The sequence below is a fragment of the Bombus huntii genome, unplaced genomic scaffold (assembly GCF_024542735.1).
Source record: "Bombus huntii isolate Logan2020A unplaced genomic scaffold, iyBomHunt1.1 ctg00000091.1, whole genome shotgun sequence".
NCBI classification, from domain to species: Eukaryota; Metazoa; Arthropoda; class Insecta; order Hymenoptera; family Apidae; genus Bombus; species Bombus huntii.
This window is the reverse complement of record NW_026099346.1, coordinates 253,427-318,391: the sequence shown is the minus strand read 5'-3', so window position 1 is coordinate 318,391 and position 64,965 is coordinate 253,427. Positions and strand designations below refer to the sequence as shown.

Below are 64,965 nucleotides of genomic sequence, written 5' to 3'. Positions count from 1 at the left end.
AAATTAATCATTTGCCAATTAAATTTAAGCGAATACGTGAAACAATATTATCATATGGAATAAACACGGAAACGAAACAGCTGACAGAAGAACCATCGATTTCGAGACATCGATTAGAATGACTAATGTCATTGTCAGGAGCGAGAAAGTGGTCGAGTGCTCGAAATAACTAACCTGTTTGGAAAATACGACAACGAGAAACGTTCGTGTCTACGAGCCATCGTGTCTACATAATAAATACTTGCGTGTGTACGTCTACACAAATGGCGGCATTTTTAAAATCAAAAATAGAGTATATTACCCTTGATCGTCCAAACGAAACAATTGCTTATAATTACAAGACATTTGATACAGGACTTTGAGAAATCAATATGCTACAATTTGTTGGAAACATTTAGCTTGCACATAAATCACATATGAGCCAAACTCACGCGACTGATAACGTTACATTGCACTGAAACTGAGGACTCGATCGATTCTCAAAATTCCAAATACAATCTTTTAAATTAATTTTCACTCATTATCAAGAATCCAATCAAAATTTCTTTTTCCTAATTTATTAGTAACATTCTTAGGTAGAACTAATAATTATCGCTATAATAATTATCACGACGTCAAAGTGAAACTCCAAACTGATCGTTTCTCGTTGCTCTTTGTTCAAAATATCGATCACGATTAATCAGGCACTACCAACCACATCCACTAATATCACTGTCAGATCGATTAACAGCAAGTTATGAAATTAGTAATTAAGGGCACCCTCGATCAAACCATTTTTCTCTCTCAACGTCACACTAAATCATGTCAAATGTATCTTTCCGTTCCAAATGTCGTCGACTAACTTCCAACGAACAAAATGTCTCAATACACTAAGTTCGATACCTTCGTGTTCTTTGTGGAGATAACCGAAGAATTTTTCCGTTATTGTAGCATTTTCGTTGCTGCTTCTTAATTTAAAAGTAAAGAAATAAAATTAGTTTGGAAAAGTAATTAAAGTAATTCACGTGGGTTTCTTTGAAGACGGCGGAAAATCGATGATAAAACGAAATAGAAATAGAAATAAAATAAAATAAAATCTGCGATTAAACGAATAATTAATACATGTTATTTTGAAAAGGAAATTGGCGATAAAATAGGCGAAAAACAGTTTCTATTAAAAAGGTTATACGAATAATCAACGCAGTTTGCTTCGAAGCAAAATTAGAATTGGCAATCGAGCGAATGATTGACGATTTATTTGGAAAAGTTAGCGGAATCAATGACTAAACAAGCGAGATTTCGTTAAACACACGATTTCCTTCGTAAAGAAAGAAAAAGTAGATTTGTTGATTACACGAATAATCGCTGCAGTTTATCTCAAAGAAGAAATAGCGCGGATGGTCAAACAGGCGAGAAACAAGGTTTCTCCGGGAAAAGAAAATAAAATAGCTGATCGAGTAAATAGTAAATACAATTTACCTTGAGAAAGAAGCAGACTCGAGCGATCAACACTGTTTCCCTCGAAGAAACGCTAAAATTAATGGTCAAACAATCAAAGTAAGTAATTTTTCTCGAGGATAAAGTAGGATCAGTAGTTAAATCAACAAGATTGGTACAGCTTCCCTTCAAGAGACGCTATGATCAATATTTATACAGGCAGTCACGGAATCTCCCTCTCGACTGATCCAATCATTGAGTGAAACGATTGTATTCGATGAAATTTTCCTCGAAGATGAAGCAAAGTCGCAGATCCTTACGTAAACGACCGATCAAGTTTCCACGGCAATAAACCTAAATTCCCTGGCTAATTGAAAATATAAAGGAGACACGACCACATTTCCATTTAAAGAAATGCAATTGTTAGTTAAACAACGATAGGATTTTCTTATTCGAAAAGAGAGGAGAAAAACGTCCGATGTTCACGAAGTCTTGTACAAATATGAAGGGGAAACCGGCTCGCGTATCGCTGATATAGAAGCTTGCTTAGCGAAGACGAACACTATACTCGGTGACACGTGTTTGCCAATAAAAAAGGAGAAAATCGAAGAGAAACGGAACCAAAGGAAGAAACGTTGATTGACAGTGGAACCGGCGAAACTAGAAATAGTTTGGAAAACTCGATTTTCCGATCGCGAACATCGAGGACTACGTGCTCGCGTTGCCATTGATCGAACTCCATTTAGGTTTGCGGCAAATCGTCGCAACAGCGACGTTGGTAGAACAGAAACACAGAGTTCTTCTGTCTCACAAAAAGCAAGGTGCATACATATGTATTTCCTTGTTTCTCCAAAGCATAGTGGCGCCACGCCGGAAACCGGTTGTCCGAAGCCAGCCATACTTTTCAATGGTGTTGAAATGAATTGTATTGTCGTCTTGTCGCATACTAAAATTGCGATATATGGACGGTGTTAAAAATTGACGTTGAAACACAACTGATTTTTGCAATTTAAATAACGGATGTATTGAAACGAATTCAGTGGATTTTTCAGGTAAATTTGTCGTTTGTTTTACCGGGTTTGATCTTGGATCGACTCTAGTATATTTTTCATATTTAATTGAAATGGGGAATTGCGTTATGTTATTTGTTGATACTCTGTAGGTTAGAAATGTTAGCATCGTTATTTTAGAATTAATATTTACAAAAGGCATAAATGTAATTGAATTCTAAAGAGGATTAATTAAGAATGCTCAAGCTTTTTGTGAGATTGGTTTTTTCTTGCAAGCTACCTCTATAAATTAGACCTCTCCTGAAGGGACACGTAGTTTCGTCAACCGGTTTCTTCTAACAAGATTCGTAGAATTAGCTTTTTGCGAAGGGACTGATTTATGAATATTGTTTCTTCTGAAAAGACTGCTTTGTTACCATAAAAAATCAAGGACAGGTTTTCGTAGTTTATATTCACCGAAATATTCACACACACAATAATTTCGAACAGTACGATTAACAAATTACTAGATATGTCTGTACAAATTTCACCTTACGCTCGAAGATACAAGCAAAGCGAAAATTAAATTTCCAAAATCAAATATCAAGAACAGTAAATAACTATATGCAGAATATTCTTCTAGCGAAAGACAGACAGTCTCTACTCACTATGTACATACGAAGAGAAAGATACACACTACATTCCAAACACATGTCCAAACACAGGAATGACCTCGTAACTTACATAACACCACAACTGAAGAAATTACACCATATAACATTGAATGTGACGGATGTAATATGGCACATCAATTATCGAACAAAAAGTTTCATAAAATTCAAATTAAAAGAAATATGAGATCGCGAAACACACAACGGGTGTGCATAAGTTATGTACGTAACTTCCAACTTACACACATGCAATAGGTTTAACCGTTACTGGCGTTGATAATAACAGAAGCACAGTCATGGATCCGTTACCATGTCTAGCGTTGTTTCAACGAGTTTCATTCCCACTTGATTTAGTGTCGCTCCTAACCGCTGGTTCACGCAACAGAGAAGGATAAAATGAACCACGACAGATATACAATTACATACTTATGTACTATATGGTTCAAAGTCTATAAATAATATTGTAGACGGTATAATTAGAGGCCTTCTGTACTATTTCCGCACGCAGTAACGTCCTAAACGTATACACGGAAAACTTTAAATCGTAGCACAATTGAAGCCAGAAGAAATTTTAAAGTGAGCTAAAAAATGAAAAACAAGCCAAAAATTCAAGAATAACAGAATTACACTGGAAACTCTATTTGGGCGGGGGGCGGGGAGGGTGCGTTTGAAAATCGATCGCGTATTACGCGGTAGGTAGTAGTTGACTGATATGATTGGAGTAATAAATGTCATTACGGATTATTTGATATCACTTTTGAATAAAACTTTTTGAATAAAATTCAATGTCAAGATTTATTCATTATCGATACTTATCTTGTTTACAGTAGATTGTAGAATCGAGATATTCTGTTCGTAATTTTTTATGAAAATGTTCTTCGCATTGATGAAGAATTTTTATTTTTAAAATGATATAAATGTGATATCTCGACGATATAAACGATGCTTTTCTTTATCTGTATATAAACTAAGCAACTTCTAGTTTTATAGATTTTTACACAAAGTTCGTCAAAATCATACGTAAGAAATATTTTCTTTAGATCTTGTACCGATTTACTGAATTACATATAGTAAACCATGCTAATATTTAATAACTAAATATAACTAGATATAAGTAATTATATTAAATAACAAACGGGATCACAATATTGTTTATGGGTACAGAGACCTTAGAAAAATTATGATCGTAGTCACGTAATTACATTGGTTCCTCAAGAATCCTGTCTACCTTGATAGATCATTAAGCAACGTGACTGGAATCGCATTGCGTCGTCGAAGGAAAATTTTTTATCTTTACTTTGTTGTATGAAAATGCTTTCACTGACTGTGTAGAGGTCGGACTGAGGGAAATCTGTGTTCGCTTCTGGTTTCCATAACAGTAGAACGATGGATCTTGAATAATAGATACATTTCTGTTATGTATTATAAACACGTAACTAAAGAGAATTCCATAATATTACCCAAAAACAGTTCATTCAATTTTAATTTCTGACTAGAGGAGACGAGAAATTTGCTAATGGAAAATTTTCATTTTTAAAATGCTTTACATTTATTAATACTCTTTTTTCGAAAACGATACTTATCGTACCATCTAATACTCAAAGATCAAAGCCTATCACAGTTTTCTGTTCCATCTTTTTTAAATGCTTAAAATATTAAACCTAAATTTAATATTTTTTATCATTTTATTAACACGAAATCTGTTATTAATTATTTACTGTAATATTGTACAAATATTTCAGTCTTCATTTTGCCATACTAATACATAATGATCGTGATCTATCTTGATCATCTATCTTTTCCAAACTGATAATGTATTCCTTCATGGAATTTACCAGTTTCACTTCCTTATTGTTCATTTATCACCTAGTATCGGTAACAGATTATGTTATACGTGTTTCGTCGGCAAAACAAACAGAACTAAAGGATCTAAGAATCGCTCAGTAAGTAACAATGCGATTATGGCTGATTTCAGACAATCTGCGGCATTGAATTTTCTCACGTTGTCTCGTAACGATCGTGATTTTCCTTCTGATCCTTCAGATTAAACGTCCTTGAACATCGTTAACTAAATCATGAATTTATAACGAACCCCATTTTTCATTATTTTTTAACAAGATTCCAAAAGATATGAAAAGTAGACAAAACGGAGAGTTTATCTGAACATAATATTTATCGAATAAATCGAAATTTTATTACACGTATTTAAATATTTAAATAATCTATCATTCGAGTGTGTAATTTGTAATTATAAAATTTTATAATTCGTAAACTCGTAGAAGGCAATTAAAAACTCATGAATACACAAGTGTGTGTCACTTCATGTATGTACTTGTTGTATCGGGTATTTATGACATTCAAATAATAATATCTACATTTAGCTTTCGAAAATTAACTTGCTAATACGAAGCGTATTTACCTTCATATTTTATAATAAACTTAATTATTTCGTTAGCAATGAAACATGTGCGTCTCGCAGAAATGTAAAAAATCGTAGACAAATATAATGTTCCTAGTTTTACTTAACTTCTTAATTTTATTTACAATGATTATTGTAACGAAGTGTCTTCAAGTGGCAATAACTCAAATTTAATCCAATTTTTACGAACGCATAATCAAACTCGAATTTTATTCTTTAAGATATAGTTCATTCGAGTAACTCTGAAACGTAATTAATTAAAGCTTAGAAACGAAAGATTAAAAACATTTAATCCCCAATGGTGTATCTATTCCACTCTATATTAATATTAAAAAAACATACAAATCGGCGTCAAAAGATGTCAATATTTACAATCATAAAAATCGCCACGTTAAATCATCTTTTCATCTACTAATCCCACTCATAACAGCACACTCACCAAACAAACTATCAATGATCGCAAACGAGTCACAATGCCTTTCACATTTTACGTAAGCAAAAAAAGAATACAACGATCGTGATAGAAACTTTACAAGTGTCCCATTTACATATGTGCGTGTCTGTGTCAAGACTGCAATCAGTAAGATTAATCTCGTCTGTCGTCGACAACATGCTTCTCCGCAACCTTACTAGTTGGCACCGAATAATGGTACAATCGTCTAGTAACATGTATGATTGATAACTCGTCACGCTAGAGGGGCATATTCATTACTCGTCGCTTCAGATTGCATCACGTTAATATTAATTAGCAACAGAAACTACGATAAAGGTCGCGAACTCTCGTATGTTGAACCTTAACATTGGGGCAGTAAACGATATTTATGGAGTAGAGATGATATAGCACTGCACGTACGTAGCTGTGCGCATAGCATCGGATTCCATTGACTGTTAAGGGAATTAAAATGAGAAGAGAGAAGAATTTTCCATAACGATGCTACTAAACGGTATCGAGAAGAATCATTTCGTCGATGGTCTACAATAAAAGATTATAATACGTACTTGAGGCGGATAAGTCTCCTACGTGAAAATTACATTGAAGAAGAAGAAGAGAAAGAGAGCGATATAGATCCATGCGTTCCTTCAAGAAAAAAGAAGAAAAAAACCGACTAGATGAAGTAAGTAGTTCGCAAAAATATAACGTATCGTACCTTCGTGACTTTCCATACGAAAGTCGTATTCAGCTCTCCGCGGCTCGCCGAATTAAAAAAAAAAAAAATCGTGTTTGTAAGTGTGCTTTAGATACCGAAAAAAACAAGTTTTAAAAATCATGTGACAAGTGCATTTTTAAATCTGAGACGTTATCCTCTTTTGTTCTCCCGTCCCTGCCTTTTCTACGCCCGTCGAGATCGAATTCTCGCGATATTTTGCAATTCGTAGCTGCCTCTTTGGCACGAACAATTAATGTCACGTTTTTAGAGGATTAGACGCTGAAACTATTAAGAGCTGCTCGTCAGAATATTCCTTTTAATCTGTGACGAATGAAAAGAGAGAGAGAGTGCGTTTCGTCCCGGGACTACCGGTGGACTCGTCAGTAAGGCTATGCCCGGTAGTCCCTGCCTTAGACGTAGAGGGAGTCTCGCTAGGTGCGGTATTTATATCAATCGCTCGTATATTCGACCGCTAGCGAGTTAGACAGACAGACTCGTTGTCATCGTAGCCCTCTAGTGTTGGCGGTTGGTACCCGCGGATCGCCCGGGAGGTGTTGCGCCGCGTTGATGCCTCGACCTGTCGGCGTCCTGTTGATACCGATCCGCCACAAATCTTTCACACGATGTAAACTTCCGTGGTAATCGACTTTGAAGTTTATTATCTCGTAATCTTTTCATCGAATTTTAATCCTTTTAGGCTTAAATCTGCCGAGTTTCTGAGCACTGCGTACACATGCAAGCAAAATTTCTCTGAGAAGCGGAAAACTTCGAAATTTTTGTATTTATCTATAACGGCATTGTTTTGCATTTGTATTTGTATTTATCTAAATTTCAAGAATGTCTGAAAGTTGCGAAAATTAAGACATCGATATTTTCTTGGTTGCTTGTGGTAGCTGGTATGGCAAAGTAAGTGTACGAAATTTCTGGGATCTATGGGAAAATTCTCGTTTAGCAGTTACGCGTAGGAAAACTTTCAGAAGCAATCGTAATTAATAAATTGACAGTGGAAAAAGTAATTGGCCGATCGCGAATGGTTTTTCCACGCTTATTATAGCTTTAAATCGCGTTACATCTACAATTAGTCTTGAATTGTACCTCCGTAAAAACAAAAACATGTTTCTCCACTGTAACAGCACGAACGACTCCCACGCATACGTCGAATACTCGCTGCGATTCGAATTCCAGGTATTTGTAGCTCGACGATATTTCTCGAAAAACACTCTGAAATTGGAATATTCTTCGCGCATTTCTAAGATTCTCCAAGAAGAGATTTCAAGCACTTCTAGGGAGAAATTTCTTGGAAGATTATCTCTGTACTCTTTATGAACATAACGCGAACTTGGCATTATAATATACAGCATGTTGAATGCTGAAATTATCGATTTTATATACAGATTGTTACGACCGTTCGCGGAGAGACGTTGTTGGAATAAACTGTGATTTATAACTTGTTATATCGGTGTCTTATTCAATTCAATAACGCACACAAATACAAAGGAAGGGTATTGCAGATTTATGGAGATTATGGAGAAAGATATTAAATTTGTCAATAAATGCTTTGTTACAGTTGGTACGACCGTTCGCGGAGAGATGCGGTCGCGAGGACGCGTCAGCGAGAGGCGTAAATTCTCGCGACGACTATGTTAATCGACGCCGCGAAATAGTCGTTCCCCTGTTTCGGTTAAGACAACAGAGGTGGTTTAATGAATGTAACACTGTATTAACAGGTTAACATAGAATGATATATTTTACAATAATATGATGAATATGTTACAGAAATTTGACTCGACTTTACGATATCTCTAGATAAATTCGTTTGCTCGTCAGATTTGTCGAAGTGTCACGTTTGACTCGTCAGAAGGAACTGATCCCCTTCGATTATTCCTTTGTCTCATTTGGAAGATGACCCCCACTATGCTCGGGTCACGCCACCGCTCGCGCCTATGATCACGTATGCCTCTTCTTGCGTGAAAAACGTAACGGTCAAAAATCGACGTTTCTAGAGCTCGCTGCTTGGCAACAACTATGCTCTCGTCGATACATTGTATATGATCCGACGGGCAGATAGGGCGGTCTGCCTGCGACACTGTAGGGCCGCGAGCGACGATTAGAAAATACAGCCTGTGGTAAGCCTCGTGGCGTAACACAAATTTTACGTTAATTTTATTCGAAAGATTTAGGTCAAATTTTTCCTTCGAAGAAGATTTTTCTGTCTTCAAAAGCGATTTTCCATCATTAATCGAAATATCATTTTTGCAATGGCTTGCTAGTGGGATTACGTGTTAAAACGTTCAGCTTTAAAGAGGATTATCTCCATCTTGGCGAGACTAGGCTCTCTAAAAATTGATGAATCCTGTACAGACAATATCTATAGTAAGCAACGCGTCGTCAAAACTTCAAAATATTATTACCCCGCTTTTACGTCGCAGATGTCGACAAAAATATTAATGAGATTTCCTAAGATAATCTCATACTTATTTGTATCGTTAATTCAATCGACTAAGGAACAAGTGGTGAAGAACTATTAGCAGAATCCAGGGAAGGTTTTACTGGCAAGTTTTATTACAAAACATCTAAGAACGATTTACATCATAATAAAAATAATCGCGCTATCTCGTCGCGTGACATGCGCACGAGGTCTCTGCGATTGCTAATCGATCTACAAATACTTACACGTACATATGTACAAAACTCGTGGCCATACACCACGTTGTCCATATTATTTTCATCTCGTTAATATATTTTGTATATTTATGATGTTATTATTTTACTAGTATAACGATTATTGCACTATATTCTATAAGATGGAGCTTTTGTACGAACAATTTCAGGAACTTTTATAACAAAGGAAAGTACTAATTTTTAACATTAACTACCCACGACAATTTACGACAATTACTTTAACCTACGTTCTTACCCTAATTTTTATTCGCTCGCCTAATGATTGAATTTTTAATCAATCATTGTTGATGAAAAATTGCTATGATAATTGCATTGCGGATCTTTATGCAAATGCATATTTTCGTGGATACAATAATACAATTGAAAGATTTGATACAATCGAAAGGACTTGGGCAAAAGTATGTTTCTATCCATTAAATATCATCGATAGTGCTGTACTTTTGGATATTTTACAAAATTTTGCGTCATACGCATTCTATAAATTTTCGTATCTTCGAATCACCCATAATTGCATAAAAATCCGCTGTTTTGTGATAATGAATATTAATGACGGTGGAATTTAAGATTCCTGGATTCAGTAACTTGTCTTACTCTAATACATGTATTGCACGTTTTTGGAAGACTAAAGATTCTTTGCTCGAGATCAACGCGACAAATATTGTACTTCGTGGTGAACGTTTCGCTACAGCCTTTCGACCTCTGTGATCGAGTTTTCGCTTTTCCTCGATTTTATACTCGATCTCCGTAGCATGCTACTCCTTAAAGGTTCACCGCGAAGCGACGCTCTCATCGAATTCCTCGCACTGCATCTAGAAAATGATCGGAACATGGCGACCGGTGGTGTCTCCTCGTCCTCGCGTTTCCTGTCAAAACATTGCGTTTAAAAATATTGAATCCAATCGCTTAAAGATTTGAATAACTTCCCAACTCGATCCTTCTCTTCTGTTCAAAAGATTTAAAAAGCATTTGAAGAAAGAAGATAGTCCAGTTTTCTTTTGAGAGATTTAACAGATTTTAAGAAGAAAATAATACGAAAGCATACGAAGATGTAGATCTAACAGAATGCTTGAGAATCTTGAACTTCGAGCTTGAAGATCTGTGAATATCTTTGAAAAAAGGAGACCGAAAGTTCCTTTATATGATTTTACCTTCCGATACAAGGTACATCCCACATCTTCTGATCTTTTCCAAAATCCTCGCTGTCCTGCAGCGTCTGCGGAAGATCCTTATTCAATGTTTCCGGCAAAAAGAGAGTCAGAAGACCGTCCATAATTCCGAGTGTGCCCAGCACAAGAAGAGGTAGGAACGAGGACACAACATTGAGATAGACTACGAAGGGTGCGAGGATACTAGCAACGTATCCCATTATATGTATCAAAGCTACACCCTGAGCTCTAACCACAGTTGGTAATACTTCAGCCGCATATTGGAGACCGATATTGTATGAAATGTTTATCCAAAATCTACCGAGAATTGCCAGAGAAGCTGTATATATACCTGAAAAAAAATTTTTAGCATTAGTTTTTAATTCTAATTTTTCATGAAATAATTTTAGAAAATTTTAAGGAATAAAAAGGGAAGAAATTATTTTATCTGTCTGTAATTTGTCTGGTTGTCTGCAATAGTTGATACAAGCATTTGCTAAGCTTAATATAAGCGTGCTTAGCTCTAAGCTAAGCACAAGCAATAAGCTTCTTATCTATAAAACGTTAATCTAGCCAATTTGAATCTAAGGGATTGTATTATGGATTACGGCTACTGAAAGCCATATAGCACTGCTGGAGCGCTGAAGCCCATCATTTTGAGGACTATTGCCAACGCCCTTTGATATATGCGGAAATACGAAGCGATCTTATGATCAAAGCAGTAGAAGGGGAAATAAAATATCTATACAACGGATACATGATAGGGCTTGGAAACTATTCTAGCAATGTAGCAAATAATCTACAAGCATTTGCATGTTATAAATATTCCAAAATATACATTTTCTTTCTTTCAAAAAGCACAATGTTATACGAATGAAAAATATTCGTCTGATTAAGTCAGAATTATCGACTTAGGTTATTTAGAAGATTGATCAGTAATATAGAAGGGTGAATATATAAAAACGAAATGTACGAACTATTGGAAACGGCAGAAGCCCAGATGCTGAAGATACCAGAAATGACGAGGGAACCACATGCCAGCCATCTTCTGCCCCATCGATCAAGAACGAGCGTGAAGAACGTGTCAGCAGGCAGCTCGGTTGCTGCAGCAATCGTGAACGTAACAAACACGTCCAGGCCTAAATTATCGACGTTTCGTACGTGACCATCGAACACCAAAGAAATCGCCATCCTATATTTCGTAAAACAATTTCATATGATAAAGAAAAGCACGCTATCATATTTCATGTGAGAAGCAAATTCCTTGCTTCAGAAATGAAGTATTTTTAGACAAAAGATATAAAACTGTTCGTGAGATTTTTACAAGATACAATTCCGATTTTACGTCAATCTATTTGATATCTGTTTAATAGCGATACGAACCAAATAACAATAAATAGAATCGTGATATTCCGTAGTCGTGGCGTTCTAAATAGATCCAACACGGAGTACGTTTTGTCTGCTTCCTCCTCTTTGCAGATTCTGGCACAGGTTTCCTGTTATTAGCAAATTTTTAACTAGTTAATGTCGTTTGTCTGTTTTTCTTACAAATTTATGTGAATCTGTTATGTGTACAAAGATTACGATAAAATCCGGAAGAAAGTTTATGTTATATTTGTATGAGACGATCCTTTCGAAATAGTTTACTTGGACGTTCGCAAATTTTTTCATTTTACTTTATAAAACATCAAACCTCTAAAAGTCGATTATCTCCTTATATCGTACATTAATGTTGATATTGCCATGATCTATTCATAGACTGAGCAGTTTCCAAATGTTTAATCTATTTGTATAAAAATTTTCAAAGATAAAAACAATATACAAATTCAATAAATAACATTACAGAAATAGACAATAACAGACAATAACAGAAATTGACAGCAATTTATCGCTGGCAATTTAGGTGATGAATAAGATATAAAATTACTAGATTGTAAACAAATTTTCATTACGTAAAAGACCCAATTAGACTTCTATTCAAAGAAAATGATTATATGATATGCTTAAAGGCATATAAATTGGTATTTATAGAACGCACATAAAGCAGGAAAGATCATAAAAGTAGAAAATACGGAAAAGATTGCGGTATTCGGTTTATTTACCCGGAATCGTCTATAGATGTCATCGGGCACCTTGGTGCCGTTGATTCGCTCGAATTTACCAAGGATTTTAATGGCCCTGTCTATCTGACCTTGGCTGACCAGCCATCGAGCGCTTTCCGGTATCAACCATGGCGTACCTACGGCTAGAACAAGAGGAACTGAGGTGACAATACAGGTCATCCTCCAGTCGGCCAAATAATAGGCGATCCAGGGTAGAATGCAAGTTGCAAACATGAAGAATACTGCGATCGACATATTCGCCACGAATGTCCTCCACTTTGGTCCAGCGTATTCTAATACTGGAATAAAAAACATAATATTTAGAAGAATCATCTGTGAAAGAAATATTCTGTGAATAAAGAATGGAACAATATATTAGGTTGTCGCAGAAATTTCTTTCGTCTCGTAAGGAGATAATAGACGCATACTATTTTTTGTTTTATATTATTTTATTGAATTATATTCATTGGGACAAAATAGATCATACGTAATTCAATAAAATAATATAAAACGAAAGAAACTTTTGGGGCAACTTAACGCAATATGAAGAAGAAAAATTTGAGTTACAAATATATAAAAAGTAGATATACAATATATAGATTAATTTAACAAACGTGTTTAGTTCTACGATTAAATCGTGTTTAGATCTAATAACAAGGACTTTAATAATTTCCCGATGATTGTTCAAGCCCATTTAAATTTCCGTAAGTGTTTCGATACTTATCGACAAGAATACGTTTCTATTTACGAATTATACAGGGTGGTTGGTAACTGGCGGTACACGCGGAAAGGGGATGATTCTACGTGAAAAAAGAAGTCGAAAATATAGAATAAAAATTTTTCGTTTGAGGCTTTGTTTTCGAGAAAATCGATTTTGAATTTTCGCTCGGTACGCGTGCACTTTATCACGTCTCGTTATAACGGATCTCACTGTAGATCGTTGTCTCAATTGACGTTATTTTTAAAATTTTTTAAATTTTAAAATTTTAAAATTTTTAAATTTTTAAATTTTTAAATTTTTAAATTTTTAAATTTTTATTCTATATTTTCGACTTCTTTTTTCGCGTAGAATCACCCCCTTTCCGCTTGTACCACCAATTACCAATCACCCTGTATTTCTTAAAGATACAAAAGGTAGAATCACGCGTAACTAGCAATATCATAAATTAACTGTGAATAAACGGATCGTTAGAGTCAAAGGATCATTTACATAATTCAAACACGAGCGTGTGTTACCTTGTTAAGCTATTTATGGTAGATATTGAAAGATCGATAAGCCTGAGACACATATTTATGTCGAAACGAACATTCTCTACGGAAAGTCGAGTCTAATTCGATGAAAACAATTGACTTCCTGAACGAACATATCGATATATATCCACAGTGCAATGACAAGTAAATATTACTCTATTTTCGTACAAGAAAACAGATTAAAACGATGAGAAGTTATCTTGAACAATTGAACTGACCTTCGCGATGAATGAATCTCGCAATTTCACGAATACGTAGACGAAATTAATGTCTGGTGCGTATACGTCCAATAAATTAGAAACGCAAGGTTGTAACTCTTTAATCGCATAACAGGACAAGATGCGATAAACACGTGGAAATATATCATAGTGAACAACGTCTATTTGTAGTTGCCGTAAAATAGGGAATAATTGCTCTTAATGAAGCAACCGTGTTAGCCACTTAATAGTGGCTTGCTTCTAATCCGGAATCACCTTCAATTAGTTGTAACTAGTGGCTTCCTGATAATTACCGCTCAGTGGTTATTTCTTTTTTTTTTTTTTTTTGCTTTATTATAATTGCGATGCTCGAACCATGTTTAGCATGGAACTCGCTTCCTTATTTAAGATCACTTTGTACCATTGATTTTTACTTTTCATGCTTCATAATGAACCAATTTATAATTCATAATAAACCAAAATGACGAACGTTCGTTTAAATCACGAGTTTCAGATATTTCTATTCTCTAAAATTACCTGAATTAATTTTTATTAAATAAAATAGCTATAGGATAATTCCACAAATCAGATATTTTGAGCAGATATCTCGGAATTTCCTGTTTAATTCGCCGTAAATTTTCCCAATACGCTCTGGACCTCCTACATATATATAACGTGTCTATACATAACTGTTAATTCATCATTTTCTCGTAATCCTAACAAACAATGCTTAAAAACTTTAACTACATTTTGGATTATTATCTCGCACGAATAAATTTTAAGCTATTAATCGCTTTCCTGAAAATCTGGGTTGGTTATCAGCTTCGGTACGAGACCATCGAGTAACTCCGGTACGCATGAACGGAAATAATCTCCCAGTTATATCCAAATGTTTAATAATTTTCTACATAGAAATTTAATGAAAAATAAGAATAGAAGAACCTCGCATTACAAAAATCAACTTCCATGAAATCTAAATATTATTTATGCTGTCTGTAATTTTCAACATCTTCTTTCGCAAATCATCATCACCATCATCATCATCACCATTGCGACAGCCATTCTAAAATATATGTATCATTAATTTAATAGAAACTAAGAGTAGAAGAACCTCACGTTATAAAAATCAATATTCATAAAACCAACAAAATATCGTTTTTTAAATATATGTATCATTCAGTTTGTATTGCCTTTACAACGCGTAGATAGGGCGAGGAGATCTCTTCTGAAGACGAGATATTATTCTCATAGAAAGGATACAGAAAGGAGAAGAAGACGTAAAGAAGCTTCTCTGAGACCACTCGTTTCATCACTTCGCCTCTCAAGGTTTACTGCCTTTAACATTACATTATTCGCGCAGAAAAAGTATTCGCTTTTCTCCCAGCTGTTTCCGTCACCCTGTAATTTCATATCGTGTTACCGTTCGATCAAAAGCGACAACTCATTTATTGTAAACGAAGATTCCGTGCGGCACAATTAGCAAAGATAAATTACAGACGATCGTATTAATAATAATAATCTGACCGATATCTCGCAATGCGACCAATCGATAAACGCGAGCACCGTCCAACGCAAGGACGTTGTTAACGTTTCGAAACTGATTAACGTTCGTTCTCTTCTTTCTTTTCTTTCGTTTCTTCCTTCTCGCCTGTTAGCTCGTAAAAGTATCTTAGCATTTATAGACATTTTTTATTTATTTATATTTATTATATATGATGGTATCATAATTAGTACAACAAAGTATTATTACGTTTCTGTTATATATTCATGAATATATTGGAATTTCATTAGGATCGTAATAAAGTCATATAATAATTATATCGAATATGACGTCAGAATTATAAATACGGTTATTATAATGCAGAGTTTCAATTAAGTAAATTTAAAAATCTATATACAAGATACAAAATTATTTAGCGTAATTATATATTTCACAGTAATTACAAAAATATTTAATTATAAAAATAGTCAAACATTTATTATATTAATAAATCCCGATATTTGATAACCATTTATTACATGTTTAAGATAACTATTTATGCTGTATATTTGTACTAAATAAATGTTTGCATTAAATATCTCGTAACTTCTATGTGTATCTTCAGAAATGCTTCAAACTTTACCAATATAATCATTACAATGCTAATGAAATTTCAGAATGTTTTATATAACACATATTCTACATACATATAAATTTTCTGTGGCAAATATGTAAATGCTTTTATAAACTACTAGGTTTATACGCTTTGCAGTCTCATATTTTCCTCCCACTGTTAGCATTATCTGCAGTTTGTATGTGAGTTGTATGAAGTTGATCGAATTCTACGCTTTCAACGAGCTGGTCGAGTGAGGTTCTGCTTGAATAAGTTATAAATCCTGGCAGGAAGAAAGGCACGTGTTATTGATATCGACTGGTTAGCTGGAATGTTGAATAGGAATTTAAAGAACCAACTCAAACTTTATCGATAATAAAATATGGAAAATATGACTGCAAATAATACGTGAAAAATAATGGAAATATTCTATAGGATATTTGAATGTTTATTAGAGAATTTTAATAATAATATGGAACATAAAGAAGAAAGAAATTCGATGATACTAAATAATGATGATACTGAAAATTTCAGTGATTTTTATTAATATAAAATTAACATTAATATAAATAAAAACAAAATCTATTATAAATGATATAGACGAACTTTTTAACTAAATATCGTTAGAAAGAAAAGTGACACAAGTATACATACGAAACAATACAAAATATCCGCATCTATCTAGAGAAATTTGTTATGAATTTCAAAGTCTGTATAAATACGTATACTAATACATAAAGCTTCTAAAGCTCTAAAGTTTTAATGTTTAAAAAAAAGTACAAAAATATTTCTATTAAAATATATATGATATTTTCCACGGTATTTTCTACGCAGTTTCTACAATTAAGGATTTCCTCGTTCCCATCGATTTTCCTCTAGTTGTGAGACCCTCGGATAATCACGTCCCTTTCATTTTATCTTCGCTACGCTCGATTATAAATACGGAACTGAATATAGAATTATTTGCAAATCAATGAATCCGATGATGTAATTTGTTACGCGCTCGAAACGAATTAGTATCACTTATCTTAGTTTCAATCAATACCTCACTTTCTCAAGTCATTGATTAAAATACGATTTACACTCGTACAGATCGAGCCTTCTTTCTCAATATTTCCGTCGAATATTCGTGATCAATCGTTTAATCGACCTTGATAATTAGAATAGAAATAAGAAAATTCGAACGCCAAATCATTAACGAACCAGCCACTTGCTCACGAATCTCGTCAACTTGGCCTTGTTTTGTCGAACAAATTGTAAATTTTTCCAACCTCGGCTTGAGTCATCGATTCAGGGTTAATGCACGTCACCTGAGTTTCTTTGGTCTCGATTTTCACAATTGGAATGCTGTCTGCAGGACAAACTTGCTATTCGATCAAGAAAACTCGTTTCAATGACTCGTCTGATGAACTTTCAATCAGCGTTCTTACGTTTCAACAGAGTCTCTTCAAAAGTTTCAATCAGGGTCTTAACGCTGTACTTTCAGGGTATAAAATATCTTTCAAGACAGAGACTAGTCTAGATTTTCTCTTCAGTATATTGATATTAGAACAATAACTGGAAAATATATTTCTACAGTATTATAATTGAAATTTTTTCATGTAGAGTTATAATAAAATTTTGTATTATAAATTGCCTGTATTATGGATATCAGACAATGAATTCAGCATGAATTATATCGATCTTATATTAAACAATTTATTAGAATTTTCAATGGAATATTTAAAATGTTACTTGATTGTTTTATATTATTATGTGATATTTTTACGAATTTTAAATAAGTTTGCTAGAAGAAGATGTTCATTTTAATTAAAACCATATACATGTATGTATGTATATATATACATAGATTTATAGTTGTGGAAGCGTTCGTTGTAGAACCATTCATTCGTTACCTTCGCTTTCCGTTGGGAAGTGAAAATTTATGAAAACCCTGGTATGCTATAGTTGTCCAGAAATGAAAAGCAATTTTGAACAACTAATCCTTTGTAATCAGAATATTGTCTCGTTAAAAGAGAAAACAAAATTAATACATAACTGATCGCGAAAACATAATTGATCGCGAGTATAGAGGGAAAATATTAGTATAGAAAATGATTGCGAACTAACTACCTTTAAATATTATAAATATTCAATGGTATATATAAATCCAAATATCTTAAAGTTTCATATTTTTATCTTGCATGAAATTCTTATAAAACAGGAAAATTAATTTTTCTCTGTCTCTCTCCCTCTCTTTGATATAAACGCCGCAGTTAAAAAATAAATATGTATGACCTCATGTATATTCATATGTATTTAAGCATCTTTCTTCGTAACTTTGAATGGTTTTCAATTTCATTTAAATTGTTGCATGGCAACGTGAGTTCTGTTGCAAAATTCATATACTTGTAGAAACGTCAGTCGTAAATCAAGCATAACAACAGTTTTACAGTATGTTGTAGAGATTACTTTGTTATTTAAACTTAGAGATCTTCCTGCTTACAGTAATTACAAAAAGTAACTGTACACCATCGTATTTAGAACAGCATTTATATATATACCAATTAATTAAGACTAAGTCTTAAGATAAGACTGATTAAAATATTAGCTTTCGTATCATTTGTAATACTTTCATACATGCTTATAAATAATTAATGCTATCAAAATGAAACGTAAAAACTGATTTAAAAAAAAGGAAGAGAGACGCTTCATTGGGAAATAAGGATACATACGTACAAGTACTTTTTGTAGCCATTGTGTGGCTTTCAAACTCAATTCCAGGGCAAAAAAGAAATTATTGAAAAACGGTTACCTAATATGTACATCATAGTGAAGCAATTATCAAAGGCGAATCCAACGAAAAAACGACACAAAGTGAACTGCCAGAAGCTACCCGTGAACGCAGCAGCCACCCCAGCGAGAAATCCCATTAAATTAGCTCCGAGCAAAGCTGGTATTCTTCCATATTGATCAGCAACCCATCCAAAAATTAATCCTCCGAAGATAGCGCCGATGAAGAAGATACTTTGAGCTATGGTTGGCAATGCATCATACTGACAAACCCATCCCAGCTGCAACAGAAAACTACAGTCGAATGATTTACTTCTGATCACGATCAGCATCACGGAAATCTTATAGCAATTTCAACGCCTCGATTAAACGAATTTTCGATCAAAGTTTCGAAATTCCTAATGAAGCGCGCCTCTGTCCTTTTTTCTTTCCCTTTGAGGAAAAAAGAAGGAGAAGCTTAAGACCCTGCGCGTTCTCGCGTCCTTCTTCTGGATGCTTCCTACCCCTCGATGAATAATTCTCCTCCTGACGAGCGACGCAAAGTTCATGGAAATCCACTGGAGCAAAAAGTCTTGCAATTTATGTCGAACAAATCTGCGTGTTCGCGCTGTTGCTCGTTATAACGTTTTATTAAAGTTTCTTTTCAATCCGATATTTTCATTTTCAGTTTTATCGCAACCTAGTTTTATCAGCTTTCATAATTCGAAATTTTTTATCCTTTTTTTTCTTTAAGTATTTTTATAAATATTTATTCGATTGTATTTTATTTGGCAATGTAACGCTTGAATTTAGAATGTACTCTGTAATTTCACTACATGCACTAATTATTACTGCAATATGTACTAGTAATTCTGTTACGTACTATAATTTTCCTCTGTGGAAATCGACATTGTTAATTTTCCCACTTCTGAACTATCGATCTTTCCACAAACGTTTATTCGACCCTTTTCATCGTTCTTCTTTCTTTCCAAAAATTGTACACTACGCTTATTTTTTATCGAAATAGATCATGCAAATAATCGAATACGACATACACAGTATAAAGGGATTGATTGATAGGAACAAATAAAATATTCAAAAAGCAGGAAATTACAAGTCGAACATTTTCTGTCACCTCGGATGCCACAGACGCATAAGGGACGGTGGTATAATTAAATTCCCATCCTTGTTGGCAATCTTTCGTTGGCCACGATGGGTCCGGTACGTGGCTTCCATTTAGCAAAATTTCCGTGTAATTTACATCGTACATGCTGCATCTCGAGTAACCTTCGCGGTTGACTGGTATCGCCAGCGACAGCCTGAAACGAAGGAGAAGATAACGTAGATTGGTTCACGGTCTTCGATGCCGATGGACGTTCCGACAAGCGAGTAATTAACGTTCTATTTGAAACTCGACAAAAAACATTGGGAATCTCGAGTATTTGTTGAGCTAATAATATTGATTGTTAGTCGAGTCTGATAAAACGTATTTGATTGGAATTTCATTTAAAGCGAAGAAAGTTATTTTCAATTGTAGCTGGATGTACGTTAATTGCTGTTTTCCTGTCTTTACAAATTACTCATTCCTTTGTTTCATCAGCCTTTTCGATTATTATTGTCTCGTATTATTATTGTCGAGTATTGTCTCGTGGTTATTATCTCAACGCTTTTATCGTGTCAATTTATTGCGTTGTGTTCATACGGGTTTGTAGAATATATAATAAACAATGCAATGAGAAATGAAAATGAGAAAATTTTGAAGAATTATTAAATTAGGTAAATTGAAGGGAAAGAAGTTCTGTGAAGGAACTGGATTGGATCTAAACAGATAATAAAGAAAGATGATCCAAGATTTGCGACCTCCGACGTATGTCGAAAACACTTACTCATTAATAACGAATGTCATTAAGATAATTCAGTGACGGTAATTGCGTCTGTTATTCTGATGAATGTTACATAACGAGATAGGAAGTCGATGTCATGATGACTGGCGCTGTCTGAATCAAATCAACCCTATTCACAACCAGATAATACCGTCAAACGATGTTTACATTATTATAATATGAAATCCAATTTGAAGGCTTCGTGAATTTCTATTATCCTTCAATGAAATTATGAAATAATGGCGCAATTTAATGATAAAGATTATTATTATTTCATTAGGCTTGCTGTATAATTTGCTAGATTGTCTTCAACCAGATAAATATATCAATAATTTTAGCAATGGCTATCATCACATACTTTATCGAAAGAGAGAACATTGGTTCTCTTTGATTTTCGATCGTTGAATCGTCGAAAGAAAACTTCGCGGCTCAGAGAAAGTTCTCCTACAAACACGTACATAGCATAAAAATCGGTAACACGCGGAAGTTCTACAGGAAAAAAATCAAAAAGACTTGCTGAGCAAGGCAAGAACTTTCCAATAGAAGGTGAGCATAATAATAAATAACACTTGCACGGATGCTTGCGGAGGAGTCGTTGACTATATTAAACTAATACTAATTATGAAACAATGTAACAGTAACGGTACTAGTCGTAATTAACATACTATCGTTAACATTATCGTGATATCGAAATTTCTTCCCACAAGATCACCGATTAATTGCATCGATTTGCGAAATTCTTAGTGTTCGATGATTATCATAGTCGAGGAAAGGTATTTACAAGATATTAACATCCGCATCTAATCACATCTCGTAGCATCGCGACTTATCACGCGTATCGCCTAACCTTTACATGAATATTGAACGAACGAACACTTCGAACGCATTATGCAAGTGTACGTTACGTTTTTCATTCGCCGGTAAAAGCTTTCAAAAACGAGTTAATGAGCGAACGATACGTGGCATGCGCGAAAGAAACGAATGCTTGCCCATAGAATAGCTGAAAATGATTCGAAAAGTATACTAGCAAAATAACAATAGATTCAGATGATAACTGACCAGTCGACCAGGATTAGTCACAGCCTTTTAACAATTCTATCGATTTTTTGCTACTATTATACTTATTTACTCCAAAGCTAAGATCCTACCTAGGCTAAACTAAACGTTAACTATGACTCACAGTTGGAAAATGCACTTATCTTATACGTAATCATTTATCAATTACTGAGTTCGTTAAGTTCTATTTTTGTTTGCTGAAAGGAAAAAATCTTCCATTAATTAATCATCGCTATATCGTTGTTTGCTATTGTCTTTCGTCTGATCGACAATCATTTACCCATTCCATCGTTGTAGAACTCTTCATTTCTGGTTCCTATAATCTGGTATTTAATATCATCGAATTTATTTTGAAGCACGTGCACGTGCCAAAAAATTAGGTCACGGAAGTTTTATGCATTTCTGTGAAATCTGAAAGAGCAAAATTGCAAAGTACACGTGTGACACGTGGAAATATATAAAACATCGGAAAGTAGCACGCTTTGTAACGTTTAATCGAGGTAAAACAATTTTTTATCCAGCTTCTAGTTTTTTCTTTCGCTTCCTTTATATTCTGAAAAATATGCGTAAAAATCCGCAGGCTACGTATTATGACGTAAACGGAATGGAACGAATCAATAATAGAATAAATTAAATAATATTAATATTAAAATATTAAATAATATTAATATTAAAATATTAAATAATATTAATATTAAAATATTAAATAATATTAATATTAATATAAAAATTATAATAATAATAATCGATAATAAAAGAAATTAAGGACAATGGAACACATATTCGATTTATACTAAATATCCGCGGCTGTCCTGATATTTATTGTCAGTCGCGTACATACGTTCAAGTTATAATTTCTAATACCATTAGAAAGTTAGGAGAATTTTAATCGAGAACGATCTCTATACCCTTTGAACGTAATTTGTTCGTCACTTAATCGCTGCACGCGGTAAACACTAACGAGCAGCTCTTAAACAAAAGTATTTGTACGTTATGGTCAACAACGGGGTGACTAGTTATTAGCGCGTTCTCCTGTTTCATTGAAATTTTAATTGCATCAACGTAGTACGTTCTATGGTCGACGTCTTAACATAATTGTACGGATCGAATGTCTTTACGTAAAACTGTCCCGTGCATGTTGACGATTCGCGGCCAATCAACGATATCAGGCCGAATGTTACGTGCTCAACGCTATTTTTTCGCGTTCACGCTCTCATTGTTTGCGCGAAGGTTTAACGCGTTCGCGCGGCGTACGCGATAATACGCGCTCCGGGAATTTTATCCAAGGAGCATTGTGCGAGCGCAACACGTTGCGACACCACATCCTTTGCCTCTCTCGAAACGTCTTAATAACGAATTATGGTGCAATCGAACCATGCGCGTATAGCAAAAAGCAATCGTTTCTAGCCGTTCACTTTGAACACCGCGAAGGTTAATTTGGCAACTACATATATATCCATGTATTGTGTTTCTAACGATTGCCAAATGCTATTTTCATGCATATAGTGATGCCATCCTTTTGTTACGAAGGATTAGCATCAGAGAAATTTTCGGCTTATTACGCATATTGAAAATGTAACGTAAGATTCATCTTTTTTTTCAGCAAATATGCAGAGATACGCACAGGTGCGTTTGAGTATTAGAGCACCTACTGGTTACATCTATTGGAACGCTCTAGCGGATTTTACGCTGTAAAACATACGACGTGAATGAAAGTTCGGATTTATAATAAAATAAGCAGAAGATACAATCGGAAAAAGGATCTCAGCAAGACGATAGTATTAGGACAGCGTTAGGAAACGGTAGGCCAAGAAAAGCCGGTCGAAAGATGATTCGTAAAACTAAAGGAAAGTGTTGAGATATTGATCCGTTTCATAGCGCCGATGCGAGCGAAAAGTGAACTAAAAATTGCGCGTTTAAGCACTAAAATGTCTATATACTATCACGAAACTACGAAATATTACTAATCTTCTATTTACAACGAAGCTCGTAAGTCTCGTGACCAATTTACACGAAAAAAGATCGAGTTAGGGACACGATAACGATTTAATGAAACTTCTAATCTCTAAATCTCTAGAGAGAAATCCTTAAAAGCTGTAGATCCTTAATAAACAATTTACCGATTACGACGATAAGTCCCCTGATGCTCGTAACCAATTTTACACAGAAAACGGATCACCAAAGTTGCAAGACTTTCGAGTTGGAGGGAATGACGCGTTAACGAGAGCGTCGCGACGTATAATGTTTACAAAGTTTGCGTGGAAATTAACACGATCAGGAATAAGCTGGATCGTTGTCACCGTTTACGATCGTGTTTCCGAGATGAAAGAAACAGCTACTATTATGCAATCGATCGTTTCGAACTAGTAAACGGCGTAGCGAAATAAAACTCGGTGTAAGTCTTAACATACGTTCACTAGCAGGAACGTGTTTTATTGAAACTTTTACGACTCGCTACCGGCTGCTCCAGCCGTTGCATTATTTGAATAACATCGAAGGTTGTTGACCTAGCAACCGAACGAAGGTGCGATCCAATTGGATGTGGATGTAATTAGACCTTGAAATACCTTTCGTCATCGAGCATTTCCAATCCCCCCCGAGTGTCCTCCATTTTTGCGCTTAGTCTTTACGCTCGATATCGTCGCGATTTGCAAGCACTCGCTAGCAACAGAATGTGCGATCGTCGTCGCGCATCGCCGTTTCGACAGAATTAACGTCGTTGGAATCTCACAACGATTGAGAAACCGCATATTTACTTCGCGCGAAAACCACGATGAACGAGTTATGTCTCGTTCGGGCTAATTTCTTTGAAGTAGTCAATGTGTCGATTTTTAATTTATGCTTCAAATATGTAATATCGGAAAATAAGGATAGAAATTTTTTTCCGATTACTTACAATTTATTAATATTAAATTGAATATACAAATATAAATTGGACAGAGAACGATATTTATTTAACGGAAACTAAATGCAATACTCGTATCTATATCAAATAACTTTACAGTTATTTGATCACTCTCGTCACAACGAATCTAACACACACACACACTCTCTCTCTAACAACTCTATCAATTCTCACGACTCTACTCTTCGACGACTCGAAACCTCTAACGACTCTACTCTTCGACAACTCAATTAGCTCTGATCTTCGCCAATACACTCCTGCTCGGTCGTGCTCGCTCTTGCTCTCGTCCTCTCACACACACACACACGCACACTTTTCGGCTCACATACTCTGGCCTCTCGATTGCCACTCCTTGAAATGTGGAACCGTACTTTTGTTTTGACGCTGCTTATCTTTTCTCGCGTCACTGTTACTAGGCGCTCTTGGATGTAAACAAACCACGAAAGACGACGTACACGGTGTTTTCTAATTTCAGCCGATCTCCAATCAAAGCTATTCTACGATATTACAAATATTAAGAATCGAAGATCCAGTGTGGAGAATTTGAAGGGTTGACTCTGAGATTTGAGAGTAATTTCAGAGAATAGAAGCTTAATTCCTGCGATTACTTCCTTCACATACTTCCCCTTTTCGGATCTTGACACTACGCAAGTCTCTTTCGGTCGTGCCGTACACCTCGCTGCAATATGTCCAAATCCGCTGCACTCGGAACACCTAACACCTTCTCCCCTCTCCGGACACTTAACACTTAGATGATCCTCACTACCGCAAATGAAGCATCTTCCCTTCTTCATTGCATCTACAGATTGACTGGGCTTCCCGTTCTTCTGGGTTTTAGCCGGCTTCACAATCGACTTTGCTCTGCGACTCTTCTGCTCTTCGTACATCACTAACCTCTTCCTCAACTCTTTGATTGACGTAGCGCCGTACAATATGGCCTTATTGTTCTCGTCGTCTATTATTCCATCCACTATGTATTCCACCTTTGCTTCCTCCTCTATGTCCACATGGCTGGCTATTTCGAGCATGCGGTACATGTAAGCCAAACATGTTTCATCACTCTCCTTTTTTGTTTCTTCAAGTTTCTGATGTACTTGCCTACTGTTGACTTTCCTCGAAAATTCTTTCACTAGCCCCCTCTTCAACTCATGCCAAGTCCTGGCATGACACTCGAAGCTCGCAAATATTTTCGCTGATCCCTTCAGCAGCTTCCTGGCGTAGACTGCCTTCTGCCCATCCGACCACATGCACGTATCAGCGACTTCCTCGAACGACTCGAACCATCGTTCAACATTTTCACCTTTGTCGCCACTAAACGACTCTAATGCATCTTCGACGTCTCTAAAACTCAGTGTCAAACCAACACATGCCCTTCGACAATATTCATCACGGTCCTGATACACCCTTCGCGTATCTCTCTTGTATCCTCTTGCGTTTTTCTTGTCATCTTCATCCTCAGTTGACCGGTTAGCTCTTCACCGCCCGTCGATCCCTTAGGATACGATTGTCCAGCCCTACACGCCCGATTCAGCCTTGCAATCAGCACTGACCTCGCACCCGATATAGGGAGGTTCATTCGCGCGAGCTTACTCCTCAGCTCCTCCAGCGTCGAACCCTCTTCACCCGACAATCGTTCGTCCCCAACGTTTGCCATTTTTCACACTACACAAACTTAAACAGTCAACGATATCGTCTTTTACCGCACCGCGTACCGGTAAATTCACAACTAGCTCGAATAGCTCTGTTAAACCGTTTCGTTTTCTGTCTTGTCCAATCCCGGACGAGCCCCCAAAAATATGTAATATCGTGATATAATGTATTTACAAGGAGTGGACAATAGAGATGTTAATCAGACAGAAAAAGACGATTGTTGTTCAACCTGAACTATTCACGCCAAACGTACAGAAAACAGCGCAACTAAATAACTAGATAGCGACTCGACTTTTACCAAAACGCAATCAACACTCTCTTGGCAACGCCACTCGCAAACTCTGTCTCCGCTCAACTCGCACTCGGCTCCTCGACTCACACTCTGTTTCTCGACTCACACTCCTAGGCCCTTTTTCCTAGGCCCACCGCACACGTGTTCTGCAGACGCTCGTAGCCAGGGTCACGTAGGTCTTTTCCACGAAACTATGCACTTGAAAAGACCGATGACACATTGATGGACCCAACGGCGCCTCGGCTCTCGCGACATTGTTCATAGTTCGCCCGATATTTCTTAGGCCTTTCGTCCACGATACTACATATATGTAGTGGTGTACTGGTCATCTTTTTTCCACACGTTTTTAGCTTTTTAGCTGTTTGTGTATGGGCGCCTAATCAGCCAATCAGAAATAGCCGGTATTCTATGAATCCTTTTCTTCAATGCTCGAAGAGCTGGATATTTATCCAAAGCTGATGCCCCAAACATATACTCGAAATTTTCAAGGGCCGCTGCAAACACGAAGTCCGCCCATGTCGTCTGAAAAAAGGTTTGTATACATTTATTTTGTACCTCCTCTATTAAACAATTTTTTTAATTTACCTTGAAAAATGTGAAAAATCGAACTCTTAACTAAAGATCACTAGCTTTTTAGGAAGAATTTGGATTTTTATTTTATTGTCAGAATTTAATGGATAATTTTAGAAATTTCAACCTTTGGAGGTATTTGTTAATTAAAAATGACAAAACTGGTATTATGTAAAAAAGAGTAATGTGTATCCTGAATCAATGTCGAATGGAAATTAGACAGTTCTATAAAAATAAGCCTTCTCACGATTCCACAACTTCATAGCTTAATTAAATACAATTCTTCGGCGATATAATTACAAATATATTTACAGGAATTGTGTAATATGATAAATATCTCGTTAAAGAAATTGAAATCGTAAATTCCGCGGATAACCAGCGTTTATCATATAGAGATAGGGATTTGCAAAGAATAAAAGTTGTAGAACGTTGAAAGGCGTTGAGAGAAACGTGATGTTATCCCGTTATTCGTTAACGCAACGCAGTTAAAAAAAATCCCGTAGGAAGATTATGATAATAGATAACCTGAGTCGAGTGTTTGTCGGGGGATCTAAAAGATTCTTTCGAGTTGAGCGTCTGAGATTGCAGAGAAGAAAATTTGGAAGCCATCGAATTTGTGATGTCGATAGAAATCTTCAGTTGGAATCGTTGTATCATAACGTAGTCTGCTTATTGTCGATAAGACATTACTAAACTAAAAGTGACTACTAAAAGTTTCTATCCTCTAAATTCTATCTACGATTCTATAATCTAAAAACTGACTTTTGCAAACAAACTGTAACATTCGCTTAACGGAAAGACATACGTATCTTGTTTGTACTCGTCTTTTCACAATGAATTCTTGAACGTCTGTCTCTATGGTGAGACAAACGCAAAGTCATCTCATCAGTTACTCACCTTGCTCCAAATCTTCAAGAGTATCGACGAGCACGTCGCATATCATCGCATCCCATTCGTCCTTTCCCATTAGATCGTACTTCCTCGCCAAGTATCGCGCCACAGCGTTACTCTGCGCTACCGGTTTCCCGTCTATCTCCAGCACAGGCAGCTTTTTATAAGGCATTGCTAAGAACAAACATGGCTCATATGAACACTGTGTAGAGGGAAACGAACGATAGGAAATCACAACACAGCTTCCGAGGCCGTTGCGTTCTTGTGAATAGATGAATCGAAATCATTTCGGTTTTAATCAACATGGCCTAGTAAAGAAATACAGAAATGTCTTCTTTCTCCTTTTTTTCTTTTCTTATGATTACGATGGACAGGGTATCGCGTGTTTTTGACTGTTGAGAAGAACCTAAAGTTTTTAAAATCAAGGATAAAAGATCGAGTATAAAATTTGTAATTCTCACGGAAAGGAACGAATCTGTCTGATGCGGTGTACTGAATGTACGAGGAACGATCAGTATCGTTTTGCGGGAAGACCTTATGCAATGATAGTGGACTTACAACTGCGAATAAAAAATTCACGTCGCATAATACCAGACACGGAAAAAATATTAGAAAATGTACACGGTTCTTGTAATGAAAATTGAAATGCAAGGAATATAAATCGAATGTCTCTTGCGAACGTAATTTTGTGTTTTACACCGACAGGATTGATTTACAGACTTACGTTGATTTTTGGTTTCTCTATCTGCAAGCGACATATAAGATTATATCGAAGACTATGCTGCGTAAAACTTTTATTATACTATTTACGATAGAAATGTCGCAACGGAAGATCGAATTTTATGTCTGCTTTGTTCTTTCGACTTTTTAGTTATGTTCTTGTTCATATCCGAACTGATTTCAATTTTTTATCCTTTTTTCCGACAAGTCCTAAAAAGTTTTTAAATTAACGAGAAACGTAGAAGTATTTTTGTATTCCTATTTTAAGTCACCTATTTACGGTTTTCTCAAAATATTCGAAATGCTTCGATTCATTGAAAACAATAAAGATTGCAACACAAAAATTCGAGAATCGTAAGTGAATTAAGTTGGTATTCGATAAACACGATATTACGGAAGCAAAACTTAATGAAAAGTTCGACTTTATTCCGTATGAAATTTTACTTTAAGTAAGTTTAGCCTGCACGTGAAACGAAAGTTTTATATACAGAAAAGTTTGAGTAAATGGTAGATACCTGAGAGTTGAACGATGAAAGTAAAAATCGATTCTTCACGCTTACAATCCTTGTATTCAGGCCAGAGTTCTTCGGGGATCCTCTCGTCGGTATACTCGATGCCAGTATATGCAAATATGTACCGTATATGTTCGGCACGACCACGGGCATTGAAGTAGATTAGTTTGTAGGTAGGTTCGTCGCTCATTTTCCTTGCTCTGTCAACTTATCGAGAAAAATGATACAATTAACTCGTGTAATTAACAGACTGTGTGCGTGTTTGTGTGTATAGAGAACAATTTATTTATAGATGGAATAATTCGTATAATACGCAAAATAAATCATTTAGAAGGCTGGAATATGTGTTTTTGAAACAATTAATTATGTCGAAAAATATTTCAAACGAGATATAATTATGAAAAAAATAATAATTAAATGTATGTAAATGTATGTAATAATAGTTAAATGTATGTAAATGTAATAATTAAATGTAATTAGTTGTGAAAAAAATAATAATAAAAAATAAATAAATGTAAAAAAAGAATTAAATGTAATTAGTTTCTTTTTACGCACGCGATATTATTGGCGATATATGAAGGTCAACTTTATCTTTTTAAATAGATATATTTATACATATATTTATAGATATAAATACATATATTATATAGATATAATAGTATATATAATATATATAATAATATAAATGTCGAGTCTGAATCTCTGAGTCCGAGCTCGAGGCGCCCTCCCGGGGAGGGCTCGCGGGAGGTAGCGGTTCTGCGTTGAAGTTCTCCATCGTCCGGTCGCGCGTGGGGTACCTTTATTGTCGATAGTTACACGAGTGACGAGGGCCTCAGGCTTGATAACGAATCCGTGACCAACGGGAGGACAGGTTCCCTTGCTCTAACTCACACGTGCACTACTCCCTGCTCGTAAGGCACTCGACTTCCTTCACCGATCAGCTCTCTAGCAAGACTGCTCGTCATCCCAACGACGCCACCGAAACAAGACTCCGGTCGAGTATCTCAGTACACACGATCCTCCGATCGACGTACGATTGCTATCGGTTTGGATACTTGCGATTGTTTCGTTATGGCTATATTAGGCTCTAGGTTGCAAGGTTAGGGTGTTCTCCTAAAGTTCCAGAGGGGCCCCGGCGTCCTTTCGTCTCCGACTCGGCCATACTGACACTTACACGTCCTCGTGTGTGGCTTGCTGGCTTAGTCTACCCGTCGGGGCTTCCACCACGCAGGCATCGACCCGGCGCTCGTCCTCGGGGCAATGTTTTTCTTCTCGCCGCGATGGACAGCGAGACGCGATGTGTCCCGGCATGTGGCAGTGAAAGCACAACGCTTTTGGTGGTGCAGCCGGTCGGCTTTCCTCCGGGCGTCGGGGGTCCTTCTTCGGTTCCCACTTCGCCCTCTTGCGGCATTCGAATGTCGGATGTCCGTAAATACCGCAGTGGCCACACCTGGTCCAGGGGGCGGGTGACCTGCCTCGTTTGTTTCCGGAGCTCGCTAATGACCTCCACGACGGGGGCGTTGGCCACTCCGTGTATAGGAAGGGCTTCATTTCTCTTTGGAATTGTTTCACCGACGTGATGTCATTCGTGAGCGCTAGTCGTTTAAAACGTTCATCGCGCGAGCCCAGCAGATGGAGGGCGGTGGCGGCGAGTACCTCTTCCCTGGTTGAATTTCGCCACTTCGACCCCAGGAGGGTGATGATACGATTTCCGTACGCTCCTGGTGTTTCGCCGTCCCGCGGTAGTTCCTCGGCTACCTTGATTAGCGACGCGGCTGCTACTTCTTGGCCACCGAAGTGCGCGGCGAATTGTTCCTTAAAATCTGGCCAGGTGAGCTCGTCGCCGTTCATTATCTGCGTAAGCCAATACGCTGCCGGACCCTCTAGGGCACGGTTTAGGGCAGAATACAGTGCGCTGTTTTTCAGGCGGTGGTCCCTCATGAGCAGGCCGACGGCTGTGCACCAGGCGGCTGGATCTGCGTCCGCGGCTTCGGGGTTGAAGCGCGGTAGCGATACCCAGGTTGCCCGGTGTCCTTTCTTCTTCTTCTTCTTCTTCTTCCTCTTCTTCTTCCCTAGCGACCGCTTTAGTGCGCGCACGATACTCTTACGATCCCGTGCCGACAACGTGTGTTCGGATGCCACTTCTGATGTCGAGTCTGAATCCGAATCCGAGCTCGAGTCACATTCCGAGTCCGAGCTCGAGGCGTCCTCCCGGGCAGGGCTCGCGGGAGATTGCGATTCCGTGTTGGAGTTCTCCATCGTCCGGTCGCGGGTGGGGTACCTTTATTGTCGACAGTGACACTAGTGACGAGGGCCTCAGGCTTGATAACGAATTCGCGGCCAACGGGAGGACTATCATATAAAAAGCAACAGGATACACGAAATAATATAATTCTGACTAGGACAACATAAACGCAAGAAGTGTTGATATTGAAAAAAATATTTAATTTTGTATATAAATATTTTCATATTTAAAAAAGTTTCCGGAAGCAGGAAGATTTACAAACAAATAATATCATAAACCGAATGTTTCATGATCCTTTTCTAATTAGAGTGTGTCACAGCATGTGAGAACGTTTCTTAAAAATATGACTTATTGCAAATACTTAATCGCAATTATAAACGATTAAGACCTTCTCACAACGAGGCAATCTATCCAAAGTATAAAACTCGTTATACTTGATGAGAAAACAAATCTCTACTTAGGTTTCATTTCGTTTCATCGCGTTTATAAAAAGTGAATTTGTATGAACACATCGTGCAATTTAGTAATTAGGACCGTTGATCTCGCTGCAACATAGATGGATAGAAAAAAGCCATTTAAAATGATACAACGTCGGGAAGACAATTATGAAAATTATAAATGGAACACAAGATAAAATTGTTTAAGATTAATTCTTCTTTTTTTTTTTTTTAATCGCGAGTGTTTGCAAACGAAGTTTCAATCTGTGTACAATGATAGCAATGAGAGGAGGATGTCTATGAAAGTTATAAATGCGATATTGAATAACATTTCTGCGAGTGGGTTTGTTTTTCGCTACAAATGTTTTTTAAACGAATCTGCAATCTGTTGGAAACAACGGAACAGTAACGGGACGACTGATAGGGAAATAAAAAGGATCGCGTTTTATTTGAACAGACAAATCTTTGAAATCTATTCGAAAGTCTATTTGAAATGGTACGAGCTCGAAAAGAACGGTGAATACTATAGAAGAAGGATTAATTAAAATTCTTATTAATCTGTACGCTTTGTATATTAAATACCTTGATCGATGCCAAGATAACAAATTATTATACAAAACAGTGAAGTATCCACGTCTGACATTAATATTGAGTATTACCATTACTGTAATTTAATTTTTAACCGATCCTGAATATTCCTTAGAACGTAAAAAGTATAAAATGTTACTGTGCATTTCAAGATTAAATGCACTGTAATTTAGAAACAGTTATGAAGCGGAAACAAATAATTTATTCAGAATAAGAATTCTACGTAATCATGTTAAAAAAAACGTACTTATAACGCGTTTAATCTCCAAATATGTAAAGACAATAAGGGAAAAAAATTAAACGAAGAATCGTATTTTTTGTAAATTCACACAAGATTTTATCCAAAAAAAAAAATTGGCCTGTACCAATATTTTTATTTGTCGTTACAAGTTACGAGGGTATTAAAAAATTGGCCACGAATGGACCAGAGATAAGAATTTATCAGACTTGCTCTCGTAAATTTCAAGACGTTGCATCGGATATTCTTGAAAATCTTTGGACAATGGCCTCGATATTTCGCAGCTTCTATCCTCGAAGCGGAAGAACTCGGCGTTAAAAGCGACAGAACTGGAGAAACCCGGTGACCGCGAGCCTTTCACGCTCTCGACAGATTTCTTATCCCTCGTAATCCTCCCGGTGTCACCCAATTTCCACCCTCGTATTGCGATTTGTTGCTTCCAACGAGGCGACACCTTGTCTTGTGATTTCCTTTTTCGTCGCGTGAAACACGACCGAACACTTGTTCAAACACACAATTCATATTTATCTAACTCGACAAAACGCCGTGTCATTGAAACAATAGCATTCTTTGGCTTTTATGTAAATTCCAATAAATTATGATAATGTTCGTGGAGACATTATTGCTACCTATTTTATCTGTCGTGATCCAAATTGATTTGTGGCTACGTATGTATATATATATATATATTTGTATTTTCTTTTGTTCTTTCTTTTTAATTTATGTGATCTGAGAATTACATTTCTGAGAGTTCGGTGAAATTCGATGCTTTATTTTTATCAGTAGAATCTTCCTTGTCATTGTCAGAGCGCAGACGTTTACGCGTTTACGGAAAGTTTAAGGATACAAAAATACAGAAAAATGTAGAAAATATGCAAGAATATGTAAAATATCGAAAGTACAGTACTTCTAATAATACTTAGTAGCATGCTTACAAACAAATTTCTTTTGTATTTCTTGAAATTGCGTAAAGATTCGCGGTAATTATCGGATTTTTGTCCTCTTTTATCTGCTTTTTTTATTCGCAACTTATATGAGATATGAATTAATATTCAACGACGTGCGCTCTGTGCCACGAAATGAATTATCTCGCGTTAAGACTGCGGCAATTCTTACGTTTGATATTTCATTTAACGAACAGCCGCGCGTTCCTGAGTTTAAAAACCGCCACTCTGAACTTACGCTGAGAATAATATCAGGAAAAGCGAACGAGAGATGATTAGAAAGAAAATGCGAGGAGCAGTGAGGGGGATATTACTAGACTGCGCTTTTTTGTGCAAGTATAGCAGGATGTTTGGGAGTGTAAAATTTTAACGAATGCGTATAATATGAAAAAATATATGAAATATCCAAGGTATAGTTTTATTAAACTTACTTTTTATAATGCTTCGTAGGTAAAACAATTTTCTATCCAGATTCCACTTTCTCAATTATATTTTCAAAAATGCTCGATAAGGAGTACAATTTTCTACCCAGGTTGTACCTTTCTAATTATATCTTCCAAAATTCTTGATAGGTGAAACAATATTCCACCGACGATTTACTTTTTTAATTGTATCCCCAAAAATATGGACCTGCTTAACGTTTAGATATTATTATTTTTTTCGTTGTTACTTGATACGGCTAGCAATTAAATAGTGAGAATAAGAAGAATTGGAAGTGCCATTTTCGAAAAAGAATTTTGGTTTTAAATTGGAAATTAAATTTGGTTTGGACATATATGACACAATTTGTATGAACAATGAAGAGTACGAATCTACGAATTTCGAGGTAAAAGTATTGATATATGTATCGATATTTCTGGTCGTTACAATATCTCTAATCAATACAAAGTTCTAACTGAATGTTAGAATGTTAAACGTTAAAACGTTTAAAACGTTAAAATGTGTATCGAATCGTTGTAATTCCAAAGATGTCAATTGATGTAATGTAATAATAAAGTATAAAGTATAATAAAGTATAAAGTATAATAAAGTATAAAGTATAATTTCGTCTGTGGTATAATCTTTCTATTCCATTTTGTTACGTCGCACCGCGAGCAATATGGCAACCAGATGTCACCGGATACTCGCAGCGTATCCTCCATAGTTTCAAGTACCTTGCATAAATCTCATAGATTTCCTAGAAAAGGTCCTTCAAACCAAACAAACGTCTGTTTCCGAAGAATTTCTAAAGACTATTGTCTACCCCGACTGGACAAGGGAAAGTTAGTTTTTCTCACGTATGCTGCAACTTTCCTCCCACTAACCACTTTCTCTCGAGGGCGGTTAAGACCCTTCGTTAACCAATTAACAACGAAGCCACTTCCTTCACTCTCCTAACTAAAATCGTCACCAACAAATCCGATGGTCCCGTGCGCTAGACACACCCATCCTTAGCTTTCCTCCGAGACAGCATCGTCTCCCAAGACAGTTCTGATTTTACATCCTTCGAACGGCCAATATCCTTCCACCGGGTAGGACACACCCACAGATCAGTCACTTATTCATCTCGTACATACGCATCAGCGTAACTGCCTTCGTTATAAGTTGTTGGAATAAACGGTGAAATATAACTTACTATACTGTGTCATATTCATTTAACCACCTCTTATCTTAACCGAAACAGGGGAACGATTACTTCGCGGCGTCTATTCACCGAATCGTAGCGAGAATTTACGCCTCTCGCTACTGCGACTGCGTCTCTCCGCGAACGGTCGTAACACATTGATCGACAGAAGTACTAAACTCTAATAACATAAATTTATATATTTTCTATTTCCCAGCCACCAGTTTTATAGATTTTTCTATCTTCTGTACTACTTTTATCCCTTTTATTTTTTCTTACATGAGATTATTGTAAATTTAATATCATTTGTTCGCAATATTTGTTATTTATCTTTCCTTGAATTTGAAATTTCGCGCTTCAATGTTGTGTGTTGTTCGACGTTTTATCGAACGATGTTTATCGAACTAGTTTATGAATACATACATAATCATTAAAGAATCTATAAACCTTACTAGTTTGTTTTTACTAAGTTTTGTTACAGAAAACATGTTCTCATAAATTTTCAACTTTAATTTATGGAAATTTATTAACCTTAAACTATAAAATCATTCAATGAGTCTTTCCGGATGTTTTTATGTAGTCATAATTTCACATAACAGCACAGCTCCACCAATAGGATAAGAGTTACGTGGAAGCAACAGGGGGGAAGAAGAACATATATTGATCTAAAGGTTATTTTTGTCTCATTCAAGTTTCTGTTAACCGGCTTGGAAATTTCCTGTGCTTGTTTCGACTTTGAAGTCTTAAAAAAAAAATTGTAAGTAAATAGTATATATATAGTATATATATCCCGAGTCAATGTTTCTCTTTATAAATAATAAACCGTTTAAAAACTATATTTTGTATGTTTTTTCCTTATTCATAATTAAATAATAAATATGAAATACTTCTACAGAAAGCCGACATCCTTCAATTAACCGAACAGCAGATGATTTAAAAATTAGTAGTTGAAAGAAATAAATGTTATTACATGTTCATAATTGATCGATAAATTTAAGTATACAATTAGATAAATATAGTATACTTTATTAAGACCTAGATAAAAGACTTTTTTCTCGTTTCTCTCCTCTTACTTAATCACTAAGAGTTATATAACGTTTATTCGATAATTCTGCTTCTCCTGACCTTTCCACAAATGGTTGTTTATATCTCGACATTCTTGGTACTTTTAATCAAATTTTAATAACAGTACTTTACTCGTCAGAAGTAAATAAAAAAGCTCTAAGTAGAAGCAAGGATTTACTTACCTTTCCTTTCTCGAATCTCAGTTAGCAATGTTGTTCCTCTTGAAAGATTTTCCAAGTTTCCAAGACAATTTCCACGCTGGTAACATTGTATATATTTCAAGTATCGTGAACCACAGGAACTTGTTGAGGCAATATTGAAGAAAGCAAAGAGAATAAAGAAATTGTAGGAACTATGAGAGGCTACTCCTTCTTTCACAACTTATTTTCTCTTCGTTTGGGGGGAAAAACACAAATGAACGTAACGGTTGGTTTCATATACGTTTCAGCTATCTGCTACTGTCGCATGGAGGAGGATCCTGAAAGGAAGGAAGCGAGGATGAATCAACTTTTGAACGAAACAATACCATTGTACCTGACTAAATTCGACCAGATTATTGGCAAATATGAAGGATATATCATTCCTTCTACCGTAAGATTTTTTATCCAAATTTAATGTTAAAATTTTTAGTCTTTGTGCAAACTGGGCCATGTTGTCCATAAAAAATTATTGAAACTTTGTTGCGACAAGACAGCTTTAATTGTTGAGAGCAGAGTGTATCTTTAAAATTCACTCCTGTTAGTTTATGTACAAATGAATTTGCCAAGATCTTCAGCTTTTAGATAATTATTCATGTATCTTCCTCATCAAGTTTGATAGAAATTATTACTATCGTAATCAAAGCAAAGATGAAGATATGTAAAATCATTTCTCTGGATATGACACTCTTGTTTAATGATTGATAAATGATACCATTCGAAATATCATATTTATATAATATATAATGATACTTATAAGTGTAATCACTTAAGTACAGATATCTGAATTTTTCTCACTGTCACTGACATAGATACGTATTATCGTTCCTTAGATTACTTGACCAGTTTATTTCTTTCATCACTGTGTTATTATATAATAATAATAAATAGTCACATTAAATTAATTTAGTATGATTATGTTGTTTAATAATACGTGTTTCATTGCAAAATATTTAGCGATTGAAGAGCTCATAGGAAACATGAAAGTGAAAGAATACTAGAATCTAGAGTTTACGATTTCAATTTCTTTAACGAGATATTTATCATATCACACAATTCCTGTAAATGTATTTGTAATTATATCGCCGAAGAATTGTATTTAATTAAGCTATGAAGTTGTGGAATCGTGAGAAGGCTTATTTTTATAGAACTGTCTAATTTCCATTCGACATTGATTCAGGATACACATTACTCTTTTTTACATAATACCAGTTTTGTCATTTTTAATTAACAAATACCTCCAAAGGTTGAAATTTCTAAAATTATCCATTAAATTCTGACAATAAAATAAAAATCCAAATTCTTCCTAAAAAGCTAGTGATCTTTAGTTAAGAGTTCGATTTTTCACATTTTTCAAGGTAAATTAAAAAAATTGTTTAATAGAGGAGGTACAAAATAAATGTATCCAAACCTTTTTTCAGACGACATGGGCGGACTTCGTATTTGCAGAGACCCTTGAAAATTTCGAATATATGTTTGGGGCACCAGTTTTGGATAAATATCCAGCTCTTCAAGCATTGAAGAAAAGGATTCATACAATACCGGCCATTTCTGATTGGCTGATTAGGCGCCCATTCACAATCAGCTAAAAAGCTAAAAACGTGTGGAAAAAAGATGACCAGTACACCAGTATATATATATGTACGCTGGCATTGCTATGTTGGTAAATGTTCGATGTTATACGTGTCGTAAAATGTAACAGTTCTATTTAAAAAAAAATTTTCGTGTCTATGAGTACGTTAAAAGTTTAACTATAAAAAGTCTCATCTGAGCTGTGTTCCTTTATGTGAAGGTATTATTGTGTGTAATATTGTGAATTACGACTTTTCCTCTCCGATATTCGTGAATTGAATCACGGTCAACTCAGCTTGAACTAAAATCCTAACTAAAATCGTCACCAACAAATCCGATGGTCCCGTGCGCTAGACACACCCATCCTTAGCTTTCCTCCGAGACAGCATCGTCTCCCAAGACAGTTCTGATTTTACATCCTTCGAACGGTCAATATCCTTCCACCGGGTAGGACACACCCACAGATCAGTCACTTATTCATCTCGTACATACGCATCAGCGTAACTGCCTTCGTTATAAGTTGTTGGAATAAACGGTGAAATATAACTTACTATACTGTGTCATATTCATTTAACCACCTCTTATCTTAACCGAAACAGGGGAACGATTACTTCGCGGCGTCGATTCACCGAATCGTAACGAGAATTTACGCCTCTCGCTACTGCGACTGCGTCTCTCCGCGAACGGTCGTAACACATTGATCGACAGAAGTACTAAACTCTAATAACATAAATTTATATATTTTCTATTTCCCAGCCACCAGTTTTATAGATTTTTCTACCTTCTGTACTACTTTTATCCCTTTTATTTTTTCTTACATGAGATTATTGTAAATTTAATATCATTTGTTCGCAATATTTGTTATTTATCTTTCCTTGAATTTGAAATTTCGCGCTTCAATGTTGTGTGTTGTTCGACGTTTTATCGAACGATGTTTATCGAACTAGTTTATGAATACATACATAATCATTAAAGAATCTATAAACCTTACTAGTTTGTTTTTACTAAGTTTTGTTACAGAAAACATGTTCTCATAAGTTTTAAACTTTAATTTATGGAAATTTATTAACCTTAAACTATAAAATCATTCAATGAGTCTTTCCGGATGTTTTTATGTAGTCATAATTTCACATATCAGCACAGCTCCACCAATAGGATAAGAGTTACATGGAAGCAACAGAGGGGAAGAAGAACATATAGAGATCTAAAGGTTATTTTTGTCTCATTCAAGTTTCTGTTAACCGGCTTGGAAATTTCCTGTGCTTGTTTCGACTTTGAAGTCTTAAAAAAAAAATTGTAAGTAAATAGTATATATATAGTATATATATCCTGAGTCAAAGTTTCTCTTTATAAATAATAAACCGTTTAAAAACTATATTTTGTATGTTTTTTCCTTATTCATAATTAAATAATAAAAATGAAATACTTCTACAGAAAGCCGACATCCTTCAATTAACCGAACAGCAGATGATTTAAAAATTAGTAGTTGAAAGAAATAAATGTTATTACATGTTCATAATTGATCGATAAATTTAAATATACAATTAGAAAATGTTTCTTAAGTTTGGAAGAATATATAATCATGCTGAATGTTTTGTAGTTACGAAAGTTGTATACAAACATACATTGTACATACGACTAGTAATGGTACTAAATTACTGTTAGAGGGTCTTGGGTGTATAGAACCATATGGTTAAATTAATACTAGAGATAACGAATCGTGCGAATGTAATTAATATTTTGAAATGCGTTGTTTGCATTAATTGATAGTTTTCTTATAAACTTTTTTATAAACAATTTCATTGCTATAGAAAAAAGATAAATGCCGGTAATATGTCTATCCTACTTAAATAGAAAGTGCAATATTTTGTTATAATATTTGGCGCAAGTTTATACATTATTACATCCAAAAATAATATTCTTTTTATATCTAAGCTATATTAAAATATAAAGATACAAATAGCTATGCGAGTAGTTAGTAGTTGATGCTTTTTACTTAAATTGTCTTATACTTCATAATTTGTAATAATATAATTCTTATCATCAATGATTCTTTGTTTTTACTTTGTATATATTATACTTCCAGGAAGATGCCGCTCTATAAATTGACTTACTTCCCAGTTACGGCATTGGCAGAACCAATCCGTTCTTCTTCAGCTATGCTAGTATTCCATTTGAAGATGAACGTATCAAAAAGGACGTCTGGCCAGAAATAAAGCCCTGTAAGCTTAAAATTTAAAGAAATTCTGTTTCTTAAATCTCATCTTTCCTAATTTAACTAAAGTAGCTAAATAAAGTAGAACACAATTATGCAGAGTATAACAGAGATTATTGTTTACTCTCCATTGCTCTATAAGATATATGGGAGAACAATAGGTATTGTTAAGGAGACAATGCCCTTATTGATGCCACTGTTGATACTATTCATGATATTCGTCATAGTGAGTATCCAGTGCTGTTTTGCATAAATCTTATGAGAATCTTGATAACAGATAGTACATATCTGTTCAGGTATTTATTAGTTGAAATCCGATTTAATATTTGATTTAATCGAACGATACACGTATGTCAACAATACAAGACAAAGGATTAAAAAGGATTGTAATTCTATCTTCAGTATCATTTAAATTTCGCACAACACTGTATTCAAATTAGTATAACATTAGCGAATAGTATTTAACTGAAAACAAATTTTCAGAAATTGCCGCCTTCCACTATGAGGAGGACGAGAAGGTCAAAGCTGCAAAACGCAAGGCTGCTGAAGAGACGCTGCCGTTCATTTTAGAACGTTTGGACCAGCAAGTGAAGGAAAATGACGGCTACTTCTACGATGGTACTCTCTCTTGGGCTGATTTAACATTCGTTGCTCTGCTCGATTATTTGAACTTTATGTACAAGTCTGATCTGATCGAGAATTACGAGAATCTGAAGCTGCTGGAGAAAAAGGTCCTCCTTCTGCCCAAGATCAAAAACTGGATTGAGAGACGCCCAGTTAGCGAATTCTAAACTTCACGATTGCTTATGGTTTTATAAGCGTTTAAAGATTGCGGTCTTAGTGTGTTGAGAGAATGAAGAACGAATCGTGTTGATGGAAGTTTGTATGGAATATACTGATTGCTTTTAACATTCATTAGTTCCAGTTATTACCGATATTTTTGTCATTTAGTCAGGGTTTTCCCTTTAGATTACGTTGTGATAGAGAACTATTATTTGTGTATTCCTACAGAAACATACGAACTATATAAACTGTTGACACGATGTTGTGCTTTTGTATTATAGAGATAATAATAAAACCATCAAACAATCATTAATTATGTTTTTTATTATATTCATTAAGAATTGAAGATTACCTCCTTGGTGATCTTGATAATATCGTATTTTACAAATGTTGAACAAAAAAAATGTATGATTATTTTATTTAATACATTATGAGGGTTGCTTTAAAAAAAATACGAGTTACATATTTCTTTGAAAAAAGCATGATTTTTATCGATACAATAATGTTCTTCTGTTATCGCTTTAAAGTTGAGTACTTCGTTGAATACACGAGAGAACTCGCCTACAGCAAACAAGATACGACCGTGTGTAAAGTAATTAATCTGTTTGCTCGTTGCTAGCTACACATAAGGCTTGCGTAAAAAAAAATATGCATTTCAGTTCAGGCGGAGAATTATGTAGGAAGTCATTTTGTCGATCAATAACTTAGTTAATAAAAGATCAAATTTTCATGTACATAAATGTAAGTAACGTTCAAGTATTGATCATTACATACAATTTTTCTATAATTCGATATCTTGGTCACTTACATCTTACAAATGATATATAGATAATATTTATGAGATACATTGGAGCTATCTTTTAGTTAACGCCATTTTTTCTTGTTTTCTCTGTACTTTTACTATTCTTCCAAAAATATCAAAGGATCGATGACTTCAAATTAAACTAGAATTGCTTCGGTATATTGTCAATCAATGGCTATTTGTATGCACATCTATATCAAAGGAAAACCGATTGCAAAATTAATTACCCTTGCAACTCCGCAATCTGAAACTATGTGTGATCGACCTTGAAGATGACAAATCTCAATGTTTGAAGTAGTACAAAAGGATGATAATTTAATTTCGCTTTATCAAACTGTACAAAATTTGTATACACATACAGAAAAAAAACGGAGTTCAAACATTAATCAACATGAATTATCGGTTATTATTGCTGAGTAATTATTAGGATTAGAGCTTTGGAGTATCGATCGTATCGAGTTTTAACTATCGGTTTCCGCAATTTATTGTTTTTCTAAATTATGTCTGAATGGTATCAGTTTTTGAATATTTTATAGTTTACACTCCAACATACTGACGTAAGCTATCGAAAATAATTGTAAATTATGCAATATCATTTTTTTTATATTTCATAATCTAAATTTCAATCTATTTTTTGTATTTAACATCCCTTTTTTATTGTTCGTGTTCCGTCTTGTACGTTCTTCAAAAAATCTTAATTTTTTTTTAGATAAAATCTTGTGTGAATTTACAAAAAATACGATTCTTCGTTTAATTCTTTTCCCTTATTGTCTTTACATATTTGGAGTTTAAACGCGTTATAAGTACGTTTTTTTTTTAACATGATTACGTAGAATTCTTATTCTGAATAAATTATTTGTTTCCGCTTCATAACTGTTTCTAAATTACAGTGCATTTAATCACGAAATGCACAGTAACATTTTATACTTTTTACGTTCTAAGGAATTTTCAGGATCGGTTAAAAATTAAATTACAGTAATGGTAATACTCAATATTAATGTCAGACGTGGATACTTCACTGTTTTGTATAATAATTTGTTATCTTGGCATCGATCAGGGTATTTAATATACAAAGCGTACAGATTAATAAGAATTTTAATTAATCCTTCTTCTATAGTATTCACCGTTCTTTTCGAGCTCGTACCATTTCAAATAGACTTTCGAATAGATTTCAAAGATTTGTCTGTTCAAATAAAACGCGATCCTTTTTATTTCCCTATCAGTCGTCCCGTTACTGTTCCGTTGTTTCCAACAGATTGCAGATTCGTTTAAAAAACATTTGTAGCGAAAAACAAACCCACTCGCAGAAATGTTATTCAATATCGCATTTATAACTTTCATAGACATCCTCCTCTCATTGCTATCATTGTAAACAGATTGAAACTTCGTTTGCAAACACTCGCGATTAAAAAAAAAAAAAAGAAGAATTAATCTTAAACAATTTTATCTTGTGTTCCATTTATAATTTTCATAATTGTCTTCCCGACGTTGTATCATTTTAAATGGCTTTTTTCTATCCATCTATGTTGCAGCGAGATCAACGGTCCTAATTACTAAATTGCACGATGTGTTCATACAAATTCACTTTTTATAAACGCGATGAAACGAAATGAAACCTAAGTAGAGATTTGTTTTCTCATCAAGTATAACGAGTTTTATACTTTGGATAGATTGCCTCGTTGTGAGAAGGTCTTAATCGTTTATAATTGCGATTAAGTATTTGCAATAAGTCATATTTTTAAGAAACGTTCTCACATGCTGTGACACACTCTAATTAGAAAAGGATCATGAAACATTCGGTTTATGATAATATTTGTTTGCTTCCGGAAACTTTTTTAAATATGAAAATATTTATATACAAAATTAAATATTTTTTTCAATATCAACACTTCTTGCGTTTATGTTGTCCTAGTCAGAATTATATTATTTCGTGTATCCTGTTGCTTTTTATATGATAGTCCTCCCGTTGGCCGCGAATTCGTTATCAAGCCTGAGGCCCTCGTCACTAGTGTCACTGTCGACAATAAAGGTACCCCACCCGCGACCGGACGATGGAGAACTCCAACACGGAATCGCAATCTCCCGCGAGCCCTGCCCGGGAGGACGCCTCGAGCTCGGACTCGGAATGTGACTCGAGCTCGGATTCGGATTCAGACTCGACATCAGAAGTGGCATCCGAACACACGTTGTCGGCACGGGATCGTAAGAGTATCGTGCGCGCACTAAAGCGGTCGCTAGGGAAGAAGAAGAGGAAGAAGAAGAAGAAGAAGAAGAAAGGACACCGGGCAACCTGGGTATCGCTACCGCGCTTCAACCCCGAAGCCGCGGACGCAGATCCAGCCGCCTGGTGCACAGCCGTCGGCCTGCTCATGAGGGACCACCGCCTGAAAAACAGCGCACTGTATTCTGCCCTAAACCGTGCCCTAGAGGGTCCGGCAGCGTATTGGCTTACGCAGATAATGAACGGCGACGAGCTCACCTGGCCAGATTTTAAGGAACAATTCGCCGCGCACTTCGGTGGCCAAGAAGTAGCAGCCGCGTCGCTAATCAAGGTAGCCGAGGAACTACCGCGGGACGGCGAAACACCAGGAGCGTACGGAAATCGTATCATCACCCTCCTGGGGTCGAAGTGGCGAAATTCAACCAGGGAAGAGGTACTCGCCGCCACCGCCCTCCATCTGCTGGGCTCGCGCGATGAACGTTTTAAACGACTAGCGCTCACGAATGACATCACGTCGGTGAAACAATTCCAAAGAGAAATGAAGCCCTTCCTATACACGGAGTGGCCAACGCCCCCGTCGTGGAGGTCATTAGCGAGCTCCGGAAACAAACGAGGCAGGTCACCCGCCCCCTGGACCAGGTGTGGCCACTGCGGTATTTACGGACATCCGACATTCGAATGCCGCAAGAGGGCGAAGTGGGAACCGAAGAAGGACCCCCGACGCCCGGAGGAAAGCCGACCGGCTGCACCACCAAAAGCGTTGTGCTTTCACTGCCACATGCCGGGACACATCGCGTCTCGCTGTCCATCGCGGCGAGAAGAAAAACATTGCCCCGAGGACGAGCGCCGGGTCGATGCCTGCGTGGTGGAAGCCCCGACGGGTAGACTAAGCCAGCAAGCCACACACGAGGACGTGTAAGTGTCAGTATGGCCGAGTCGGAGACGAAAGGACGCCGGGGCCCCTCTGGAACTTTAGGAGAACACCCTAACCTTGCAACCTAGAGCCTAATATAGCCATAACGAAACAATCGCAAGTATCCAAACCGATAGCAATCGTACGTCGATCGGAGGATCGTGTGTACTGAGATACTCGACCGGAGTCTTGTTTCGGTGGCGTCGTTGGGATGACGAGCAGTCTTGCTAGAGAGCTGATCGGTGAAGGAAGTCGAGTGCCTTACGAGCAGGGAGTAGTGCACGTGTGAGTTAGAGCAAGGGAACCTGTCCTCCCGTTGGTCACGGATTCGTTATCAAGCCTGAGGCCCTCGTCACTAGTACGCTCCCAATATTTTCTATTTGAGAAAACATACTTGTTGCTATTGCAGCTACAAATATTTTTACAGTCGACGGTTTTGCCGTGAATCCTTGGCTAACATGTAAAATCGAGAAAAAACATGGTTTATTGTGATGGAAATGTGGAAAACCGCAAAACCGATATAGAAGGGAAAATAAAGGAAAGGAAGGTAGGGATAAGTAGAAGCTTGGGCCCAAGTTTAATTCACTGAAACCGAGCTGCTTGTATTATCACAAAACAAAATTGCCAGTACGTCATTTCCGTACTCTCGTCCTCGCGAAAATGGTTTTGCTCGTTAAGAAAAAACGAAGAGGCAGGGAAGAGAGGAAAAAGCAAACGGAGAGCGCTTTTAAAAAGCTGGCGAACCGTGTGTTACCACAACGAGACACGCGGTGCTATTTGTCGCTTTAAATTGTGTCGCAACTCGTTTTTGAGATCTTTGCCAGGGACGCGTTAAAACACGCTGCAAATATATTTCTGGCTTTTCTGTGGTTTAACTGAAATATGATAAATAACGTTGTAAAACATATGTACTTATGACTTACAGAGTAATTGAGTGTACACAATATATAGTATACAAAATAGCCAGCGATTTAGGGCTTTAAAAGATCAAAAGAAAAGAAAAGAAAAGAAAAGAAAAGAAGAAAGATAATATGTTGTGGCAGTCTAAGTCGATCTAAGAAAATAGATAAAGGGAGGGAGGGGCAAAGCTAGTTAATCTGGAAAGAATCCAAGCGTCAATTTCAAGCATTTACAGAGAATCACTATTGAAAGTTCAAAGGCCGACTAGTGAGCTTCATCCTATCTCATTTTTTAATCAGGCGATGGATCGACGAATCGTATTGATTTCGAGGATTATTATAGTTCTGTGGGAATTTTAAAGCGTGGTTTGCCTAATCTTGTCTCGTTAGCTACAGACTCTTTGGCGAGCAGCCTGAAACTTGATCCAGTTTCGAGAAAATGAAAAATTCGTTTTTCCTCTTTGCTTCCCTGTTCCTTCTTTCCTCCTTTTTCCCTTTTTACATCGCGTTAAGACCCGTTAAATAATATTGACTGCCGTGGACGCTGGCTGAGAAGTGCACTTTATAACTAGCTTTAAAATCACTGACGTCGATGAGGACAAAGGTAAGTTAGAGGGTCATTTATCTGAGCTGGTGTTTCAAACTATTTCCGGCCAGTACCTTTTATGTACTTTCGCTTCCGCTAACAAGCAACGCGCCATGTCCACTGTTCTATTATACCTTTCCGCTGTCCCGTTTAATTCATGTACGTATGTTGGGCAATTATTTATTCTTATACCTTTATCCCTAGCAAATTTATAAATTCGATTATTTAAATATTCTTTACCATTATCGCATCTTAATATTTTTAACCTCTTGCCCGTTAAATTTTCGGCTTCATTTACGAACTGTACGAAAGAATCAAAGACCTCATCTTTTGATTTTATACAATAGATCCTAGCTATTTTACTATAATCATCGATAAATGAAATGAAATATTTTTCTCCATTGAATCCGGTAGTCTTAAAGGGACCACATACGTCCGTATGAATAATTTCCATTATTTTCCTAGCCTTAGTTCGATTATTTTTGAAAGGTAAGTTATGCATTTTGCTTTCTATACACACCCTACATTTCAAAAGTTCCTTTTCAAATTCATTCGGTATGCCAGTCACTAGCTGCTCTTTACCCAAAATCTCTAAATATTTAAAATTTACGTGTCCTAGCATCCTATGCCATCTTTCCTTTTTACTCATACCACTACGTTCGGCGCTGTTTACTAAGTGCTTCTTCCCTTTCAATATACTTTTTATTCTATATGTCCCATTCTCTTTGAACGCTACAGCTGTAAGTTTATTATCCTCATCTATTACTTTCGCAATATTTCCTTTGGAAATAACCGTATTCTTATTGTCTGTTAGTTTACCTAAACTAATCAAATTTGCGGACATTTCTTTCGCGTAAAATACTTTCCTCATATTTATTTCATTTTGTTTTCCGAATGCTTCAAAATAACTTATAACATTCCCAACTTTTGTCGCTTTTATCGGTCTATTATCGCCTAAATATATATTTACCGGTTCTTTTAGGTCGATAGATTTATCGAAATAATTTATATTATTAATTATGTGATCGGTACAACCGCTATCTAATAGCCACACTATTTCGTTCTTACTTCTTTCATTCGTCTCACTGCTGTTTGCTGCGTGCACCGTTGCTGTCCATATGCCTGCTCTTGAGTTTCCATGCTCGCCCGTGCCGGTTGTTGATTGACGATGAAAGTTTCCACGTCCTCTGCTCGTATTGCCTTTGTTCCCTCTTCCTCTGTTTCGACCACGTGTTGGCCCATGCCAATAGCCGTTACTGCTTCCCGCTTGGACGCCATTTTGACACTCTCTCGCAAAGTGTCCTAATCTTCCACATCTGAAGCATCCTTCCTTTTTTGCAGAAAAGGCGTTGGTTTGCCTTTCTCCTCGATTGGATTTATTTTTCTTCTCTGCTAACTCTATTTTATTTTTTACATACGCTACCGTTTGATCCTCTTCTTTCAATGCGTCTATTATGTCCGCTATGTAGCTGTATTCTTCGGGTAACGTATTCAGCATGTAATTCAGCTTTTCCCTCTCACTTACTTGTGCGCCCGCACTTTTTAATTCATTTATTAATTTTTCGAAATCGTTAAAGAATGATGCTGAATCAGTGTAGTTCTCCAGTCTTATGTTTTCCAATCTCCTTCTGCATACGATCTGCAGTGCCGTCGACTCTTTCAAGTACATTTCATCGAACCTTTTTATTATATCATACGCCGTTTTTCCTTCCCTAACATACTCCAATTGTCTGTTCGATATTGCACTATAAATTATATTTATCGCCTTCAAATCCTTTTTGTCCCAGTCTTCGTCGTCTCTTTCGTTCTTCATTCTAGTTGTAACAACCTCGCATTCCTTATATTTGAGAAACATCGTGATTCTTTGCTTCCACATTCCATAATCCTCACCATCGAATATAGGTATCATGATTTCCGATCTCTCCATTTTAATTGATTCTTCTTTTTTTTTTCTTTTCTTACTCAAGCGTTCCTACGTGCTCGAAGTATATTTTGTTCCTCTGAAAGTTTTTTTTTTCTTTACTGAAAACTCACTCGCAAGATCGTAACCACGCACTAAATATCTTGCAAAACTAGTAACCACGCTCTGCTACCATGTTAAGGAAATTCGAGGATTTGGGAATACAAATAATTGACTACATTTCCCACACAACAGTTATACATCTATATTACACTCTGAAGAACGTCTTGCACGCACGCTTGTCGCCAACCGACTATCCTAGATTCTTCTAACATCTGGCAACAGTCTTTTGTCTCCACTAAGACCTTGACGCCCTCTGGCCCTTACACACACACTCTCATGTACAGTGTAAATATATCACTTCCCTTAACACAATTATCCCACGTTAGGTTCAATCAGGTTAGTCCCACGCGAAATTGATCCAACCATGCGAAAACGAGTGTATTCTGATTTCTGTCGCAGATACTTCTGGCTAGTGCACTTCTTTTACGCTTCTCATCGCGACTTTTGACGACTAACGAAGATGTACAGCAGTCTGACTGTCTACATGAAAATGATCATGATTGCGGTCTGTGTACCGCCCGCCCTTCTTTCTGTTCTTCCGTTAAAGACTGGTAAGTTGATACTGATGAATTATGCGATCGAAATCCTATATAATGGCTACAAAAAATATTTGCATCATTATTCTCGTTTCCTAATGAATCGCTGTTTTAATCAAATTTTATATTGCATCAAATTTCTGTAGTTACACGAAAGTACTAAATTATAGAAAACTTGATATACACGGATTTAATTAATTGATAAATTAGTCAATATATAGGCATTATTATTTCACGTGAAATTTTACAACGTCAAAAACCTAACATTCCTGTACGAGCAGTATTAATCACAAATTGTGAGAATGCCTACTGATAAGAAAGAAAGATAATATAGAAAACGCAGACTTATGGAAAGAGAATCCCTGACATTAGACACGAATACGCGATTTCACGAAATATTTTATGGTATATCTAAGATAGAGAATATATATAGAGTACATATAAGTATATGTAATATCGGAAAATAAGGATAGAAATTTTTTTTCGATTACTTACAATTTATTAATATTAAATTGAATATACAAATATAAATTGGACAGAGAACGATATTTAACGGAAACTAAATGCAATACTCGTATCTATATCAAATAACTTTACAGTTATTTGATCACTCTCGTCACAACGAATCTAACACACACACTCCCTCTCTCTAACAACTCTATCAATTCTCACGACTCTACTCTTCGACGACTCAATTAGCTCTGATCTTCGCCAATACACTCCTGCCCGATCGTGCTCGCTCTTGCTCTCGTCCTCTCACACACATACACACTTTTCGGCTCACATACTCTGGCCTCTCGATTGCCACTCCTTGAAATATGAAACCGTACCTCTGTTTTGTCGCTGCTTATCCTTTCTCGCGTCGCTGTTACTAGGCGCTCTTGGATGTAAACAAACCACGAAAGACGACGTACACGGTGTTTTCTAATTTCAGCCGATCTCCAATCAAAGCTATTCTACGATATTACACTCGGCCTTTCCTGACAATCACATCTGCCCTCAGATGTGCTCATCATCGCTGCTCGCACTTACATCACTATCGTCAGCATTCCACCACTTCATGTGATCGGCTGCCGTGGAAGTTGTACGTGGCCCTTCGTGCTCCCCCTCTCGCTGCACTATGTATCGGTCATTTCGCAGGACTTTTATCACCCGATACGGTCCAAGAAACTTCGGATGCAGCTTTAGCCCGGGACCCTTCTGCATCCTCTCGATCGCCACTAGATCTCCCGTCCTGTATGCTGTCGCCTTCTTACGTCTCTTGTTATACGTCCACTTGTCTCGGGCTTGGATCTCTTCGATCCGTCTCTTTGCGTCTGTACGCAACTGATCTCGTTCCTCTTGGAACACCACGGCCTGTTCGTCCTCGATGCTATTGCTCTTCTTTCGCTCTTCCTCTATCTTCCTTTCCGTTGTTTGTTTACACGTTTCACTCTTGTCAGGGGCTTTGATCGTCGTGGCAGCGTCGTGACATTTTCGTAGGCTCGGTTCGTACATGGAAGACGCTAACAACTTACCATCTACCGAGACTATGATCTCTTCTTTTTCGAAGGTCTTCACGTTCATCGTGTCCTCGACAATCCCGTCGTCGTCCTCGTCATCCACATCCTCTGTATATCGAATCTTCGTATCGATATTATTGGAGGGATTCCGCACGTGCGACTTCCCTTGTCTTTTCGTTCGCCTTGCATTGACTCTCTTCGAGTCTATCCGAAAACTTGAAACAACCCTCACACCCGCAACGCTATCCTTCTCAGTAAATTTGCAAATATCGTCAACAACATCCTGTTGCTGTTGTTTAGCCAGATTCTTCCTCCTCGTGATGTTCGCTAAGTCCTCCTGCTGGCCGCAAGAATCCGACGAGGACACCATCTCTTGGTCCACTTTACCAATCACCACGTATCTTGCCACTATTCTCCGTTCCTCCGACACTCGCTGCACAGCTGCCCGATACTTCTTCAAAACTTCTGCTAACTCTTCTTTATTTTCTTCCAATTGCGACAGTAGCTCAGTTCGTTCGCGACTAGCTACATTAACACGATCTTCTGCTTCGGAACGTTGCCGCAGTACTTCCTGCAACGAAGCCAGCGTCTCATTCGGTTCTTGCTCCAGTGCCTGTTTCGCTTTAACTGCAACTGCTCTAGCGCATTCTGCATCTTCTAACTGGTTCTTCAGCTGTGCTACTTCCTCCTCCGTTTTGCTACCAAATGTTAACTCCTCAAGCTCTTGGCCCAATGTCCGCAATCTTTTTTCCTTCAATTCGATTTCCAATCTTGCGCCACTAAGGTTCTGTTCTATGGTAAACTACTCCGCGATCGCGATTTCTTTTTCTCTAGCTAATCTTTTACGTTGCGCTTTCTCTTGCCGCAGATCGTTCATTAGATTCTGAGTTTCTGAATCAAATTTGCGCTGTTTCTTTTCCAGAAGATTATTCCTAGCTGTTTGTTCTTCCAACAGTAGTCTCAAGTCGTGCATCTCGCCATTCAGACTTTGCACGCGTCGTTTCCATTGTCCAACAACCTGACGTTGTTCCTCGACCTCTTCGTAAGCATCAGCTAATTTCTTCTCCAATTGCTTCTTAAATCCAACCAGTTGCTTAAGATCATCCTCATGTTGCTGGGCACTCACTACATTTTCAAATTCATTCCTCAACGCTCTCTTTAGCTTTGCCCAGGACTTCGCGCATCGCTCTTGTCGTACGAAGGCCTGAGCGGAGCCTGCGAGTAATTTCTTAGCATAGGTCACCATGTGGGCGTCTGACCAACCACACACTTCTGCCATTTCCTCGAAGTCTTTCACCCACTGATTTACACTCAGCAGATCATCCCCGCTGAATTTCTCTAATGAGTCTTCCACGTCTTTAAGACTCAACATCGAACCGACGCATACCTTCTGGTGATACTCATCGCGGTCCTGATACACCGCTCGCGTGCCTCTCCTGTATTCTCGCGCGCCTTGTTTGTTGTCCTCGCCTTCACTTTCGTCGGAGCTCTCTTCTTCCGACGATACATCGTCTCCTTCTAGGGCCGCCTGTAGCCGCGCGCGTAGTTCGGGTTTTCTTCCCGTTACCTTCAACCCCAAGCTAGCCAGACGCGCTCTCAGCTCTTTCGTCCTCAGCTTCTCGAGGTCTTTGTCACAGACGAAATTCGAGCAACTGTATATAACAAACCGAAATTCCGAACGCCTTATCGCGTGTGACCGTCCGGTCAGCACCCGTTCTCAGCCGCCTGAGTGGCATTCGATCACTCCAGCCGTTCTCCGAATTTTACGCTAAGTATAAACAAAACCTTCTCCCACTCCAACGAAGGGAAGAATATAAATGCTCCCTTCAAAATCATCCAGTCAGTCTAATAAAAAAATTCTTAACTAATCCAAGTATCGAAAGTGTATCATCGCGAACCGAAAAAATTGTATAAATTGAGTAAAAAATAAAAAGAACTTAATCTCCTTTTCGGAAATTAACAAGTTCCTTATTTTTACCTTAATTTTACACGACATCTTCAACGTTCGCCATTTTATTCTATTCTTTTTCTACTCCCGCACAAATAGCTCCGTTAAATCGTGTCGTTTTCTGTCCTATTCAATCCCGGCTGAGCCCCCACTTGTAATATCGGAAAATAAGGATAGAAATTTTTTTTCGATTACTTACAATTTATTAATATTAAATTGAATATACAAATATAAATTGGACAGAGAACGATATTTAACGGAAACTAAATGCAATACTCGTATCTATATCAAATAACTGTGGCGGATGGAAAGAGAGTTGTGCGTTTCGTCCCGGGACTACCGGTGGACTCGTCAGTAAGGCTATGCCCGGTAGTCCCTGCCTTAGACGTAGAGGGAGTCTCGCTAGGTGCGGTATTTGTATCAATCGCTCGTATATTCGACCGCTAGCGAGTTAGACAGACTCGTTGTCGTCGTAGCCCTCTAGTGTTGGCGGTTGGTACCAGCGGATCGCCCGGGAGGTGTCGCGCCGCGTTGATGCCTCGACCTGTCTGCGTCCCATTGATACCGATCCGCCACATAACTTTACAGTTATTTGATCACTCTCGTCACAACGAATCTAACACACACACACTCTCTCTCTAACAACTCTATCAATTCTCACGACTCTACTCTTCGACGACTCAATTAGCTCTGATCTTCGCCACGCTTCGAACCCTTAGGAGTAGATCGACCAGGTTTGCACGCTCTGTTCAACCTGGCAACCAGCACAGATCTCGCACCGGATATAGGCAGATTCATCTGTGCGAGCTTACTCCTCAGCTCCTCCAGCGTCAAATCCTCTTCACCCGACAATCGTTCGTCGTTCTACGATATTACAGTATATATAGAGTAAGAATATATATAGAGTATATATAAGTACCAAAAATACATCCTAAGACGTGTATGCGATCTACGCTGTATGGGACGTGTTATAAATGGTTTCCGCCACTCAACCGCATTTGAATTTGTGAACACGATCGAACAATTGACACGAATTATTAATTCCCGTCTCTACTCTAGTAACGATTTGCTTTGGAACGAGGTCGAATCGTTCTGATTCCGCGCATGATTAACAAATAATTACAGAGGACATCAATTACTTGGATGGTGTTCGCCATTTCAACGTAGCATCGATGACATCCGGTAATTGGACTCAAAGTGATTTGCTTAAACCGATTAATTTGATCAAACCAACCAATTACTTTAATTAATGCAAGCTGTACTCGAGATTCGCGCATCTTGTGTATACACACCGGGTCAGACAAAAGTTTTCATTCATCCCAGTAGAACTTTCGTAGTCCTTGAGGACGAGTGTCGCTTCTCGTGCATCTAAAGTTTCGTTCAAATTAGCCGATTTATTTGAATTCGATCGACTGGAAACCTCTTTGTCACTGTGAATTTGTTACTTAATTGATACTCTTATACGCCTTTGTCCTTTAAGCTCTTACATCCATTTTTAATTAGTCAAGTCGTTTGACTTTTCACAAGTATTTTGAAACTATTTTACTAGCGCGAATCTACTTTTTTTACTTGAGATTATCTGCTATTTTTATTGAAATGTATATGTACGTATATACACTTTTCAATTTTAGCCTTCTATTATTCTTATATCCTTTAAACGTCATTTCAAGCTTCAAGCGACTTTAACTCAAATAGCTCGATTTCAAGTTCTAACGTATACTGTAAAGCACACTTGCGAAGTGAAACAGTAAACACGATATGAAAACTCTCTCCCCAGTAAGAAATCGAATATCCAATTTCAATCGTGCTTCATCGATGAAGCATCAATGCTACGTAGAAGCATTGTGGCAGCCGCAATGCGGATCCGTTGCGGATCCAAACAAAAATTTCCTGGCACGATTGTTTTCGTAACGCTATTAGCCGTTTCAGTATCAGGGATGTTTTAAAAATCCGTATCGGATTGTCGAAACATACCGTTCAACGCGTTCACGCTTCACTTCATCAGCTATATCAGAAACGTTACACTAAAGAGTCAAAAGGTTGCCAAATATTCGTGCTTTACCTTTTGTTTGTGTGACGTTCTGTAATTGGTTTTCCAATTCAAGAGGTAATTTATACATTAGTTTTTTCTTTATTTGGTTTACGATTATTTGAAAGAAAAGTAATTACGAGAGGAAACTCTGATAGACTAGTGACAAGCTACGTTCGGAACCGAGCGCGTTGTGAATTGACAATCGTAACCAAACATCGCGACACAGTTCACCACACTACGCGTACAGCATGATCACGCTGAGTGGCGTTGAAACGGTTAACGTAACTGCGCGTACGACCGTCGAATGGCAAAGATATTCAAGCTGAGAATCGTCTTCAGATGCTATAGACGACAACTGTACTGACTTTCAAGGAGAAACCATTCGACATGGTCTTATGCTTGTGCCGGGACCTGCGGTTTGCAGTCTCTGCATCTGCTATCATTCGAAGCCGAAGTGGTGCCAGGTGATCTCATGCAAACCACCCGTAGTGAGTATATGCTCATTACTTAAACACTTAACACAACCAGAGAGAAACTAAAGCACACCGTTAACGCTTGCACGCTGGTCGTTAAAGCACATGCTACGCGAATAGGGTACACAGCGATTCATCTAACTTGCCTTGAATTACTTTTACAAAGAGAAACATGGACAGGAATAATTTTTTGTTACGAGTCGTTTAATTTATTCGTTCGTTAGGACGATTGGTCTGACAAATTCAAAGTCTTGTTCCGTATAAATATTTTTAAACAAGCACGTCATAAGCTTTGTATATTTTTTTTATCGCAACGAAGAAAGTTCAGAGAAATGTTGAAATTATTAATTACAAAAGAAGACATTTACGTAGTAAAAATGTCAGCGAAAACATTTGTGAAAAAGTTACTTTGTTATAAATTCTACAAAAAGAAATATTGAAAATCACGTCCCACTTGTTCAGTTGCACGTATGAAAAGTATTTTGCATTCGTGCAAAAAAATCCCTTAAGGATACATATTTTATAATAATTGGAGTGTCAAAGTTATTACGCGGATTGGCGTACCTTAACCACGTACCTTTTAATGAAACTAGGTTATTCATTTGTTATTCGTTCCTAACTTTCAACTTTATGATTTTTGCGGAATAAAATTTTATATTCCGGTTCAGTTTATAAATGATTCATTTTGAATTTAATAAAATTAGAGTTACAGCAGTGCAATTTAACAAAGAACAAATAATCATTTGTACTTTATTAAAATGTTCTTTTAGCGTCTCGTTTTAATATTTCTCTAATAATATTTTGTTAATCGTTATATTTAAATGAAGGTTTTCAAAGCAGAGACGTACATTAACGTAGGAAATGGACGTACATTTATAATGAGAATTCAGAAGCAAAAATATTTCATACAAAAATAAATATTCCCCATGTGTAAATAGCTACGTTATGACTTTTATATGTATCTAACGTTTTTCCATGCAAGGTAACGTATATTTGCTTCTTCGCTTCTTCGCTTCTGAGTAGTAAAACCTGGCATTCATGAGGCTGATAGGTAGTTACGCGCTGACAACGAAAAACATAAAATGAATAAAAAACATGAGCCATCCTATAAAAAAAATAAAGCTGCTTTTATCTTTCATTACATATTCGTCAGAATATTGTTAATAAATATTTAAGTTCAGATTTCAGCTTAAATAAATGCATAGGATTGGACATTTATTTATATATGTATCTGTGAACGCTTTTTGACATAAAATTTTTATAACGACTAAAATGACATATTCCGATATTAAATTAATTTGATGAGAATAAAAACTGAATTTTTTAAACGAGATTTTGTATGAAGTTACATTTATTGGGAAAAATTCATTCTTTTATAATATGATAAAACGAGACTCATAATAGACTCTGTATAAATCATTTCATGGAATATTATGTGTATGTGCATGTGTTCTACGCTTTTATTATAAAAATGCTAAATGAACGTAACGATCAAATGCATCGACAAATGCATTGAACATATCGATTGTTATTTTGAAAAATTGATTATCTTTTATTTGTTTCGAACTACAAATTGATTGAGACATTCGTGTTTGCTAAATTGCGAATTTAACGCAATGAAGTCGTCTGAATGCCTTGCGAGCATGTAAATATAGCGTCGAATTAACAGGTCAATTACTTGAGGTTGGAACTGAAAGAAAGAGAAAGATGGAGGAGGTCTTGCCTTTGAATGCTGGACACTTCTAAAGCCCACAGTTCGCTGAAATTGCCAGAGAATTCAATTAAATGGCAAATTAAACCATTGAACTGAATCTGTTTCCAATCGTGAGCTTGGAGGTTCTACCCTTTGAATTTTTAAACCAGTCAACCTTCTTTTGTACGTATGGTAACGAATATAATTCATAAACTAATGAAGTGTGTAATTCAATTGAAAGCTTTTTTCACTGAATTCAGTTTAGACTAAGAAAAATGATATAATAACGAAATTATCAATTTACAATTTATAGAGCGTATACTTTATTCGAAAGTGAAGTTTGTTACTGCAAATATTAGTTGGCTATTTATAGCCTGTTTGAAAAGGTGATTTAATTTCGATTGATTTTCGATAAGTTTTTGTTGGTTTACTCAGGTTAATTAATCTCCAATAAAATAGAAATACCAATCCGGTAGTATAATTGCTTTCTTGCTTATTACCTTTTTACTAATTAGCGATGCACAATTCCAGACCAGTAAATATTTTTCCATCGGGAGAAGTCAGGTCGAGAGATGCAAGATTTATACGCTCGTTCTGTCAGTTATCCCAGTGTCTGTTACGCGATAGAAAATGAACGAACTGAATAATAAATGCATTATCGGCATGAAGATTGCTTGATGTAGGCCACCGCTTTTTTTTCTATCCTTCCGATACCATTTTTCTTTTTTTTTTTCTTTTTTTTCTTTTTTTTTCTTTTTTTTTTTTTTCTTTTTTTCTTTTTTTTTTTTTTTTTTTTTTTTTGCGAAACACTTTGCTAGTCGTGAGAAGCAGCAATTCGGTAATACGAGCGGTAATACGAGCGGTAATACGAGACAAAGCGATTCAGAACTCGAATTCATTTGTTGGAACGACGCCATGGGCAAAAGTAGATAATGGAAAACTTTCTTCCAAAGACCATTTGATAGCGCCGACGTAATCAAGAGTGTGACGATATTGCCAGAGACGTTTCTGCAAATAGAAGACTAACTTATTTACGAATTGCCGTAACACGATTGCCGCTGGTAGTATGGTTAGTAATCGCTTTATTGAATTTTCGCTTGATGTGACATCGTCGAGAGTTTCTAGCGAAATTCTTCTCCCTGTAAAACTATGTTTCTACAGCAATGGCTGTAATTTTCGAGTTACCGTTTGCGAAGAAATCTTTTTCTTTGTTACGTGTAATAGATTATTTTTAAGTTTTAAATTACATTGGTAACCTTCTATAATTTATTACTCGAAGGTGGTAATTTTTTCTTAAATAGTTTGTTTTTCCTATAATTATTTTACTACAGAATCCTCAAAAACATGATGTATGTATATATATCCTGAAATATTATCAGTCTATTGTCAAGTTATAGAACATTATGGAAATTGCCAATTAAAGTCATAAAAAACAAAAAATAAGGAAGTTCGTTAAAATATGTGATTTTCCAATCAAGATATAGAATTTATTCGAGTAATATAGATTACGGTAGAGATGGTGACGGTAACAATGAGTGGACTGATTCTTCGTGCGAAAACAAATTGGAAGCGCAGAGCGATGTATTGTTTCAGCGAATATCGATTTTAAAGCATGGTTTTAAAGCACGGTATAATCAATTTTTTTACATAAAATTATATTGTATAGGCTATTGTTATTTAAACATTTTAAATTGGATGGTTTTTACATATGCTAAAAAAATGGAAAATGATGATGATGAATCAATGACACGTAGAAAATTATAATCTATTGTATTGCTGTTATCTAATGGTGTTGTAGTTGACTGTATGGTGGATGTATCTAATGGTGTTGTAGTTGACTGTATGTTGTTCAATATTGCTATGAAACTCTTCTGATTCATTGTCACTTATACGAAGGATGGAAGTATACGAAATTGATAAAATTATTAATAATATTTACGAAGAGAAAGTAAACTGTTGGATATATGACAAAATAATTCTATTTTAAATAAGAGACTGGTCAGCGTGGTTATTTTGTTTACAAAATCAAACGAATTTAATGAATGTAATGGTAAGGAAATAACTATAAGTGGCTGTTAAACTATTTTTATGCTTGAAAAGTAATTCGCAAAGTAATGTAAAGCAGTACTACTGAGTTGTACATAACCTCTTTCAGAATTTGTTCTTAACCTCTTGCTTCATAACTTCCTTAATTATACTCTTCAAACTTATTGACTACTTCGATGTTGTTACGAACAGAAACTGATAAAATATTAATCTTAAATATAGATTGAAATGAAAGCTTGTCACGTAAATATATATATATATATGTACTACTTACTCAAACTATGGATCACATAACCTATAAAAAAAAAAAAAAAAAAATTATTGTACACTATAAAGCAAGAGGTTAAATCTTTAATCTGTTAAGAATTAAATTTTTTATTGTAACTGCGAAAATTATAAAAGTACCAAGCGAAGCAAGTACGGAATATATGCGGAATATGAATCGCTCAACGAACCAAAGAGCGGCTCAGTGACAAAATTAGTAAAGTAAAGACCACAAATATTACAACATTATATTCTACCACAAAATAATTCTCTATACAAAAAAGGTACACAACGAATCGATTTTTCACAACGATAAGAGTCAACAGAACCAATCAAGACCAGGCGAGACTCTCATAAGACAACGATATCAGAGGGATCAAATCAGCGACTTCAATCTATGTTACAGAGTATAGTTATCAAGAAAAATTGCTCTTTTCATGAAAAGTATGGTAATGATACTCTTATAATACATTGTATATCTGGCAGTCGGATGTGCCCGTGGCCATCGGAAATGTAAAGACGACGCTTTTAGAAAGTGATAGCGCCATCGCGTTTTAAAAACTTTTACTTTTTCATTTACCATTACGAAGATTGTGATGGAAGAACGTAATGGGGTAAAAGACGACAATTCCTTAGTAAAGAATGCTCAAAGAGATTCTATAGGGATCGATGCTCGTTCCGTTGGGTGGTTCATTCGAATTTTGATTGGGATTATCGGGATGGAAGGGTCGAGAGTGTCACGTAAAGTTGGTACTTGGGTGGTAGTAAGAAGGCTGAGTCGTAACCCAACTACTTATTTTCCTTTATAAAAGATTCTTTATCTAAAGATGTGTCACCTGCATATCTTGAATGATCTCCAATCTCAGTTGTATTCTCTGCTTGCTCTTCTTGAAATTTCTCATCTTTTTTTTTTTTTTTTTTTACATTGATCATCAATTTGTGGGTCCTTATTTATTATTTCTTGTTCTACTTCATTAATCGCAGCGTTCTTTATGCTCTCTGTCTCACTACTTTCCTTACTTTAGAAATTGTTTTTGTTTTTATTTAAATTTGTTACATCACATTTATTTACTACTAAACCATCTTGAATTGTATTATCTGTACATTCCTGTGACTTATTTTTTTTTTTTTTTTTGATTTTCTGGAATATCATGCACATTCTTTATAATATCAGTCGTTGATTCTGATATTAATGAAGAAGATACATCTACTTTTATCGATGATTCTACTTTATTAATGTCACTGCGCACTTTATCTAGTTGTTCCATAGTAAAACATCAAGATTGTTACAATTACTTAAGAAGTCATGGATTGTTATTTAAATATTTACTGCACTTTTCCATCAATGTAACCCTTTATGGCAGTTTGACATTCTACAGAACACCAATGCTGTATCAGTTTATATTTTTCTTCATCATGAAGTTTTATTATATCACCTAATTCTTCCTGATGTTTTTTTTTCTTTTTTTTCAATTTTCAAATAAGAGTGTGTTTTCTATGTGAATCTTTTAATTCTTGGTTCGCCTCGAGTAAGCGATTATTAACATCTTTGGAAAGTTTTTGGACGTTTTCCAGTTCTTTTCTAAGAAAATTATTTTGTTCGTTCATATCTTTTACTTTACCTTCAATTTCTACCCTACGCAATATTTCAAATTTATTTTCATTGACAAGGATCATTTTTCTTATTTTTCAAAATCCAGTTTCAATTTATTAGTTTCTTCTTCATATTTATATCCAAAATCACCCACTTTTTTATATTCACCCTTTAGTTCGTCTAGTTCACATTGAAGGACAGATTATTTGTCCTTGTGGTTCAAGAACTACATTTTATCTCTTTTGCATCTTTAGCTCCAGCTTCACGTTCCTCCACTGAATTACTAACACATGAATTAAGTTTGGCCTTTTTTTTTTTTGTTCCAGCAAGTCAACTTCATATTTGTGACTTATGTTATTTCTTCTAATTTTATTGTTAGTTCTTCAATTTGTATTCCAAAAGATTGAACTCTTTTTACGTGCGTGTGTGTTTCTTTTTTTTTTTTTTTTTTTTTTTTGTAACTCGTCGTGTTGTAATTCTAATTTTTGCACTTCCTCCTTCATGTCCTCTATGTGCTTCTCGAGCTCTTGTGTCGTCCTGTCTTTGTCGGAACATTCTACTTGAAGATCAGCGAGTTGATGCTCGGGATCGTAATTCAATTTTTGGTCGTTAGCAGTAATAAGCTCACGTAACTTCACTTTTGAACTTGATCTTGTTTGGTCTTGATTGTGTTTTCGTGGTGCTTGTGGTGTTCTAAAAGTAATCGTCACGTTGCTTGCATTTTTAGTGCACATTGATACACTGCACTCTGCACAGGCAATGCTTTTGTTGTCATGAAATCTCTCTAACTTTTCAGTAACAAAACCTTTTATTTTATTATTTAATTTTGGATCATGCGCCCCTGGTGAAGATACATTATGTGTTCTCTTTACCTTTATTATGCACACGTTTTCCTTTTGCTCTCAATTTTTCGATCATCTTGTGCTGTTCTATATATTGTGTTCTTATGTTCTTCGCATATAAATCCTGTCGATTGATTTTATCTTTCAGTTGAGGTACATGTTTAATTCTTTACCTTTTTTTTTTTTTTTTTTTTATGGATTTCTTGATAATCTTTTAGAAGTTGCTCGTTATATTTGGAAAGCTTTCTCACTTCGTCTTCAGCTGTTTCCTAACGGGATTTTTCTTCTTCAAGTTTTTCTGTAATCATTTTTTCTAAACTTCTCCATTTATTCTGTTCTTCTTCGAGTAATTCATTACGTTTCGGTATCTGACTATCTTTTCCTTTAAAACATTTTATTTTATCAGAGAGTTCTCCTATTTTCAAACTTGCTTCATTTAAGGTAACTTTATGAATTTCCGATTGATGCTTTAACATTTGATGTAAGTCTTCTATTGCCGTTTCACGTTCTTTCAACTCTTCATTAAATTCGTTGTTTAGCATATCCACTCGAGAAATTTCGAGTTCTTGAGCATCGTTTCTTCTTTTAGAAATTTGGCTTATTTTCTCTCGCCTGCTGCTACATGTTGCTGTCATTTTATCAACTTCTTTCTTCTTTTTTTTCTTTTTTTTTTTTTTTTTTAACTTAAAATCTTGATTTAAGGTTTGTGTTTCCCTATATGATTTATTATTATTAACTAGTTCAACATTATTTTCAGTAGATTTTTTTTCGCGTGATTTTTATACTTATTTAAATAGTTTAACATGAGCAAATGCATCGTACGTCAGATATACCATTTTTAATAAATTGTCGCCTTTACAACTCGAGTTACCTCTGAACGAGTCGCATGATTGATCAATAAGCCATGAGTAATTATGCAAATTCAATTTTTTTTTCATCTATTTATTTGAATATTATAATATTATAGTCTTATAATATTATAAGACTTTACATTGAATATTTTATTAAAATTGTAAGTTTTTCATAAACGCTTCAAAATCCACAGTCTATTGATCAACTCCTCTATCCTTTCTCTTTCTCTTTACTAAAATAGATAAATTCCTAATGTAGTTTGTGGATAATATTTTTTTTTTCTAAAGCAAATCACATTTATCATCTGATATATTTTTTGAAATAATTTCTGTCTGTACATTTTCTTCTTTTTCCTTACTCCTCTTTCTCTTTCTAATGAATTCTTTTTATTCCGTAAAATAGTTTTTGTATATTCAATTTTGTTAAGTGCAATCCTTATTTCTGATAACTTACTTTTATTAGATAATTCTTGTGAATCTTCTACTACATCTTCCATATCATTTTGAGTGCGGCTTCTACCTTCAGTAAATTTAATATCTTGAACCGTATCATTAATTTCAATAGCTCTTTCGGTATCAAGTAAATCGCACTTATTATTTAATATACCTTTTGAATTGACTTCTGTCTCTGCAGTTTCTTCTTTTGTATCTTCTTCGAGTTTTCTTTGTTCTTCTAATCCACCCTTCTCATTTTGTAGGATCTTCCTTGTATTTTCATCTTCTTTAACTTTGACTTTATCCGATCTCCTAGGTCTGCCTCTATGTTTCGCTTCATCAGTTGCTATTACACCCGTTACTGCATTATCATTTTCTACAGATTTATACCTATCGCTATCACTAGCTGTGTTCGTTAAAAGATCTTCCCTTCGTTGACGAACTTATCAGTTGTTTCGTTTTCACTATCTGAAATTGATTTTTGTTTAACACCTCTTTTTTCTTCTTTGGCAAATTTATTTTCTACATTTTCCGATGCCTTTTGTTTATTAATTATTTCAGACTTGTCTTCGATTAATTTCGTCTTTAAAGCGCTTCGCAAAATTTTATTTGTGTTTGATTGTCTGGTTTGATTATAAACAATTTCTTCAAATTTTGGCGAAGTAGCAGGCTTTGCAGCAACATTATAACGACTGCTCCGTTTACTACTACCTAACATAGATGGAGATGGATTCTTGTCATCTTTATTCTCTAAAGACTTCTCTTGTGTATTAGCATCTAAATTTCTCGACATAAGATCTGCTGAAGTTTTTGATTCTGTAGTGTCACACGCATTTTTCGCTGTCATCATTTGGTCTTCTTCTATAAGCAAATGTTCATTATTGTAAGCATTATCTCTTGCTGTTTGTATGGATTCTAATGATATATTTTGTTCAACGTTGTCTATTGATTTTGTATCATTTTCAGCAGTTGATTTACTAACTGCTTCTAATTCCTTCGTTTCAATTTGGTTTTCTTTATTTGTATCGCCGTCCAAAATATTTCTCATTGAAATATTATCCTTCTTATTATGATCTTTTTCTGCTTCTCCTAAACTTTTACTTTTTTGTCAAACCATTCTTGTAAATTTTGAGTATCTTGTGACGAAGATGGTGACAAATCATTATACAATACTGCAATATCTTCTTTCCTTCGTTTCACAGACTCTTTCTGGTATTCTGTTGAGCTATTGACATCAAACATTAAGTCTGTTTTAATGAAAATATAATCCTGTGAAGCGGTGTCAATTGATACTTTCTTTTCATAAGAATTTTCTACATTAGACTGCAATTCTTTTGAAAATTCTTTCAAAACCATTTCTTCATTTCCCACAGTAACGTCTGTTTTCTCCAAGCTTTTGTTCAAATTATTAGAAACTAAACTACCCTGATAACTCCGACTAGTCGCTGCTTTAATAGTCTCCTTTAACAGTTTTCTTAACTTGATTTCGTTCTGCTTCTGCATAGCGTCTAGTATGGCCCGAATACTTGGATCCACACCAGTAGCCATAGGGCTAACAGAAGATGTGTCTTCTGATTTTTTGCTCATAGTGGTTATTGTACTGTTGTTGGAGTCTGTACTAGCGAAGCTATTGCGACGAGTACGATAATATTTAAAAGAATCCAGTTCTTTACCTGAATATTCTTCTTTTCGTGACCAGTTTCAATTTTGGTGATGACCGTAGTCCGCTTTCCGTAGAAGTCGTTTTCACGCAAAGTGAGCTGATCTGCAGAGGTCCGCTGATCCCTCAATCTTCAATGATGCACGTATGCCGAAATGCGTAATTTCGTTTTCTTGAAGTTGATGGATCCTGGCACGGATCGCCAAAATGTCACGTAAAGTTGGTACTTGGGTGGTAGTAAGAAGGCTGAGTCGTAACCCAACTACTTATTTTCCTTTATAAAACTTTATTATAAACACAAAATAACACCGAACCGGAGAATAGGGGTTGTATGAGTACAGCAACTGGAAGAGGAACAAGAACTGTCCAAGCTGGGTGAAGTCTCGGTTTATATACGTTTTGGTTTTAGGATGTT

General features: G+C 36.0%; 4 protein-coding genes across 12 annotated transcripts; 1 reads left to right on the top strand and 3 right to left on the bottom strand.

Annotated features, from left to right (window-relative positions):
- Positions 1 to 9,183: 9,183 nt before the first annotated feature.
- On the bottom strand, positions 9,184 to 25,745 carry LOC126876715 (organic cation transporter protein-like). Its single transcript, XM_050639585.1, has 8 exons — positions 25,330 to 25,745; positions 20,000 to 20,183; positions 18,908 to 19,166; positions 12,573 to 12,871; positions 11,854 to 11,966; positions 11,448 to 11,662; positions 10,474 to 10,822; positions 9,184 to 10,188 (listed from the first exon to the last, which is right to left on the bottom strand). Exons 1-8 carry the CDS (start codon positions 25,743 to 25,745, stop codon positions 10,008 to 10,010), a joined length of 2,016 nt encoding a protein of 671 aa, XP_050495542.1. The 3' UTR covers positions 9,184 to 10,007.
- Positions 25,746 to 26,766: 1,021 nt separating this feature from the next.
- On the bottom strand, positions 26,767 to 38,877 carry LOC126876729 (hematopoietic prostaglandin D synthase-like). 9 transcript variants are annotated; one of them, XM_050639617.1, is made up of 6 exons: positions 38,203 to 38,877; positions 38,072 to 38,114; positions 36,646 to 36,941; positions 29,347 to 29,550; positions 28,118 to 28,285; positions 26,767 to 27,172 (listed from the first exon to the last, which is right to left on the bottom strand). In XM_050639617.1, exons 4-6 carry the CDS (start codon positions 29,531 to 29,533, stop codon positions 27,135 to 27,137), a joined length of 393 nt encoding a protein of 130 aa, XP_050495574.1. In that variant the 5' UTR covers positions 29,534 to 29,550; positions 36,646 to 36,941; positions 38,072 to 38,114; positions 38,203 to 38,877; the 3' UTR covers positions 26,767 to 27,134. The 9 variants fall into 9 exon arrangements, 5 of the variants coding, with proteins under 5 accessions (XP_050495574.1, XP_050495571.1, XP_050495575.1 ...); XM_050639614.1 differs by having other exon boundaries at positions 38,072 to 38,877; XM_050639618.1 differs by lacking the exons at positions 36,646 to 36,941; positions 38,072 to 38,114; positions 38,203 to 38,877 and adding exons at positions 34,227 to 34,425; positions 35,411 to 35,460.
- A 1,748-nt stretch (positions 38,878 to 40,625) lies between these two features.
- LOC126876714 (glutathione S-transferase-like) lies at positions 40,626 to 41,238 on the top strand. Its single transcript, XM_050639584.1, has 2 exons — positions 40,626 to 40,677; positions 40,931 to 41,238. The coding sequence occupies exons 1-2, from the start codon at positions 40,626 to 40,628 to the stop codon at positions 41,236 to 41,238; spliced, it is 360 nt and encodes a 119-aa protein (XP_050495541.1).
- A 10,276-nt stretch (positions 41,239 to 51,514) lies between these two features.
- Positions 51,515 to 64,477, bottom strand: LOC126876713 (unconventional myosin-XVIIIa-like). Its single transcript, XM_050639583.1, has 6 exons — positions 64,315 to 64,477; positions 61,225 to 61,603; positions 60,714 to 60,804; positions 60,499 to 60,614; positions 60,093 to 60,187; positions 51,515 to 51,837 (listed from the first exon to the last, which is right to left on the bottom strand). The coding sequence occupies exons 1-6, from the start codon at positions 64,475 to 64,477 to the stop codon at positions 51,515 to 51,517; spliced, it is 1,167 nt and encodes a 388-aa protein (XP_050495540.1).
- Between the last annotated feature and the right edge of the window lie 488 nt (positions 64,478 to 64,965).

Bases quoted from the DNA above. Each gene is read 5' to 3' on its own strand.
- LOC126876713 (XM_050639583.1), bottom strand. From the start codon at position 64,477: ATGAGCAAAAAATCAGAAGACACATCTTCTGTTAGCCCTATGGCTACT. The intron at 60,615-60,713 runs GTTAATAATCGC...AAAAAACATCAG, and splicing joins TCCAAAAACTTTCCAAAGAT to GAAGAATTAGGTGATATAAT. The intron at 60,188-60,498 runs GTAAATATTTAA...CAATTTCTAAAG, and splicing joins TACATTGATGGAAAAGTGCA to TAAGGAAAGTAGTGAGACAG.
- LOC126876715 (XM_050639585.1), bottom strand. From the start codon at position 25,745: ATGTACCGCATGCTCGAAATAGCCAGCCATGTGGACATAGAGGAGGAA. The intron at 19,167-19,999 runs GTGACAGAAAAT...TTTCTGTTGCAG, and splicing joins ATGCGTCTGTGGCATCCGAG to CTGGGATGGGTTTGTCAGTA. The intron at 11,967-12,572 runs GTAAATAAACCG...TGCTAATAACAG, and splicing joins ACATCTATAGACGATTCCGG to GAAACCTGTGCCAGAATCTG.
- LOC126876729 (XM_050639613.1), bottom strand. The intron at 28,286-29,346 runs GTATCTACCATT...GTTTGTTCTTAG, and splicing joins TTTCATCGTTCAACTCTCAG to CAATGCCTTATAAAAAGCTG. The intron at 27,173-28,117 runs GTGAGTAACTGA...ACCTTTTTTCAG, and splicing joins TCTTGAAGATTTGGAGCAAG to ACGACATGGGCGGACTTCGT.
- LOC126876714 (XM_050639584.1), top strand. From the start codon at position 40,626: ATGCCCTTATTGATGCCACTGTTGATACTATTCATGATATTCGTCATA. The intron at 40,678-40,930 runs GTATCCAGTGCT...ACAAATTTTCAG, and splicing joins CATGATATTCGTCATAGTGA to AAATTGCCGCCTTCCACTAT.